At 38.8% G+C, this 60,948-nt stretch overlaps 1 protein-coding gene across 1 annotated transcript; it reads right to left on the bottom strand.

The window, feature by feature from the left end:
- Window positions 1-3,825: 3,825 nt before the first annotated feature.
- On the bottom strand, window positions 3,826-10,124 carry ZNF770 (zinc finger protein 770). The gene is made up of 2 exons (XM_069461953.1): window positions 10,049-10,124; window positions 3,826-6,141 (listed from the first exon to the last, which is right to left on the bottom strand). Exon 2 carries the CDS (start codon window positions 6,083-6,085, stop codon window positions 3,980-3,982), a length of 2,106 nt encoding a protein of 701 aa, XP_069318054.1. The 5' UTR covers window positions 6,086-6,141; window positions 10,049-10,124; the 3' UTR covers window positions 3,826-3,979.
- Window positions 10,125-60,948: the final 50,824 nt, after the last annotated feature.

The following is a 60,948-nucleotide window of genomic DNA, read 5'->3' as shown; positions in this document are numbered from 1 at the left end:
TTCCAGAAGCATGTAGTTCAGCTCAGTGGTTCTCAAAGTACAGTCTGATGACAACAGCTAATCTGTTAGTTACTAAATGCAAAATCTTGGACCCAAACCCAGACACTGAATCAGAAACTCTTGAGGGTGAAGCCCAGCAAACTATGCTTTTAACAAGCCCAATATACACTAAAGTTTGAAAAACACTAGTTTCTAGTGGAAGATCAACAGTAACAATGGAGTTATGAACAAAAAGTAGCAGGAACACAGGGAGTGGAGTGCTTGGGTGGTAAATCAGAAAGGCTTTCAGAGGAAATAGTACATAAATTCAAACTTCAATGACTGACTATAAGATTGCCAGTGCAGATGCAAAATATTTGATGTTCTATATTCCATCTAATAATACCATTGTACCACTTTTCTTTCCAGTTACATTTACTTTTTTCTCTTAACGCAAATAGAATTCCAGCACCTAGCCCTTAAATTCTAAGCCCTTCTAACTGGCAACAGAAGTCTCGACAAGACAGGGATTAAATGTTCCTCCCTTTCCTACAGCTTCTAAAGAGCAGATAGCGTTCTGCATCATAAAACAATCTTTGCAAATGTTATTTTTAACAAAGGATTCTTGTAAAATACTCAGACTTCAAAGACTGCTGCTATGTCCTAAAGATGTCTATAATTCTAATTGGTTGTCTTACATAACATGTACATTGAAATCTGTGCTCTCTGCAAGTCAGTTTTCAGCACTTCTGTTTTCCCCCATCATCATGGAAGAACAGAAAAAGGAATAAAATCTGACTCAGCTAAATTTCTTCTTTGAACAGATTTTAAGAGTCTGTGTCTAATTTAAATTAATATAAGGTAAACATGATGGATGGCAGAAAGAATAACTAGAATAATATTAATATGTATTGAAGAAACTGATATTTATTTTAATACAAATCTGGAAAGGAAGGCCAAAGAGGATAAATAGATAAATAAGTAGATAGTATGATATGCAATGGAGTTAACATATTCTTTTGTAGGTGATAAGAAGCTCTCAAAGAAATGTAAGTGAACAAGGAAGCAAATGATTAAATATCCAAGTAAATTCATTGTAGAAGGTAGATTGAAATGGGCCCACGAAAGTATCTGGCAATCAATCAGTAACTTGTTCCAATACTATGTGACACTTCTTTAAAAAAAAAAAAACCGTCCAAACTATGTAACTTGAAACTTTATTTTAAAAATATTCTGAAATTTGAGTTTTTCAATAATTTTAACCACTATCTACTTCCCTTAAACACACATCCATTTTTTTCTTAAAATTATAGGCCTTATTGCAGTACAAAACAAAAAACAGTAATTCTACTAACTCAACCAGCCAATCAAACTACTTCAGTACATAATCATGCTACAGTCCGGAGTCACTCAAACAAAAAATTCTTCTATTTGTCTTTAAAGAGATTTATAAAGTTTATTTTTTCAGAAAACTAAAGTAATTGATTCAACAATACTAACAGTTCTAGCATGCAGCAAACCATCATTTAACATCTAATGTTTAATCTTCTTAACATAGATGTATACATTATTTTCATTCCTATAAAATTTCCATAAGAAGCTTGCAATGACAATAAAGGTAAACAAGTACAGTTGTCCCTCAGTATTCACAAGGGATTGGTTCCAGGACCTCTGCAGACACCAAAATCCAAGGATTCTCAAGTCCCTTACAAAAAATGGTGTAATATTTGCATATAACCAACACAATTCCTCCTGTATACTTTAAATTATCTCTAGGTTACTTATAATACCTAATACAACATTAATGCTATGTAAATAGCTGTTATACTATATTTTTTATTTGTATTATTGTGCTCTTTTTCCCCCCAATATTTTCAATTTGTAGTAGGTAAATTTGAGGATGCAGAACTTGTGGATACAGAGGGCTGACTGTATTTTGTTACAGGTACTTCAAATAGCACTACAGTACATCTTTGACAAAATTTTTACAATATCCCAACTTTCAATATGAAACAGCTTAAAAAGGCATGGGCCAAAAAAAATATATAGTATTACCACTTAAGCAAATAAAATCTCATAATCATACAAGCACAACACTCTTGTCAAGATTCTCCCTGTTTAGGTTGGGAAAGAAGTATTTAAGACACTTCCTTCCAACAAAATAAAGTTACATAAATTGCCTAGGAAAATGCCAAAATCTGTAATTTCAGACATGGGAAAAACTCTTGAACATTTATTCTTAGAAAATATGAACTATTAATAGTTATTCCTTGTTTTTATATAACAGATGTGTTCTTGGAAAGTTCCATGTAAAGCGAATTCTGTAAACCATTACTATCTTGCTTATACTGGAGGAACTTATCTCAAGGAAACCTAAGAGAAATTATTCTTTAAAGCATGTGATTCTTCTCTGCTTTAGTTGGATGTCTCCATCTACTTAAAACACAGGCACACTTGTACATCACTGGATATTTTACTCATACTGCCATGTTTCATCTCTGTATATTAAACCCAAGTTACTTAAAATTCACTTGTGATAAAAGAAGTAGACGAAATCCACCTCCCATCTTTCCTCCCTCGTCCCTCCTCTCTAAAGACAGTTCTTAGAATATGATCCAAAACTTCTTTATCCACATTCTCAATAGAGGGCTTTTCACAATATTTAAGTGTGCACTTAAATACCCACTTGTTCTTTTCACCTTAGAAACAAAATGGCTAGTTTCTTTTATTGCTAGAAAATATCATTCTTAAAGATTTTATAAAGAATGACAAATATGAAGGACAATTTGTAATTATGAGTAAGTCTTCCATAGTTTAGAATAAAATATTTCCCAAACTGTGACAGTTCTGTTTAGAAGTGATACCCTTAACGCTGTAAGCATCTTATTCCTATACAGGAATGACTACCTTACTAATTAAATAAAAATTTAATAAGGAACAAAATAACATTCTTTAGCATTAGAGTCTGGCAAAAACATAGAGGAATAAAAACTAAAACTAGACCTAGTCACTGCCATTTGATAAAACTTAGTAGAACAGGCTTAGTTAATCTACGGACCACTCAAAGAGGCATAAAAAGAAAGTTTTACTAAAATGTAGCTTTTACGGAGATACAGATCTCTAGGTGAGAGTATTAAGTCTATGACTACTGTTGTCAACCACTAACAAGGAAATAGAAGAATTGCATTTATTCTTCTGAAAAGATAAAACTGCATATATATTATCAAAAAGACTATGGCACTTGGAAAATATTCCTGGTAAGCAAATATGGTAAATGTATAAGGGTGTGTTCTAGCCTCTCTCCTTTTAAATTCTTTTGGGAAGGACAACTGCAGTCTGGGCAAAAAAAGAATCTTCATTGCCTGAGGAAAAGGAGGTGATATGACCACATAGTTCTAAGAATAGCTTTGAAAAGACCAGTGAAAATGCTGCTATAATTTTCTCATCCATTTTCACTTTTTATTGCCTCTACAGTTTCTTAAACTTACAAGAAAAAACATTTTGCAATGCAGTTTGAGCTGTATGTGGACAAAATTATGCTTTCACGTGAAAGGTAAAATAAATGAAATATAGGGGCTATTTGCTGGAACTAAAAGCCAATTTTTGCCTCTCAGTCTTTTGAGTATACCTCAAAACGGTAAAAGGCAAAAGGAGATGGCATGTCTCCTTAAAGGAAATAATTCCTTTAAAAAGTGAATGAGGCTGAATTATTTGTACAGCATCATAGATTTATAACTTTCAATACAGCCAAAGCACATGTTTATAATATTAAAATAAAATAAATGCTTACTTCATGGCATCAAATCATGCTCTTCCTTCTAAAAATTAATTTGGCTGTTCCTAAAACATATTAATCTTCTACGTATTTTACCTCCTTACTATGTGGGACAAGCAACTCCCTATGATATCAATCTAATGCAGGCCTTTTGATAAAAATGCATTTTAAATAATACAGGCTTTAAGATCATCAGAGACGACACATTATTAGCAATTGTTTCAGTTACTCAACCGAATCTAAAACCACTTTCTCTTTTGGTCGTTCTTTAAAGTGAGTAAGTTGATGTCTCTTCCAGTGGGGAGCCTGTCTGAATGTTTTGCCACAAACTGAACATTCAAATGGTTTCTGCCCTGCGTGAATTAGATAGTGTCTTTCCAGTTTAGAAGGAGATCGGAAACTTTTAGAACAAACACTGCAATAGTAAAGCAGGCCATGCTCATTTCTCTCCTGATGCCCTGCATAACTGTAATAATGATGGCCCTGCTCTGATTCTAAAAGTGAATTAGAATGATAGGGCTGCCTACAGTGGGTACCAAGAACTAAATCCTTTGATTCTGCCTTACTGTCTATTTCTGATATTTGATCTGACTCTGAGACCTCATGTTTTTGAAAACCAAGAGCCTGACTTTGTTGGGAAGCATTACAGTTAACATTATCACCAGAATGAATGAAAAGTTTGTTCAAATTTCCAAATTCTGCTGGGTAAAGAGATCTATAAGGATTCTTTTCAATATGAGTTTGTGTATGTCTTTTTAAGTGAGCTGCTTGTCTAAAAGATTTCCCACAAACATTACAGCCAAAAGGCCTTTGTCCAGTATGAATTAAATAGTGTCTTTGTAGTTTGGAGACAGAAGGAAATACTTTCTCACATTTGTCACAAGGACACATCTTATGTCCAGTATGTATGTTTTCACTTGGAACTGATAACCCACACTGAAGTACCTCACAGTTACTAAAGAATTCCTCACCTGGTGAACCATAGATTGCCAAGTCTTTATTATTCACTGAATTATCCATGGTTATTATGTTTTCTGTTGTAAGGATACCTTTTAAATTTTTTCCCATATTTTGGCTCTGGAATTGCTTTTGCCAAGAAAATGGTAAAGTCAGTGTTTTCTTCTTTTTATTGCCAACTGTCTTGTATGTTCCATTTTTGCCAAGAGAGCCCATAAATGTCCTCTGGGTTTGTTCGGAGTTCTGCTCACCAGAAAGATGATCACGATTTTTCAAGAAACTGCTTTTAAATACTTTTTTCTCAGATTGAAAGTTATCTAATTTTTTACCCCCAGCACGTTTAAGCTTCGCCAGGATTTTTTTAACAATGGTTTTATAGTTGTAGCTTCTTTTGAGCCTGTTTGGAATTTTGCCACCTCTGGCAGGAAAACACTTGTGCTCATTGAGAATCTGCTCTGATTCAAAACACTCTTCACACTCTGAACATTGAAAAGGAACAATATAAATAGAGTGGACATCAAGTGGATTATTCTCCTCAGATTCATCCATATCACCATTTTCAAAACCATCTTGATTTGCATTTAATTTATTAGGCAGAGGGCATGATTCTGGACTCTTCACCTTTAATGAAAGAGCCTGAAAAGTCTTACTCCTCATATGGATTTGTTTATGCTTCAGAAGTTTGCTTTGAATCTTAAATCCTTTTTGACAAAAACAACATTGAAAAGGTCTTTCTTCTGAATGTGTCAGTTGGTGGATTTTTAAATGAGTTGACTGTCGGAAAGATTTACTACACAGGACACATTTAAAAGGCCTCTGACCAGTATGAGTGAGAACATGCCTATCAAGTTTTGATTGTGACGGAAACATCTTGCCACAGATTGTACATGCATGAACATTCTTTCCTCTCTTCGTAGTACTATATGTGGGATCAGACTTAGAGCAGGGGTGTAATGCCCATCTCTCCTCTGTGGTAAAAGTATTAAACACTCCATACGCTGGCTTTTCTTGCTTGGCCTCCAGCAATCTTCTGACCTGTTTAACATCATTCTGATAGGTTTCATTGTGAAGTTGTTGGTGCTTCACAAATGTCTTCAAATTTTTAAAGTGGCGCTGACAAATATTACATTTAAAAGGCATATTGTGAGTTAGTTGATGTCTCTCCAGATGAACTAGTTGTCTAAAGGTTTTGTGACACACGTCACACTCAAATGGCTTTTGACCAGTATGAATGAGATAATGCCTAGCTAATTTTGATGGTGTTTCAAAGTGCTTGAAGCAAATATTGCAAATATATGGCCTGTTTCTAGGTAATTTGTTGGCTACTACACGCTGTTGAATCTTTCGCACTTCAAAATTGTTTTCAGCCATCATATTCTTCAGTAATACACTCTGATGAGCTCCATAGTGTTCTTAAATTCCACAGATGTCTAAAAATTAAAAATAAAAATGAATTAATTTTAAAATTCTTTATTCATATGAAAAGAAATAATTTAAGATGTTCTTTAGCTGAAGATCTTAAGGGTAAAGGAGAATCTGGACTTTTCCTATGTTTACAAGTTAATCATTTTAGATGAATACTTTAGAATCATAAAATTAACTTCACACATATACAGATATGAGGAAAAGAAATATCTAAAAATCTATATAATTTTTAAGCTATTTTTCTGAGATGGTACATAAGATTGAATTGATTTTTTAACATTAAACAGACCTTTTAATTCCAATTTTCCTATCTCACTATTAAGATTTGTTAATATTTTGTTGCTTTGTCATTTTTTTTTAAATGGGGGATAGAAAGGTAAAGTGTATAAGAATTAAAATGCTAAAAATAAGGTGTAGTTGCATTCAGTCATAGCACATTGTAGACATTTTCTGAGAATAGAACATTTCACTTATCACTGTTGGAGTTCTTAGCCACAACATTAATACTACTTACTCTCAATTCCTTCTTTAGATCAAGAAGGACAATGTGGACTGGGAGAAAATTCTCAGAAGACCTAGGTTCTAGTCCTGGATTTGCCACTATATAATTGATGATGAGAAGAAGAAAACAGATTCCTCATCTGTAAAATAGGGAAAACGTCTCCTGGACTGCTTACCACACCAAGTTGTGAGAATGCATGCAGATAATGCATGTGAATTTGTTGGAAAACTATGAAGCAATATATAAATGTAAGTTATTATTTAGCTCAACACTAATCAAATTTTAAAATTACCCCATCTCCTTAATAATAATTTTAGGGTTTCTAAGACATAAACATACTGACTATAGTTCTTTCTATTGCTCCTTTCCAGTTTGTTATGTAATTCTCAAAAGACAAATACAGAGGCAATAAGATTGACAAATTGGTTACTTATATACTTATCTATTACTAAGTAATTGAAAGTTGAGTGTGGTTTACTTGTCAGGAAACATAATAAAAGGGTCATTTTAGTCTTAGAATTAATATAAAGATAAAAATGCCTTCCCTATATACCTCTGTAAGACACATACAAAAAGTTTAACAGGTGCTTTCACAACCACCTTACACCCTATCTTTTCTTTCATCTGAGAAGCCAATTTTCTTCTCATTAGTCTTCTACCACTGCATTGCCCTTAAATAAGGGGGTCAAAGATAAAAAAAAAAAAAAAAAAAAACCCATGCTAGTCCTCTCATTCCATTGTGTCCTGTGGTTGAGATCACAGAGTTGATAAGCATATCAGGTAAGTCTATCAGAAACTCAAGAGTTCTTTGGTTAGCTGATTTGGCAAACATTCAACATATTTGTGTTATGATGAAGACACCTTAAATACAAAATCACAAACACACCCATTGTGGTTCTCTTCAGCAATCTGAATCAGAAACAAAAAAAAATATTGAGCAAATATCTTCTTCTAGTTGCTTTATTACAGTGTTTCTCAAACTGCAGGTCACTACTCATTAATGGACAATGAAGTCAACTTAGTGTTTAATAAATTTTGTTTAATTAAATACAAAGTATCAGATTGCATGCCATATAGCAAAGATAAATATTGTTTTGTGCAACTTCTGTAGGAAGAGGCAAAAGCATTTGTGAAAGCTGTTCCTAACACACCTCTTCACATAAGACTAGACAGAGGAACCTACAACAAATCAATCACTTTATTCAAATTGGCCAAGTAATCTATTAAGGTTATAAAGATCTGGGCCCATAGGATGAGACAAGATTAGTAAAGAAAGCAACAGTGTTCAGTTGTCTTCACTTGACCCTATTATTCTAAAATATTTATCAAAAAAAATCATCTAATTAGAGGCCAAAACGCCACACAAATCAAAGCAAAACAAAATAAGGTGACTGCAAACCACTATATTAATTTATAAAATATAACATATATCCAGATTTCCATCATAGCAACAATCAGCTGTTGGTGCTATGGATATGCATTTTCACCACATTAAGAGAGAAATTACAGATGAACAACCTCCAAAATCCCTAAACAGGCTGACAACAGAGCAAAAGTCATGAGGATTAAAATCAAATCATGAATCCAGTGAACTGCCAAGAACTTGGCAATTTATTTAATTCCCATAGAACAATTAGGTATCAAGGTAGTCAATCAGGACAATGAGCCAGACTGAAAGTAATAAGCCTTTATTCACTTACTGCTACAGTGGAAGCAATAGGCAAAAAAGGCACTGGTTACCGGTCCATTAAACAGAAGGACACTAGGTGAGGGTCACATGGATGCAGTGCACTTGAAGAAATCCTCTCACTGCAGCGGGGCCCCTAACAAAGGCTCCTGCCACATGGACCATTGGGATAGGAGAGGAAGAGGGGAGGTCTATGAGTGGAAAGGACCTGAGTCAAAAATAGAGAAAAAAGAACCTCAGCCAGGGTCGGATATGAGGGCCTCCAAATGGAGGTAAGAAGTCATCGTATGAGCATGGCTAGCAGGAGGGGAAGGGTGAGTCTCTGACTGAAACTCCCTCCAGAAAACGGCAGTGCCCTGGCCATGTACCAAGTCCAGTATGGGCCCCCATGAGGCCAGCCAAGCAAAGTCTAGTAATTGCCTAAGGTCAGGACTGAACGATCACACATAGGATTTAGATCTTGACCCAGACTCAATTCTTTTAATATGCTTCTCCTTCCCTTTAAAAAATGCTTATGTGTAACATGCCTTAAAAAGTCACACGCTAGACAACTATCTCTGATCATAACAGGGATTGGCTACCTACATCTTCTGTGCCCAAACAAGACTATGCTGGATCAATCATCACCAGCACTAGGACTGGATACTATTGTCACTTGCCTTCTACCACGTGCGAAAGCACTTACTGGGAGCCTTATGTTGTTACAACGATTGGTGCAAGTGGGTGATCTCATCTCCTATTTGTAAGTGTCAGGTTAGGGATCCTCACCGCTCCAAGTGCAGTCCCCCACGTACTTATTATACAAGAGTGCTCGTAAGAGTTCCAAAACCCATTTCAACTGACTGTCCTCTCCACTGACTGGTTTTGTTTTTTTTTGTTTTTGTTTTTGTTTTTTTTTTGTCGATAACATTTAAAAAAACCAATCCCTCACAACTGTGTAATTTCTTTAATGTTAAACTGAAATTTTAAAAAATAGTAGATCTGCTCAATGGTTCAACCCGGAAGTTATTCTGACAAGGGCAAGACACATTCCGCTGGAAGACTGTAAAAACTGACCTCAATAAAACCCAATGCTGTCTCAAGGCTGAAAGACGTTGATTTTCTTGTCTTAACTAATACCATTAAAATGAAGTGAGGATATCACAAAAGTAAATGTACAAGGAATTAAAGACCTGAGAAAAACAAACAACTTTCAGTTGGGGAATAATCTCTGTCGGCATTTGTCACAGCCTTTCCCTCTTCTTAACTTCTTATGCCCCATTCCCCCCGGACCACTCTCGTGGCCTTGAACATTCACCTCTCCCTCCCAGTGGGACTACACTGGACAAAGGACACGGATATCTAGTTCTCACCCTAATCGCCCACAACCAATAAGCATTTAGTGGTCGAGCCGCGTCCAAAAACTGCAAAATCCCACGCCAGGAAAAGAAGGGCAAGGGTGAAAACTGCTTTGGCCGAGGCCAGGAAAAAAAAAAAAAATGCCACATGTGATACGAGCCACAGTAAGAAAAAGCATCCCTTCCGCGCGTTCCTCAGAGATTCCTGCTCCCGGTTCGACGCACTCAAAAGGCGGGGAAGTGTGAAAGGAAATGGAGCTCAGGAGCTGAGGTCGTGGAGCCCCCGTTCTGGGTCCCCAGGCACCTTAGCAGTATCGAACCATGCCCGACCCTCCCCGGGGGTCGTTCCACCTCACACCCGGGTTTCTGAAGTCCTTCTCACGCACCTGGAGCTGGAAAGGGCCCGGGAACGGCACATCTCACGGCCCAGGCGCCGCGAAGGCAGCCAGCGCACGTCCGCAGGGGCCGGCACGGCGACGGGCTGAGCGCGCAGGCGCGGCGTTCGGAAGCGCCCAGGAACGCGGTCCGACTGGAAACAGATTCCCGCGATTTCAGGGCCGTTGTCGCCTTCGCGTGGCCGGCCGGTCCCAGGGGACAGGACTCCAGAGGCGCACCCCCAACTTTAACGCCACTCTTCCGGTAATTTCCGGGGAGAGAGAATAGAAGAATGAAAACGCGTGCATTTTCCATTTCACCCCTAAGCCTTGCTTAAGGAAACGCCATATCCCTGGCCAGTAGGCTCCGACTGGAAACTGGCAAGTTAGCGTTCAAAGCCCACTGGGGAGTCCTCTCTGATGCAGAGGACCGGTGATAAACAAAACGCCTTGTATTAGGGGCTCTCTGTGCCAGGACTGTATTCAGCGTTTTGTACATTGCCCAAGGAAATATAGTGTAGAGGTCAGCGTCATGGGCTTTGTGGTGAAACATAACTGGACTCCACTCCGTCCTCTACAAATGGCCTGCCAACTGCGGACTGTGGTAGCTTCTCTCTGCCTCATTCGTTCGATATATGTTGGTTGTCTACAATGTACAAAGCTCTGTGCTTAGCGTCTTAAGTTTCTTCAGAATGTTCTGACAATTAGATAAAATGCACATGAAGTGCTCCACGTAATTCCTAATGGAATACACCCTCAAAGAGCTATTATCATTATTTATTAATTAACATTTGTATGTTAAATACAATTACTTTATGAAGTGATAGGATCCTATTTTTTTTTTTTTTTTTTTTTGAGACAGAGTTTCACTCTGTTGCCCAGGCTAGAGTGAGTGCCGTGGCATCAGCCTAGCTCACAGCAACCTCAAACTCCTGAGCTCGAGCGATCCTCCTGTCTCAGCCTCCCGAGTAGCTGGGACTACAGGCATGCACCACCATGCCCGGCTAATTTTTTCTATATATATTTTTAGCTGTCCATATAGTTTCTTTCTATTTTTAGTAGAGATGGGGTCTCGCTCTTGCTCAGGCTGGTCTCGAACTCCTGAGCTCAAATGATCCGCCCACCTCGGCCTCCCAGAGTGCTAGGATTACAGGCGTGAGCCACCGCGCCCGGCCAGGATCCTATTTTAAAATGAAGGAAACAAGACTCCGAGACGTTAAGGAACTTAATATCACACAGCTGATAAATGATAAAGGTGGGATTTGAACACAGGTAGTCTAATAACCAAACCTGCACTTTTAGTTCATTACTAGTTCCCAAATTATAGAGATTTCAACATTTTATGTAGACACAATTTAGTGCCAAATGTAGTACAGTTAAAAACTAAGGGGGCACATTATTAGTGAATAAGGTATCTAATACAGCTAAGGTGTCTACTAAGGATTTTAAGTATAACAGGCATTACAGAAGAATTTATTGTGGATTTTTACAGGTTCTGATTGTAATTGTCTTACCCTGAGAGATGAGGAAATGAGAGCAAGTATAAAACATACTTTTTCAACTCTAAGCAACGTTTGTCATTGCTTTCCAAGGACCGTTGACAACAAAATCTAATATTGGTATATTTTCCTGTACCAAAAAAGAAGCAGCTGGGCCAATGAAAAGTAAGTTTCTATTTTGAATGTGTTAATATGAAGAAATAACTACTAGGAAATAAGTGTTTGCTTCTCATGTAGGAACCCTGGAGGAGTCAGATTTGGGAAGGGTTAAAGTCCTTGCTTCCAACAGAAGCAGAGATGGAGAAGAAAGGAGAAAAGCTTTAGGTGTCCTGAGTGCTAATCCCAAGGTAGGGATGCTGTTTGTCCAGATAACCCTTAAAAACATGCCCCATTCTGCAGCTTTTCCTGGGGAACTCAGCTCAACCAAATCATACAGACAATTGCATCTATCACCAGGCTTGGTGTGGTGGTGGCTCACGCCTATAATCCTAGCACTCTGGGAGGCCAAGGCAGGAGAATTGCCTGAGCTCAGGAGTTCCAGACCAGCCTGGGCAAAGAGTGAGACCCCATCTCTACTAAAAATAGAAAAAATTAGCTGATCTTGGTGGTGTATGCCTGTAGTCCTATCTACTTGGGAGGCTCAGTCGGGAGGATCGCTTGAGCCCAGGAGTTTGAGGTTGCTGTGAGTTAGGCTGATGCCATGGCACTCTAGCGTGGGCAACAGAGTGAGACTCTGTCTCAAATAAAAAAAAAAAACAAACAAAAAAACGCAATTGCATCCATCATCAGCCACATAAATCCTTAGGAGAGATATCTATATCATGAGAGAACACTACCTGAAATTGGGGACCAGTGGAGGGTGGGATTAGTTCTTTGTCCATTACCTGCAAAACAAATAGGCCTTTGCAACAGCCTGAATATGGAGTGTAAAAGGCAGTTAGGATTTGGATAAGCCATTGCCCTAAGCCACATACTCCACTTCATAACCTCCCCCATTTACCCTGAGAGTTATCTCAGAAGCTTTTTGGAGAAAAGGGACAAATGTGAATAAGAGTCATCAGGGAATATTTCATTGAATAGTAAGATTTGAACTAGTACTTAGTAGTGGGTAGAATATGAATAAATAGAAAATATAGGGGCAGGACAGAACATGGTAAGCAGAGGTGGTAGGATGAAAAAGAAAAGTAGTGTGACAAGGAGTAACAAAGGGGGCACCTGACGTATGTTTGGGTTAGTGTCTTGCCTCTCCAAGTTACTAGTTATATCCTTAGAAGTTATCTTTTTTGAACCTCAATTTCCTCATCTGTAAAATGGGGTAATAATCATTCATTTGTTCAATGACACATCATATACCAAGCACTAAGAATTCACTTCTAAGTATATAAAGATGAATCAGTGAGGCCCTGGACCTTAAATTAGTTTTTAGGTCAGAGGAGAGAGCAACACACAGACAAACAAGTACAATATGATAAGAAAATATATGTACAGAGAAGAGGAACATTTAAATCTGCCTGGGGGCTTCAGGTGCAAATGGTTCCTGAGCTGAGGCCTCAATCAGCTATCCATCCATCCATCCATCCATCCTACATATTAAGCACTTGCTGTGTGTCAAATCCTATTCTAGGCATCGTGGATAGAGTATCAGGCAAAAAGTCAAAAATCCCTGTCTCCATAGATTTTATATTTTACTGAGGAAGGCAGACAACAAATTAAATAAGTAAAATATATAGTATGTTGAATATTACTAAGAACTGAGAGGAAAAATAAAGCACAGAAGGAGGCTATGAAGATTTGATGGAGAGGTTGCTCACATTTTCGTATATGGCCAGAGATGGCCTTAATGAGAAGTTATGTGATTTTTGAGTTGAAACCTCAAAAATGGGATGAGAAAGCCAGCCATGCCCATGGAAGGTAGTTGGAGGCAGGGAGAAAAATGAGTAGGAACTTGTTTAGTGGACAAGAGAGTGTGCTTTGGGTATGGGAGTAGGGAAGGGAGAATACTCCAAACAGAAGATACACAGTGAGAGAGAACATGGCAAATAGGAAATACAGGTAGTTCAGTGTTGCTGGAGTGTGAGGTACAGGTTGGGAGGGTGGGGAATGGCAGGAGAGTCACTCATTCAGCAAATAATTTGGAGCACCAGGTTTTTTTCTAGAAGCTAGGAAAGCCTTATATGCAAAGGTTTTTTTCTTTAAAAAAATTTTTTTCTTTTCTTCTTTTTCTACCTTTTATCCAAGATAATGGTACTTGAAAGGAGTTCACACTTTTAGCATCCTTTATATGCTTCTTGGAATATTTTAAAGGCAGAAATTTTGAAACAGTTTTAATGCTGTTAAAGCCACCTCCTGCCCTCAAGTGACAGGGTGGCAGGGAGGTCACATCTTCTGATTGCATTCCACCTCCTTTTTTTTTTTTTTTTTTGAGACAGAGTCTCGCTTTGTTGCCCGGGCTAGAGTGAGTGCCGTGGCATCAGCCTAGCTCACAGCAACCTCAAACTCCTGGGCTTAAGCGATTCTACTGCCTCAGCCTCCCGAGTAGCTGGGACTACAGGCATGCGCCACCATGCCCGGCTAATTTTTTCTATATATATTTTAGTTGGCCAGATAATTTCTTTCTATTTTTTTAGTAGAGACGGGGGTCTCGCTCTTGCTCAGGCTGGTCTCGAACTCCTGACCTTGAGCAATCCACCCGCCTCGGCCTCCCAGAGTGCTAGGATTACAGGCGTGAGCCACCGCGCCCGGCCATTCCACCTCTTTTATCTTTCCTCTCTCCTCTTCCGTCTCCCTCTATGGAGCAAACAACAAAACCATTCACTTGTCTGCTGCAGATAGTACACCAAAATCTGGACCCCTCAGGTGTCAGTTTCTTCCCCCAAGCAATTATCAAAGAACTTTTCCAACAGACAGCTCTCCCTTTCCAAAAGGATTTTTGGTGAGTAAAACCCTCTCCTTCCCATCACGCAGTATACTTCCTTGAGAACAATATTTGCAGCTTCTTGTACATCTCACCACACAAGTTCTAAAAGCATTGTGGCATGGAGGTGGGAAGGGTAGGAGGGGTTATGGGGTGGGGAATGGGTTGAAACCACAAGATAAAGCATGGGACAGCTGTGCTGTATTTTACTTAGGGCAATTAGACCGCCTCCAACTCACAGGCTATTCCCAGTCTCCTAAAGGATTGTTGGAAATCTCTAAAGCTCTATTGGTGATAATACCTGTTGGATTTTCTGGTCTAGTTAGGTAGTTGCATTGTCCCACCCCACCCCACTCCCAATGTGTTGATTCAAATTCAGTAGCACTGGGGTTCCAGAGTTACCTAGAAAGCAGGCAGGATTCCCAGCATAAGGATTTGACCATATTTGTTCACCGTTAGAGTTAGGGCCAACCTCTTGACCCCCATTGAAAAGCCCTCTGGCTCCTTTAAGACCAGGGTCAGGGCCAACCACAGAGGGAGGGAGGAACTATCATATCTACCAAGCCTTTTTGTTTATGGGGTCAGGTGAGCTTGACACTGTGACTGTCTCCTGACCTTGATTTCTGGAGGATGATGATAGAATTTTCACAAGGACAATGGACCAAAAAACACCCTTCCTCACAAGAGCCGGAAGAGACCAGGCATTTCTCTTCTCAGTCCCCACCCCCAAGCATTACTCTGGGTTTTAAATCTATCTCTGGTGGCTGCTAGATTCCAGGAGTAAATATGTCAGATGTTATGGATCTTCTTTGTAAGGCCTGGCATCCCAATTAGGTAAATACTTAGAAGTTCTTGTTTCTTTTAAGGTCCCAGAATTTTGTTGTTGTTGTTGTTGTTGTGCTCTCTGACCCAAAGCAAGGAACCTACTTATCCCATGGTCAGGGGGCTTTGGTAGTTAGAAATCTGAACTCAGGTGGCTGAACTTTATATTCCTTACTTCCAGCTCTTCACGCTGGACTGGTGCCTTCACTTCTAACACTGAACAGTTCTCTTAATGATCAAAGTCTTCTCTCTTCTTCCCCTTGAATGGATTCTTTAAGAGCAAGGGGCGGGGAGTATATCTCAAGTTTTCACAGGAAATACTGAGCTTCTCCTGTAATGTTTTGCTTTAAATTCCTTCCAAAGCAACTAGCTCCAACAAGCCAGTTTTTCAAATAACTTCCCAACAGCAATGTGGAATGGTTTGTTGTTAAAGCCTCTTAAATTTTAACACAAATGCAAAGGTCATTTCTCCTTCCAGCTATTACATTGTCAAAAACATGATTTACAAATCCAGGCAATTTACCACATTGCTAAGTATTGGTAAGCATTAAGCTACCCAGTGTACCCCAGGGATGCATTGACAGCCTTGTGATCAAATAAGTTTCTAATTCTAGACCCTGCAAACATTCAATTAATTATCATCCACACCCTGACTGTCACCTCTCTAATATTTCAAGAGAATGTAAAAACCCTTCTTTCTGCATTACCTACAAATGTTTGTATTTCTTGCAGTATAGTGTTCACTGGTAATGGTAATAGTCAGTCCCAAGTTCAGAGTCTAATCTATAAGGGACGCCATCTCAGTTGAAGAAACAAGTATGATAGAAATATTTAATCAGAAACAAGTATGATAGAAATATTTAATCAGTCCTGTAATGAATTGAATTTTGTCCCCCAAAAAGATATGTTCAAGTCTCAATCCTGGGCAGCTATGAATGTGACTTTATTTAAGAAATATAATCTTTGAAGATATAATTAAGGATTTCAATAGGAAATCATCCAGGGTTTAGAGTGAACCCTAAATTCAGTGACTGGTGTCCTTTTAAGAATAGGAAAGGGCACAGAGACACAGTGAAGAAGGCCACGTCAATACACAGGCAGAGATTGGAGTTACGCTGCCACAAGCCAAGGAATTCCTGGGGCCACCAAAAGCTGAAAAAGCAAGGAAGAATTCTTCCTTAGAGACTTCAGAGGAAACATGGCCCGATTACCACCTAATTCTGGACTTGTAGCCTCCAGAACATGAGAAAAAAAATTCTGTTATTTTAAACAACTCTTACTGTAGTACTTTGTTATGGCAGCCCTAAAAATCTAATATGTTTGCAAGTATTTTTGTTTATTCCATCAACAAACATTTACTGAGCACTATCATGTGCCAGGCAGAAAAACAAGAAAATCCTTGTTCTTATAGAGGCTACATTCTGATTGTGATGGTGGTGGGAAAGAGAAAATAAACAAGCAAATGATAAATAAACAAGATAATTTCTGATGGTGATAAGGACTATTCAGACAGAGTGATGTGAGAGAAAATATCAAGGTGTGTGGGGTCTTCTCTAGATTAAGTGGGCAGGGAGGATGTTCTCTGGGGAAGTGACTTTGAGCTGAAACTGAATAAAAAGAAAGAGCTAGAGATGTGAAGATCAGTCAGTGGAAGCGTGTTGCAGGCAGATGTTACAGCTGGTATAAAGGAGGAAGTGGTACAGAATGCAAAGAACTCCAAGAAGTGGGGTCAGATTCTGTGCAGCCTTGTAAACCACATTAAAGAGATTGGATCTTATTCTAGATGCAATGGGAAGCCTTTGGAAGGCTTTAAGAAGGAATGATGGTCTGATTTCTATTTTTAGATGAAGCCTACTGCTGCCATGTTGAAGTTAATTGAGAGTGTAGAGGATTTGTGTCAGTTTAGCTAACCTGTAATTATTTTTCTCAGAATTTTTTCCCCTAAATGACTGAGGGTTAGCGAGCCTCACAGGAGAGATTTTGCACAGTATTTGAAAAGTGAGAATGAAGCAGTAGCCTATTGTTACACTTAGAAGGTTGGAGCAGGACCCAGGCAACTTTCCAGCTCATGTTGTAAGCTGCTGGCTCACCTTGCTGGCCTGGGGCAACATCCAGCCCACAGGTCCTTCAACTCTTGCCAAATGCTCTACTTCAGCTTCTGCAAGTCCTCAGCCAGGAGCACATTTAGCTCCATGACTAAGGGCATCAGCTTCTGTGGGATTCATACCCTCATCAAAGTTGGAGGCTTGGGTGTGGTGAGAGGTCCATCCTCTTACATTCAAGTTTATCTTCACAGGTTCTAGTTGATCCTTGTGTCCCCTCCTCATATCCATCATTCTTTCTAGGTGACAACCCCAGGCTCTGGCACCAGACCCACACACACTGTTTAATCAGCTCCCACAGTTGCCTAAACGAAACTTTTATTATTTACATACTAATTATTTATATGGTTAACAACTGCATGAATATTTCTATCTTAAAATATAGTTATATAAATATGTTATATAAAATGTTATGTATAATCTATTATATATTTAAATATTTTTATATGAAATGATTTTGTGTTTTATTTATTTTTGTTTAAATTTTTACATATAAAATATGTGATATTTTGTATATTTGTTATATATGTATGTGTATATGTGTATGTGTATGTGCGTGTGTGTGTGTGTGTGTGTGTATGTGTGTGTATGTATATATATTTTCATCCATATGGTTCTGCTTCTCTGGTTGAACACCACTGAAGAAGAGGCAAAAATGAAAACAGGTATACTTTGTAAGAGGCCATTATCATTTTAGTCGAGAACCAGAGACCATAGACATTGTCATGAAGCTGGAGAGAAGTATACCGATACTATCTTATTTAAGACATCACTATTTTGGATTTCTGTCACATACAGCCAGTGTTAATCCTATATGACATGATATCCATATAATTAACATCTTTTCTTTTTCTTTTTTTTTCTTTAGCCATTTCTTACAGACATCTCGCATAACACCTTTTCTTAAGGAGGCCTAAATAAATATCTGTTTGCTACAACCAAGAGTCTAATTAGAACAATTTTTTTTCTTATTCAGGCCATGCACAATTTAGTTTTCATATACACCAAAAAAAACATTACTCAAGCCATATTTTCCTTTGTTTCTTTTTTAAGGCCTAAAAGAAATATAGATACTTTATTAAGATCTATTATTAAAAGCACCACTACTTCCTCTAGGGAAGCAACAATTGATCTGTATTTTCCTGACACCAGCTCACGTTTCATAAATCCTTGTTTAAAATTAACCCAGATCATTAAACAACATAAAATATTCTTTTTAAATTACACAATAAAAGCTGCCTTCTGAGAGACTAAAAAAAAGTGACTGTACAGGTAATCTCGGATAAGGTGACCAAATATCCAAAATTGGCTATGACAGCCCCAACTCCCAGATTGCTGGCTGCTCTGGTTTCTGTCTCAGCACACATTGTATGGTTCCAGCCAGATGTCATCCAACTTTAGGACAGGAATTCCTGCCCCGGCTCAGGAGAGCAAGTCACTGAAAATGGGAAGAAACAACAGTGAAAGTGTAAATGGCAGAAAACTAAGCTGGATTTAAAATTTTAATTAACCATTTGGTTCTTTGTTTGACAAAGTTTGGGAGCATTTGTCAATGAATAATGCTTGGTTTGGTGTTTTCCACACTCTGCATGGCATGACTATTCCTAGGATGTGATCAATATTTTTAAAAAGTGATATAGAAAATGCCTACATGTACTGCACATAGTAAGAGTATTTTTCAAAAATTTCTGTGTATGTTTTGTCTGTGAGTCTTTGGTGTGGGCAGTGATCAGAAGTTTTTTAAAAACCACTGAATTTTAGTCATTTATGAGTATATTTACACATTGTTTTCTTGAATCATACAGCAATATTAAGAAATTTTAAACCTTTTATTCAATATGTATTTAACATATGTAACAGTAGCAGTACCTGTGAGCCCATCACTTTCCTGGGTGAGGTTTATTCCTGCAAGCCCCATGCTCACACAAGTTTTCCAAAGCTGTTCTGGACTCAGGACTGTTGGATGGTGGGTTGTCTACAGGGGATTGGTCAGTGAGAGTTTACCCTTTAAGTTCTCTGGACATATGATGTTTAAAGTCTAAATGGAAGTCAGCCAGGTGGACAAGAAGAAGAAGGGCATTCCAAATAGAGAGAACGGTGTGTGTTAAACAGAAGAAAGAAGGTGGGCCTCATGGTGGCAGCTCCCAGCTACGCAGGAGGCTCAGGCAGGAGGATCACTGGAGTCCAAGCATTTGAGGCTGCAGTGAGCTATGATTGCACCACTGCATTCCAGCCTGGGAAATAGAGCAAGACCCTATCTCTCAAATATATATATGTGTGTGTATATAAAACAGAAGAAACAGTATAATGTATAAGTTCACAATATACTATCTGTCATTCCAAAATCCAAAAAGTTCTAAAAACTGAAGGCTTTTTCTTAACCTATTAAGCAAGAAAATTATACCTGATATAACCTGAACTCATTGGTGTGCTGCATTTGTCAGGGACCCATCAGGAAGAAACAGATGGCATTCTCAAATTGGGATCACTTGAAGAGAGTTTAATAAAGAGACTACGTATAAAGGTGTGGGTGGAGTGCAGAGAAACTATGGGACTAGTGCTGGCATCAGGGATAGTAGTGTGATATGGGACAGTACACTGGCACTAGAAACAGCAGAGCTGTTGTACCCTCTAGACCCAAGGAGATGTGAGGAGAGAGTGGTTCTTGGAACTCAGAAAAAAAGAGTTGGGGAAAGATGACTGCCTAAGAGCTACATTAAGCGTTGAAATCCTTTAGGCAAGGGAAATACCCCAACCTTCCTACAGAGCTTGATGGGCTCTCCATTGGCTGTACCCCATCAGAAGCCTAGAGGCAAGGGAGTATGGAGCTGAAGGCCAGATAGGTCAGTTTCCAGGGCACAGAGCAGGTGGAGAAGGGTGAATAATATGTCTGGAGGGGGCCAAGGGAAGATACATGGCTCAGTGGAAAACCAGATCTGAACTGACCTCAGGTCATTTACAAACTTGCCACACTTAATGTGAATATTCTAAGTTTCCAGCAGAAATACTTATGTGTCTGATGATGAGTTGATGCCTTAGATCCTGCTGGGTGTTGTGTAATATACAGCATAAGTATGGGGTTACTTGTCAAAAACCTAAAAAAAATATTAATTCTGAAATACCTCTGGCCTCTGGGAATTTTGCTAAGAGAATACGGGCCTGCATATAGTAAACTAGAGACATTTTCCTATGTCTAATTTTGCATGTGGGAATGGGGTGGGAATTGGCAGCAACATAATATGGAAGGCAGGAGGAGGCAGAAAGGTACACTGGGGCCATGGCTTAAAGGGCCTTTTATGCCGAGCAATGGGGATGGACTTGGTTGTAGATGGAGGGGAACCACAGTAAGGAACTTTACACTAGGGTGACATTGTTAGACATATGTCTTAGGAAGATCATGCTAGCTACAATGTGAAGGTTGGGTTGGAGGGCCTGGGTTTGGGATTTCTCTCATACCTGAGAGTGGAGAAGGAGCAGACGAGGGGAGAGAAGTATGAAAAACTGGCCCTGGTGCCCCTCATAACTACACAGTGTGGTACTTGAACAAAACATGGAGGAAGCAGGGGAAACACATACCAAACGCAAGGACAGGACACTGATAACTCTTTCAGTGCCTTTTCAGATGTCATCTTTCGCGTTGCTTAGTAGGCTGTTTAACAAAGTTTTTGACAGCTTTGGAGACACATATCCACCAAGAGAGATACCATTCTCTTCCTTTTTGAGTCATGGATTTTGTTTTTAAGGGGATTAAACCAGATCCCATAGGTATTAAGCAGCAGTGGTTACCCAGTGAGTCAGCGATAGAACCTGGACTGGTTGTCTAACTCTGTGTCATGTTGTTTTTATCGTACTACACTGCCATTTAATCAGCGTTGTTAAATTAAATAAGCAGAATGTCATTGGCTTGAGGCTATCTCCACGCTTTTAGTTTCTATACAAAAACAAACAGAAAACCTAACTTAGGAGAATATTTCATAACAGCCAAGCTTCAGTCAATCACAGGCAGCCGACTGATAAAAGCATGCCCAAATAAGACCATGCCACCTAACTGCAGCCAATCAAGTGGTTTTTCTGCTTTGCTTCCATGTTTGGCCTATAAAAACTTCTGCTCATACTGCTGGGGGGAGCTCTCTCAACCTCTTCTGGTTCAGAGTGTTGCCCAATTCATGAATCATTTTTTGCTCAAATAAACTCTAATAAATTTAATTTGTCTAAGGTTTTTCTTTTAATAGTGTGAAATAAGGTGATGGTTCACATAAATGTGTGTATGAGTTTCTAAAAAGAATATATAGGAATAAAAGACCAGTGCATTAACTATTGACTTACCAGTCTTTGGAAAGCATTTTTTCTCCCCCTTTAAGTTTTAATGAAAATAAAACCCCAAAATCCATAGCATTAGCAAAATGGAAGTCTGGTAAAGCTAGCACAATAATATATGCATAATTATGGAAGAACTGGTACATAAGTGGTTATGTGATACATCTCATGAGTAGTTTGTCAAATTTATACATAGCTTATTTATAATTGATTATTTCTTATTCTGTCTCCAATTTTTTAATGGTTTCCATATGCTTGCTTGTGCTTTAACTTGTATGCGTTTGGTGAATCTTACCTACCACAAGCAAGTGGAAATCTAGAAAGCAAAAATATATCTTCTTTTCACCACCTCCCACCCCCCGCAGCTAATCCTCCAGAGGTAACCACTCTTAAGAGGTTTGTACATATTCTTTCAGACTTCTTCTATTTGTAGCCGGCATGCCTATATGTTATAGACATACAAAAGCAAATGTTTTTGTGTGGTTCTCCCAAAAAAATAGCATAATACTATAAGAGTGTTCTTCTGACAGATATCGAGTGTCTATTTCCCAGACCATTGTTAGCACATTCTTTGTGTTCAACAAAATATTCTAACAAAAAGAGATTTGCAAAAATACATCATAGAAGAAATTGAGTCAGATTTCAGAAACATAAATACAGTGAAAATTGTCTAGATTCTCAAGAAATCTGACTTTCTGAACATAAGGAAATTCATTGACAATACGTATTTACATCCTACATATTCAAATTTTAATATTATAACTATCAGAAATACAAACAAATTTTGTTTATTCAAGAGCTGAGTAGCTAGATCTGAGATTTTATAAGGCTTTTGTTACTATTTCCTTCCTACCCCATCTCTGTAATTTTCTGTATTTTGATCAATTACAAAGCATGTGGAGTCAGATGCGAATTTGTTTTCTCTTGATGTGGTGGAACTTCCAAGATAAACTGTATAGTTCCTCACCTCCTCTTTAGCAGGCAGATACAAGACTAAGGGGCCATTCCTTCTGGTGACATCCATGTTTTCTGGGAAAGTTTGTAGCCTTGGGTTGAATAAGTACTTTGGTTGGCTCTGTCATGATTTAGTTTAACCAGAAAGTTGAATCTCTCACTGTCTTAGGTCATTAAAAATGAAATGTCTGATTTCAAATCAAAAGTATAGTTTATGATATCTCCAACAAAAAGCAGTACAGTTAAAGTATAAGCCAGACTATGACACAGTTTTGCCATCTTAACGGTAGCTTATTTATACCAGCAGCAAAGAAGCCCGGAGAGCGAGTGGTGATGAAATCGCAAAAAGCATTTTGCACAGCTTGGGGAGAATTGAATATTTTTCCTTGCAAGACGTGGTCCAAAGCCTGGAAGAAGTGGTAGTCAGTTGGTGCAAGGTCAGGTGAATACGGTGGATGACAGAGAGTTTCCAAATCCAGCCTCTGTAGTTTGAGCAGGGTTGTTTGTGTGACATGTGATCGAGCATTGTCTTACAAGAGGACTGGCCTGTCTCTGTTGACCAATCTCAGCTGCTTAATCACAAGCATCCTCATCATTTCATCCAATTGGTTGCAGCAGACATCTGCTGTAACAATTAATTGACCAGGTTTCATGAAGCTGTAGTGGATAATACCAGTGCTGGACCACCTGACACCATTAGCTTTTTTTTGATGAATATTCGGTTTTGGACTGTGTGTCGGCACTTCATCTTTATCCAACCATTGTGCCAAATGCTTGCAATTGTCAAAAAGTATCCCTTTTCATCACCTGTAATAATATGGTGTAGAAATGGTTCACCTTTATGTCGTGACGGCAAAGAAGGGCAAGCTTTGAGATGATTTCTCTTCCGACACCCATTTAATTCATGCGGAACCCATCTATCCAGCTTCTTTACCTTGCCCATTTGTTTCAAATGTCCCAATAATGTCAAAATAGTAACATCAAACCTTGCTGCTAATTCATGTGTAGGTTGAGATGGATTCACTTCCACTATAGCTCTCAGCTCATCATTATCCACCTTGGTCTCAGGTTGCCCACGTGGCTCACTTTCAAGATTAAAATCACCAGACCGGAACTTCTCCAGCCATCGATGTGCTGTGCATTCATTAGCCACAACTTTCCTAAACTTCGTTGATATTTTGAGCTGTCTGTGCTGCATTCGTTTCACAACGGAACTCATATTCAAAAATAACATGAATTTTTGACTTGGTTTCACAAAAACTGCTCTAAAAAAATTTGAAAGATAATCACAAGCCAAACCATGTGTTTGAAAGACTGAGGATGTACCTTCACAACAAAAATAAAACAAGAAGTGTCAAAGTGAAACGTCAGAGATATCAACTGTTAAATTTAGTACTTAAGGAAATCGGACATTTCATACTTAATAACCTAAATAATATCACTAACAGGATTTGTGGGCTTGACACCAGCTTTCAACCTCAGCTTTAGCACAGAATCATACTTGTGGGGATCTGGAGGATATGTTATGGTCTGAGTGTTTGCTTCCTCTCTCCCCCCACCATCCCCCAATTCATATATTAAAATCCTAACCACCAAGGTGATGGTATTAAGAGATGGGGCTTTTGGGAGATGATTAGGTCATGGGGGCAGATCTCTCACAAATGAGATTAGTGTCCTTATAAAAGAAAAGCTGGGGGTGGGACACCCCTTGCGTCTTGTACCACGTGAAGACACAGGGAGGTGGCAACCTCTGTGAACCAGAAAGCAGGTCCTCACCAGAAACTGAATCTGCTGATGACCTGATCTTGGACTTTTCAGCCTCTAGAACTGTGAGAATTGAATTTCTGTTGTTTATAAGCCACGCAGTTTATGGTATTTTGTTATAGTAGCCCATAAGGACTAAGCCAGGGATTTCTGATGCTGAAATAGGGAGGGAAAATGAGCCTGCTGTGGGCAGCCACTGAAGGACCCATGGACAGTTGGCTTTCAGACTTTGAGACTTTGATTAAAACACTAAGGAAAAATGCTATAGCAGATACAACTCTAGCCAGCTTATAATTGGGTATTTTATGTGTTTGTTTCTTTCATATTTCACCTTGTTCCAGAAAGTTAAGCAGAGCTATCTTATGATTCCTCTTCCAGGGCAGCAACAGGAAAATATGCAGCTCCTGTTTCTTTCCTTTCTCCTTGGCCTGCAAAGGCCTGTGCTTAACTCTGTAATAATTTCTTTTCAAACATGAGTTGCTCAGGCAACTATACTCTTTGCTCTCTAACTTGACCCCATTTCCTGATGAATGGTCTTTTCATTTCTTTGCTAAGTCCTAAAGGTTTTCACATTCTGCAATCTTCTCTGCTAAATAGCTCTAGGCATAACTGCTTATAAAATCATAGACAATCATAACACCTTAGATTTGGAAGAAACCTTAGAGACCATCTAATCCAACCCCCTCATTTTACAGTTAAAGAAACTTAGTGCCCCAGAGAGTAAATAACATGTTCAATGTCATCCAGCTAATTTATAGACTGGGTAGAATTTTCCCAAGCTAATTTTTTGACTTGGGTAGAACTACAACTCAAAACCATTTTAAAGGGCACATACTTTTCCATCTTGATTCTTTTGAAATATCATAATAATATAATTTAAAGATCTTGCAAAATCACTACTTCTAATCTTGAAAAACACTGTGATGTGAGAAGTAGTTAAATGAAGTCTGTGATTTACATGCTTTTTAATAGACCATTTATTACATCTCTGGCCTCAGATGTACTAGTTAATTGAGGGTTGGCTAGGTCAGCCCAAAGAGATTGCTTTGCTTTAACTAATGATCTTTATGGGGGTGGGGTGGATTGAAAGAAAATAGACCAACACAAATAGAGAGAAATAATGTCAACAGGGGAATCAGGTTAGGCTCAGTAATCTATTGTCATTATTATTACTGCTAATATATTGTTACACTTTGTGCTCACAAGATCATAACTCTAGTCTGGCAGGATGAAGTCCAGACAAGAAATCGTAAATTACCTTTGTGTCCAGAACTTTAATCTAGCTAGAGCCAAGATGAAAAATCTGTGGCTTCCCATCCTCTTTTTACTGTCCACTCACTCCAGAGAGAGGGTCCTCCTTTGTGACCAAAGGTAACTCATAGAGTCTAAGAGCCAATTTTCTTCACTGCTTTAAGCCTCTCTTTGCAAGATAGTGTAGCTCACAGGCAGACCCATCCCCAAAATTTGTAAGCTTAATATGATTATGCAAATGGGTGTTTCCAACCCCCGTTCAGCAGACCACCTACCCTTCTGTCCATACTGACCCGAAAGAGACTTGTGTATAAGTGTGTAGACTCCTCCCCACATATCTAAGCTCTATCTACAACTCCACACACATGCTCCACAAACAGCCACCCCTTGGCCACACTTTGGGCAGTATAATCTACCCTAAAAAGACAGGGAGGAGTAGAAGCCCAAGTAGGCCCTGGAAGCAGGTTCAGATTTCACAAGAAGGGAACCCTGGGTTTCCTGAGTAAGGAGAACTTGATTTAGAAGAGGGAAGGGGGATCCAGGTGGGCAAATCCCACCATACAGACCTAGCACCCTGTGGAGAGGAAGAGGACCAGAGGGGATCCCGAGTAGGTTCCTCTAAGGGAAAGAAGTCCTGGTTGACTGGATCAAGAGCAGTAGTGCCAACAAGAGAACTCTGGGACAGGGCCCTCCTATAGGTGTCATGTCTTGGGTTGGACCTGTATAAGGAATGGAAGCAAACATGTTTGATATCCAGAAAGAAGCCACCTTAAACAAGTTATTTTTTAAACAGAAGAGGTTTCAGAGATGTGCTAAAAGAGCATTTAAAAGAACAAGTCTGTTTAGACGTATATAATGTCAGAACTGGAAAGAATCTTTAAAATCATCCAGTAAAGATGGAATGTGGTCACAGAGATAAACAACTTGTCCAAGGTCAGACTGCAAGTTAGTAACAGAGCTCAGCCCAAAAACTTAGAATTTGGGCTTCCAGGTTCTCAGACCTGGGTTCTTTCCAGGACCTGGTACTGATTCATTTCAAGTATAACTTTAAGCAACATGGAAAAACGATTGTCACAGGGTAGCTCTTACGCTGTAAGTATATCTTTTCACCTATGTGACAGAGCAGCACTACAAATACCAATAGTTTCTACTGAAAATTAATTGCCAGTCAGACTTTGTACATGGGTATGCATGTATGTGTGCACATGTGTGTGTGTGTGTGTGAGAGAGAGAGAGAGAGAGAGAGAAAATTAAGTAAAGAAAGAGGGAGAAAACACCAATATGTAAAATGCGGGGGGCAGTGTTTTGGTGGGTACGCTGAGCACCAGAGAAGCTGTATTTTCTCTTACGAATCACACCAGGAAGGGATGTCGTCAGTACTAGGTGTTTCCTTTGGGGAAGTTGGTGCAATGACAAGAAGCAGAAATGAAGGAGGGAGTTCTAGGGTCTCTAAATTGCCCCCTCACTCCCATTTACCCGCCCTTTGGGACCACATATCAACTGCATTCATGTATTCCTGCATTGTTGGTAACATTTACTTTTAAAATGAAAGCCAGGAAATAAAATATATCGAAGTGGCAAATATGCTGTAAGCGTTGATTGATGGTGTTATAACAAATTAATGTTTGTGATCTATGCAAAAGGGAATTCGACTGGAGTCTAGAACTTGTATTCCAGTTCCAGCCCCGTGGCAAGCCATTTCACCTCTCTAAGTTAATTTTCCCAAGGGTAAAATGTACATAAGAAAATTTTCTCTTAATATTTATGAAAGCAGGCCGGGCGCGGTGGCTCACGCCTGTAATCCTAGCACTCTGGGAGGCCGAGGCGGGTGGATTGCTCAAGGTCAGGAGTTCGAGACCAGCCTGAGCGAGACCCCGTCTCTACTAAAAATAGAAAGACATTATATGGACAACTAAAAATCTATATAGAAAAAATTAGCCGGGCATAGTGGCGCATGCCTGTAGTCCCAGCTACTTGGGAGGCTGAGGCAGTAGGATCGCTTAAGCCCAGGAGTCTGAGGTTGCTGTGAGCTAAGCTGACGCCACGGCACTCACTCTAGCCTGGGCAACAAAGTGAGACTCTGTCTCAACAAAAAAAAAAAAAAAAAAATATTTATGAAAGCAAAAAATAGGGGAAACAACCCAAAAGTCCAACAGGGAAATAAATTATAGAATATTTATATGCTGGAATACTGTCAACATTAAAAATTACAATTTTGAAAATTGTTAGCAGCATACTAAAAATTCACAACATAATGTTAAATGAAAAATCACAAGTTAGAAATAATCCATTGAATTATGCCAATTTATTAAATACACTTACATGCACATAAACTTGAAAGAAATACATCAAAATTTTAATTTTATCATCTCATGGTGGCAATTAGAGATGGTTTTAATTTTTTTCTTCATATAGTATTTTCACTATTTTCTGAACTGTGTTTAATAAACATATTAATTTTACCATCACAAAAAGATGTTGGGTTTTTTGTTTGTTTTGTCTTTTGAAACAGAGTCTCGCTATGTAGCCCAGGTTAGAGTGCGGTGGCATCATCATAGCTCACTGCAACTTCAAACTCCAGGGCTCACGCGATCCTCTTGCCCCGCCTCCCTGATAGCTGAGACTACAGGAATGCACTACCACTCCTGACAAATTTTTAAATTTTTTTGTAGACACAGGGTCTTGCTATTGCCTGGCTTGTCTCAAACTCCTCCATGGAAGCTACTGCTAAAATGGAAGAGGGTTAAAATACAGGTTTTGGGGAAATAAAAGCAGACGGCAAGTAGGGCTGCAAGTGGCACTAGTACCAGAATTGACCCTGGCATCCCTGGAAGGGAAGGGGAAGGAAGGGGAGGGGAGGGAAGGGGAGGGGAGGAGAGAGAAGAGAAGGGAGATGACTACTACCACTATGGACTATACTAGATCAGGTATTTGCTATTCATGATCGCATTTAACTCTCTAACAATATGAGGTTAGTCATGTTATTTCTTTCCTCCTCCTCCTCCTCCTCCTCCTCCTTCTCCTCCACTTCTTTTACAGGAGAAACTGAATCTCAGAGAGGCAAAACAAACAAACAAACAAACAAAAAGCACTCCTCCAAGATCACAGTTATAGGCTGGAGCCAGAGTTTGAACTCAGGTTTGACTGGCTCTGAAATGCACATTTTTTACAATGGAGTCCAGTGAGTCCCAGAGTGGTTTAACACCTGATTCACAAAAGGAGAACTTTGAAAATACAAATTCCTAAGTCCCACCCCTAGAAATTCTGATTTTAGTAGGTCAGGAATGGGACCAAGGAATATTTATTTTTAAAAGTCCCCTTGATTGGCTGCTCAAGGAAGTCCTAGGACTGCTGCTCCATCCTTCATTGCTGCTTCCATGCCATCAGTGAGTCACGGCATGTTCTTGTATGGGCCTGAAGACAAGCAGCCCAGCGAGTGAGCTAACTGTGAACTTCACACTCTCGGCCCCCTGCCAATTCTGCAGCCTCATCGCTCCGCTCTGTCTGACGAGGTCAGAATTTGGGAAAGCCAACCCATCAGGAAGGATGCTAAAACAAAAGTTGTAAATGTAACTACATAAAACTGAAGAAGCTTCTTGGGGTAGTGGATGGGAGGAGGGGACAAGCCCCCCAAAGAGTTTGCTGCAGTAACAATTGATGGTCCTCAAACTGCTTCTAAGGAGGGCAGGTGCTGCCAGGCACGGGCCTTTCCTTTGGCTGGGAGGGCTGGGCAGGATTCGGGCCAAAGCGTGCCCTTGTTGGGACCACAGGGAAGTAGCTGAGGAGCCACCACCATTCTCCCCACTGCTTTTTCTCCAGGTTTAATCAACTTTTCCTTTAAATAAGTATTTCAAAAATATGTTTGAAATATTGGTTTGAAGAGGCACAAAATCACTGGCCTGGCTCATGTTTTGGTCCTGCCCTGTCTCTCACTCCATCCCCACATCACCTCTCCCCCAGGCCTTTGTCTTCCCACGGCCTGGAACACTCTTCTGTCTCTCTCACTCTCTTTCTCTTCACCCATCTTGTTTTTATTCGTCTCTCAGGTCTAAGCTCACGCATCCCTTTTTCCGGGAGGCTTCCCCAACATGGAGGCGAGAGACTCTTAGTGTATGTTCTGACAACTGTCTATCGGAGCCTTCTTCACATTTCATTGTTATTACATACCTCATTGCCTGCTCCCCCCAAAACTGTGAACGCTCTGAAGGCAAACTTTTTTGTCTTATCCACACTGTTTTGCAATAGCTAGTTCAACGCTCATTAAATCTGTACTGAGTGATTGAGCTGAGAGTTCGTTATTCAACCTCTTCAACCTCTCAGAGCCTTTCTGAGTAGCAAGTGTAGGAAAGTACAGTACTTTGAAAACAATTCAAATATGAGTCCACTTTAGTGGTGGCACAGAAGAGATGTGGTCATCTTTAAAGGACTGTGGTGGGGACGAAGGAGCTGCGTTCTGGTTTCCATTTTTCCCACCTCTAGCCATGCGTCTGGGAGAGGAAGCACGGTCAGTCCAGTGCAGCCCTCATCACCCCCACTCATCACCACCATCATCTGGCTGATTCACACCGTTGGTGTGTTATTGCAAGGCAAAGGGGAGGAGAGGAGGGACCAAAGTGGCAGCGTTCCGCAGGTGGAAGAATGTGGTAGATCTGTCAAAAACACTTTCCAGATTCCTCATTCTCTGGGGAATAATTTTTCTGCTGGTATTTTGAGATCACAAAATTAAATACCTGTACCAAAACTGCCATCTCTAAGGTGACAATGCTAGAAATCTCCCTCGGCTTCCTAACATGAGAGGTTTTAAATATTAGCTGCCTTAATGAAGTACCATACAGAGCATTTTAGGACAGGCAATCAAATAGTGATACAAAAGAAAAAATGGTCAACTAAAAAAAACAAGAAATTAGAAGCAGGGTTGCCGGATTTAGCCAATAAAAATATTTGAGAAATACTTACTCTAAAAAATTATTCATTGTTTATCTAAAATTCAAATTTAATTGGGTGTCCTGTATTTTACCTGACAACCCTTATTGGAAGGCCTTTCTTTTTCCCTTAGTTCTTTCCTTATTATTCCATAGTAAAAAAGTAAAATATTTGTTCTATAAAAATATTCATTCTGTAGTATCATTTCTTAAATGAGTTGAATATTATTGCTTAGTTTCTTTAAAATTACATTTATCTTCAAAATAGCTATTCTTTTTCACTCATCTTTTTATATAGGTGATTAGGATTTAATTTGCCTTTTCAATTATTTTTTGTATTTCATGGGATCTTCTGTGTTTTAACCTTAAATTGATAAGGAATTTTATCATTATGGTCATTTATTGCATTATAGTCAATACCATGTATTTTCATGTATTATTTGAAGACAAATAAAAGAAATCACCACTTTATACAGTGAAACACCTTGGGTATTGCATTTCATTTATTCTGCACAGCACTCCATGCAGTTGTTTTTATTTATTTTTTATTGAAGATTTCAAATGTATACAAAAGTAGAATAAATATTATTATGAATGTCCCTGTGTTGTCAGCCAGCTTCAACAATTATTACTTTATGGTCAATATTGTTTTATCTTTACTTCCACCCATTCCTCCTCCCCACTACCACCTTGATTTTAGAACAAATCCCAGACATGAAATCATTGCATTGGTAAATATTTCAATATATATCTCTAAAAAGATAAAGATCTTTTAAAAATATCCACAATATTATAATAATGCTTAAAATTAACAGTATTTCTTTAATATTGTCAAATATCTAATGAAGGCTCAAATCTGTCTGATTGTGTCATAATTTTTAATAAGTTTTTTAAAATCAGAAACCAAATAAGATCCTTTGTGGTAATTTGTTGAACTCCCCCTCCTCCACAAACTATTTGTTGGAGAAACTTGGTTGTCCAGTTGAGTCTCCTACATTCTGGATTTTTTTGATTGTATCACCTGTGTTTCTGTATTTCCTATAAACTGGTAGTTGGATCTAGAGATTTAGTCTGATTCAGGTTAAACTTTTTTGCAAGAATATCTCATAGGTGGTGGTGTGCACTCCCATCAAGAGGTGCAGAGTAGCCAGTTGTCTCTCTTTTTGGGATATTAGCAGCCATTGATGACCATTACCTAGATCTATTATCTAGAAATTTGAAAAATGATTTTGTTCTTATCATATCATTCTTTTTTAATTTATTTTTGAGGGAACTTTCCCCTCATCAACTATTTTATTACCCTGAGGTATATTTCATATGGGAAGTATCGTAGGTCAGTTCCCTGGGGAACAGACTCTGTGATGAAGACTGCATGTCAGAGGCTTAAAGGGGAGAGCTCAGGGGAATGACACCATAAGGGAGTGGGGGAAGTGGGGACGGGGTGAGGGAGAAGTTGGACTGTGATAGAATTGCAAAGGAGGATTCAGCCAATCCCATAGGGAGCTTAGAAGCTAGGATAGCCCTTCGAAGTAGAGGCTCTGCCTTTATACCTCCCACCTGTATTCTTTTCTCCTATTAATCTGTCTTTTGTCAGTTTAATTTGAACATAAGAGGGTAAAAGAAAAAATTTCTTTCTCTCCTACAGTTTCTTAGCATCCTTCAAAGGTAATCAATGAGATATGTTTTTTGAGTACCATAGACTCATGAATTTTAAAACATTGATGTGTTTGCAATCCATTGCAGGAATTATTTTTATTGATATCATCTTTAGCCAAGGGAAAACTCTTTAAGTTGGCTCTTGAACACTTTGATATTACCCCAATATTCTTTGATGCCTTCCTTACTTTCTTGATGACAAGATATCTATCATTGCCGGGCGCGGTGGCTCACGCCTGTAATCCTAGCACTCTGGGAGGCCGAGGTGGGCGGATCGTTTGAGCTCAGGAGTTCGAGACCAGCCTGAGCAAGAGCGAGACCCCATCTCTACTAAAAAAATAGAAAGAAATCATATGGACAGCTAAAAATATATATATCAAAAAAAAATTAGCCGGGCATGGTGGTGCATGCCTGTAGTCCCAACTACTCGGGAGGCTGAGACAGGAGGATCCCTTGAGCTCAGGTGTTTGAGGTTGCTGTGAGCTAGGCTGACGCCACGGCACTCACTCTAGCCTGGGCAACAAAGTGAGACTCTGTCTCAAAAAAAAAAAAAAAAAAAAAAAAAAAAAAAGATATCTATCATGAGCTGGTACAATCCCTGTCCCAGACCTATAAATCACCATTTCCCCAAGGAGACCTGGCTCCTTTAAGAGAGAAATGATATTTAGAGGCCACAGCCTAGTTGCCAGAGGTGCTCAGCCTTGGTTGGTTAGTACTCAGCCTTTCTAACACAGAGAGCTAGGAAATACACACATTCCTAAAAAGAGAAACACATAATGAATTTCCACACTGATGTTTCTAGCTCAAATTTAGGATCATATGGGTTTACTAAACCTCTTTGTGTTTATGTTAGCATCTATTTCTCTTCCTCTGGAAATCCTGGTTTTACAGACTTTAATATGATTACTTATTTATTTTGTCCTTCTCTCTGTAGAAGAGTTCCTGAATAGTAATGCTAACAATAAGATTACTGAGAAAAGCTTAGGACTTTTGCATGTACCCCTCCAACCACCACCACAGGTAGGTCTTACTAGTGAGGTACAGTGAAATTACTGTGTACTGTGTTTAAAAGTCATTTGAAATATTTTTTGTTTGCATGGTTAGGCCACCAACCTGATGTATAGCTAGGTTCATTTCTCTTGTTTTGCTTTTGAGTGTCAGGAATTTCTTTTAAGTTTTGATATGACTTTGTTTTCCTATAGTAAACTTTATAAAGTTTACTATGTTAAACTTTTTCATGTTCTAAAGTCAAATCTATTAAACAAGGTATCAGAGAAATCTAGTTTCTATTCATGTGTTTATCCATTTCCCTCCATCCCCCTATAAATAAACATCTATTTATTTATGGTTTATTTTTTCATTGTTTGTTTTTAGTTAAGCAAATGCAAAATATGTATTTGTATTCCCCCTTCTTTATTAAACAGAAGCATATTTTTCTTTACTTTGTTTTTTTCCAATTAACATTATAATGTGAAGATCTTTTCATAACAATACATAAAGTTTTCATTCCTGTCTTCAGCTGCATAGAACTCCACTGTGTGGATATTTCCCTGGTTTAATCCATTGGTGGACATTTGAATTGTTTCTACTCTTTTGCTATTACAAATAATGGTGCAAGGAATAACCTTGTGCATGTATTAATTGTTTCATCTTTTTGAGAGTGTATATTTGGGATAGATTCAGAGAAATGATATTGCTGAGTCAAAGTGTAAATGAATATGTGTTTTTGCTGGACAGTGCCAAATTCCTCTCCATTTTTGTATTTAAACCAACAATATATATGAGTTTTCCCATAACTTCTCCAAAATGTGTTGTCAAACATTTAGATTTTTGCCAAAGGTAAAGGTAAGAAATGGAGTCACACTGTAGCTTTAATTGGCATTTATTTTATAGTGAATAAAGTTAAATATCTTTTTATATAGTTAAAAGCAATTTACTTTTTTTCCTGTAAAATATCTGCTCATGTTACTTGTCCTTTTCTTTTCTTAATATGATAGTTGGTCTGTATCCTTTCAAAACACTTTTAGAAGCTCTCTCTTTATATATTAGGAATGTTTTTTAAGTGATGGGTCTATGTTGCCCAGGTTGGATTTGAACTCTTGGGCTCAAAGAATCCTCCCAACTCAACCTCCCGAGTAAACTGGGACTACAGGCTACCGCGCCCACCTTATATTAGGAATTTTAACCCTGTGTAATATAAGTTGTGGAATTTTAACCCTTTGTAATATAAGTTGTAAGTTTTTTTCCCTCTAATATGCCCTTTACTTTGCTTATGGTATATTTTTTGGCCATGCTCAAACAAACAAAAAACAAACAAACAAACAAAATAAACACATTAAATTTGTGTGTAATCAAATTTCTCTATCTTTTCTTTTCCTGCTGTTGAATTTTGAATTACACGTAAGAAAATTTTTCTTTACTACTTGGTTATAAAGGTATTTATCCATATTTTCATCTAGTACTTGTAAGTTGCATTTTTTGTGTTTAAATCTCTGATCAATTTGTATTTTACCTTTATGCAAAAAATGGATCAATTTTTTTTTTCCTCATGTTTATCCAGTTATCTCAGTAGGTCTTTTTAGCCTAAAAACTCATATTTTTCTGAGCTCAGAGAAATTTTTTTCACCTTCTCCTTTTCTTCCTTTCCTCCTCTCCTTCGTCTGTTATTCCCCCTTTATTATTTCTGACCCAAAAGATGAAATTCCTGAGTCCTTTCCCACTATCCCATTGTCTCTCAATTTTGCCTCATATTTTCTATTTCTTGGCTTTCTGCTTTATGTAATAGAAATTTTTCTTCCTGATTACCAGCTTGATCTTTAGTTTATTTTTTAGAATGTCATTTCACTCCTGTCCAATTTATTTTAATTTTGAGTGTAAGCTATTTTTAGTACTTGTTGAATAATTAAATTTCAAAATCATATTTCTGATTTCCTGACACTCCATGTTATTGTTCTGTAATTACTCTTTCTTCAAAGGAGCTTGTTCTTGTTTAATAGATTCAATGATTTCTTAACTCTCTCTGGTCATAGTAATTAGATTTCTTTTTAACTTTTAATTTTGAAATCACTAGAGATTCACAGAAGGTTTCAAAGAAATGAACCCTCCCCTGAGTCTCCTCCAATGTTAATATCTTACGCACTATAGTATAATATTGAGATCAAGAAACTGACATCATCTTGTCAAAGGCTTGAGAAAAAGAATAATAAAAAAAAATAAAAGAAAAAATAAAAAAATAAAAGAAACTGACATCAGCACAACCCAAAGAGCTTATTCAGATTTCACCAGATATACTTGCACTCATATATGTATTTGTGTGAGTGTGTGTATCTCTGTGCTGTTTTGTCACTTGTTTATCCTTGCATTACCACCACCTAATTAAAATTTCAAAAGATATTATTTGTTGCCTGAATTACCCTTCTACTTTTGAAAGCTTCAGTGATATCTTGAAAGTTTTGGGGGTTTCTTTTGGGACAAAAACCAGATGCCAACTCATATACTCTGCTGTCATGGAAGTGGGGAAGGAGGACAAGTAGAGATCCAACCTGCCCTGTTGTTCTGAATGAAGTTTTTAAATTAATGCCCGTGATTAGTATCTCAGGACTCAATTTTGGTTTCCAAATTGGGTCTTCTCCAGGGCTTCCTAAGGAAGGATTTTTCTTACCTTTTGGTGATTTGGGCTACAGATTTTCCTACTCTGTTTTCTCTGTTAGTCTCATCCTTTTTCTTCTAATGTTTCCTTCAACTCTCTGGTCAGATACTGTCTCCCCTTTCTTATTTTCAAGCACAATGTATATTAATAAATATGAATTTTAGTGACATCGGGAAGAAATGGAGGTAGCACTGTGCTCAATCTGCCGGTTTGAAACAGGTCCTCCCTAATGCCTTCTCAATACCATCAAAAACCAAAATCTGGTTTCTTACATGAGACATCAGGTTGTTTCCAATTGTTTTATGCCAGAATTCCTTAATTAAGAAATAGATTTAGAAACCTAAGAGTTTGTGTTTAAATATATCTAATTCATACTTCTACTTGTTTTTAATTCTGCATTTACTTAGTTACAATGTGCCGTGAACTGTGGTTCTGTGATCTGTTGGTGGTCTTCCGGTTCAAATTCTGATTCTCGGCTAGATAGCTTAACCTACCAGTGGCAGTAACAATAGAGAAGTGTCTGACCTTTTTCCTTATTCTTTTTCCTTAACCCTTATTTGACTGATGGGTATTTCAGAAGTTTGGAGAAGGCATATCTGGACTGCAAAGCTCAAGTTTTGATTCCTGTATTTTCAGAGTCAGAGGGCATAGGATATTCCTAATTTAATTCTATATGGGAAGACAGGTTATGGGATAAGTGGATGACATCCAGATATAAATGCCCTATTACTACTGGGAAATACAGGTCTGGACAAAGGAGAGAATTCAAGGAAACGCTACATGGGGCAGAAGGGTCACCAGCTGTTTTCATTCCGTCAAGTGATAGAACCAATGTACATGTACTTAAGCCGAACCCAGAATACCTTAAAAAGAATTTCCTGGAAGAGTGAAGAGCTTAATGTAGAAGATAGTTTAATAGCTTTCTTTAGAATTTGGAAAGGTTTGCACCTATACGGGCCATAGATTCTTATGCGGGGATGGGTTCAATAGCTAATAGCTTCTCGGTGTACTTTTCGGCCCCAGGAGTCAGTAATTTAGTACACTTAAGTAGGAATCTCCCTGACATTTTTGCATTGAATATCAGAATAATAGGTAATAGCATATCCATATAACTTGCTAACATGTCATTTAGGCTGCCTGAGGGCTGCAGTAAATTGCTCTGCCACATTTTTAAGTGAATATACAAATGCTAAGCATCAGTGAGAAGATGATCTTGTGTTTTATCTTATTATTACTCCTCCCTTCTGGTGCTGAGAAATGAATTGCTTATGAGAGGGAAGGGGGTGTTGGCTTAACAACTTGTAACCAGATATGCCACGCAGCAAATGTGAACTTCTCATTTCTCTATTTTAGCCATCTTTTTCCCCAGGAACAATAGAATCTCATAATGTGGGAAGGAGTGTCAGTAACCCTTGAATGCAAAATGCCTGTGGGAATTAGGTACAAGTGAGAATAAAACAATGAAATCAACTTGTGATTGGTGACTATCTTATTCTTTCTGAAAATAGTACCAAGAGAAAATAATAATGATGACATTAACACAGGGTTTATTACAGAGTGGTCACTGTTCTAAATGCCTTACCAGTATTAAGTTAGTGCTCGCAGTAACTCCGTGAGGCAGTTACGGTTATTATCTCTGGTTATGGATGAGAGAACTGAAACACAGAGGTTAAGTGGCTCACCCATGGTCACACAGAGAGTACTGGGCACGATGCTAAACTGTCTCTAATGAAATACTGATTTCCTGGCTGTATTTGAGTTTGTTCAATAATGTGTTTCTAGGGAAGACTTAATCAGTTTTTGAGAAAACATAGTATTCAGTCCAATTTCAAATTAGGAAGAATCTTTGGCTCAATTCCTTTAGTCTCTAAAAGTCCCTCAGAGCCCTTACTTGGATAATTAGTTGTGAACAATATCAATTATATCTAAGTGGACAAATTTAATTACTACAGAAGACCAATTGATTTTTTTAATTATCATTGATTGCTCAGTGGTTATCTCAGTGTAAAGATTTGTACATTCTGAATCTTTAATTTAACTGGTTTATTAAGTAGTCCAAAGGTTGACACCAAAGTAAGAGAGGTGAATTTTCCCCCTACTCCTTTTTTTGCTCAACGAAGGTAGACACCTTGGAAGCCTAAGACAGTCGACAATGAAAACAAAAACAATGACAAAACAATAGCAATTAATACTATATTATGCATAGGTTTTTGGAGATTTTATCTTTTTTATTTTAAGGGATTTATTGGAGGCAATGATACTCTAGTTTTCCTAATGGTGGGGATTGAACTTGCTCTATTAGCTATCTCAGTGAGTACCTGAATGCTGACATTTTTAATCCTTCAGTCAAATTCACAATGAAGCCAGTTAAAATCATAAAGATAATTGGAAATTGACATGGATGTAGAGAGATGAGAACTCGAGTTTACTCTTTGAATCTATCCTTACCCCTATTCCTTTCCTCAACAATAGCTGGGTGTGTGATTTAATTTTTTTTTGGTGTTTCAATTTTCTCATCTTTAAAATGAGAATAATCATGGCCGGGCGCGGTGGCTCACGCCTGTAATCCTAGCACTCTGGGAGGCCGAGGCGGGTGGATCGCTCGAGGTCAGGAGTTCGAGACCAGCGAGACCCCGTCTCTACTAAAAATAGAAAGACATTATATGGACAACTAAAAATCTATACAGAAAAAATTAGCCGGGCATAGTGGCGCATGCCTGTAGTCCCAGCTACTCGGGAGGCTGAGGCAGGAGGATCGCTTAAGCCCAGGAGTTTGAGGTTGCTGTGAGCTAAGCTGACGCCACGGCACTCACTCTAGCCTGGGCAACAAAGTGAGACTCTGTCTCAACAAAAAAAAATAAATAAATAAAAATAAAAAATAAAATGAGAATAATCATGTCTGTCTTGCCTACAGGCCAAGTCTGTGACAGTGTATCAAAAAAATATTAAATGTATGTAAATTTAAGGATCATTAATATTTAGAGAAAACCATGATATTTTTATTATTTTGCTATAAAAATATTGTCTGACACTAACTGTATCAGTAATCTATTGCTGTATAAGAAACTACCCCAAAATTTGTTGGTTTAAAACAACCATTTATTATTTCTCTCAGAAGCCTACAAGCTGGTGGGTTCTCTGGTCTGTGCCTGGCTCAGCTGTTCTCAGCTGGGTGTGCTTACGCAGCTGTGGTCAGCTGGTGGGTCAGCTGGGGGCCAGCTGGTTGGATGGCTCCAGCTGGGACAGCTTGGCTCTCTTTCAAGTGGTCTCTCCTTCAGCAGCTAGCCCAGGGTTGTTCTTATGGCAAAGGAACAGAAACAAGCCTCTTGAGGCCTTGGCTATGAATGGCACCCTATCATGTCCACCACATTCTAGTGACCAAAGCAAGCTACCAGACAGCCTGATTCAAGGGGCTAGTGTGCGGAACAAATAAATTCCATATCTTCATGGGAGGAGCTGTATAGACACATGGTAAGGAGGAGGAAAGATTGAAGCCATTTTTGCCGTGGATCTACTGCATGTATTGAGTCACTTCTTTTTTTTTTTTTTTTTGAGACAGAGTCTGACTCTGTTGCCCAAGCTAAAGTGCCGTGGTGTCAGCCTAGCTCACAGTGACCTCAAACTCCTGGGCTCATGCCATCCTCCTGCCTCAGCCTCCCGAGTAGCTGGGACTATAGGCATGCACCACCACGCCTGGCTAATTTTTTCTATTTTTAGTTGTCCAGCTAATTTCTTTCTATTTTTAGTAGGGACAGGGTCTCACTCTTGCTGAGGCTGGTCTCAAACTCCTGACCTCAAGCGATCCTCCCCACTCAGCCTCCCAGAGTTCTAGGATTCTAGACAGGCATGAGCCACCACACCCGCCTTGAGTCACTTATTTTCAATATAAACCTCTGACTTTTTAAAAATCTGTTTCACTATGCAGTGACTTTTGAAATTTGCAATTTTTAGGTGACTGTGTTATTTTTTAATATATATGCACATATTCATATTCATGGCTGCTGCCTACATATAAACCTCAAATAAACATTTGAATATATTTGCAATTATTGTACCCAGTTCTTAACTGGAAAATCTATTCTATATATTATTTATTCATTAACTCTTATTTGCTATATTAGCATTTTCACAGGGAAATAAGCAGAAGATCTGACCAAAATAATTGTTGGAGTTCTGAAGGCAGATGTGTTTTGCACCACTGGCTTCTCTGGTAAACTGAAATGATTAGTGCACTTCATTACATTATCCTATGAGCGTTCAGATTCAATAAAGAATTGAGACAATATAAACGGAAAATCCAGGTCTTCAGCTCTGCCACTGAAAAGGAAGAGAGGAGTTTTGGCTTTGTTTTATTTTGTTTCAGCTCGAATGGGCCCGAGTGGATAATTACATTGATTAAATTCCCTAACTGTGTGTTCAACTCATGATTTCACTTGGATTTAGGCATTTGGTTGTATAATGCCAAACATCTGGATGTTTTTTCTCAACAATGCCAAATATATAACTGTGTGGAGGAATGTTCCAATTTTGGCATTTAATTGGCATCCTTCTATATACTCTTTAACCAGGCATACCATACTGCCTGGGCAACTCCAGAAGTTTGGGTCAAAAGAATGTGTTTCTGATTAGATTTAATTATAAAAACTAAATATAAGCTATCTGAATTACACATAAGCACTTGGCACTATCCTGTAGATTCTAACATCTGTTTTCTCTACGTTGGCATCCTGTTCAGGAACATTTAAAATACATTGCTATAACATTCTCTAAATGACGGTATTGTAATTTAATGTTATATTTGACACACACAACCTAGAATACAGTAGCTAATAGTGCAAGCTCATTTTGTTTGCAAAGCATTGTTAACCACTTTCATGTTGTACTTACCAAAAGTGTCAGATTATTACAATCCATTTAATGACTTAATGGGTGAGATGCATTGTTCTTAAATACAATTACACCCTCTGCACCTCTGGAATTAAGGTCATGTTAGCATTTCTACTGTATATGTGCTTGGGTTTAGCAGTTTTTAACTGAGCTATAAAAGTTGGCTTCCAAATCAAGTCTTAGTAAAAAAGGTCACTACCTGAGGGAATCCCCTCCCCCAAATTTAGTACATATAATTTTTTGGTACACCTCTGCTTTTTAAAATAATCTTTTAGAAAAAATTCTGCTATAGGCTTCATATGACAGAAGAAAAGATCTTTCATTTCCTGCTTGTTTTTCTTGTTGAGTGACAGTCATCTCTCAGACAATCTGGCTTTTAATATACTCTCCACTATTTATTGATTGTGTAACCTTGAGCTGTCACTTGGGCACTTTGTGTCTCAATCTACTCATCTGTAAAATGAGCTACTAACAGTACCTACCTCATAGAGTTGTAGTGAGGGTTAAATGAGATACTGTGTGCATGTGTTTGGGACGACACATATTAATTGCTCAACGAGAGTTAGATCTTATTATTATTAGATAAGGGATTCATTATGAGTCCATTCAACATTAGAGAAATGTCTGAAAAGAACAGGCTACTGAAGTGGAATTTGGCATTTACTGAGAGGTACAGAAGAGTCTGTATAGCCATTGTCTTATGGCTATAAGACAATCATTACCCTAATGTCAATAAATACTTTTTTCCTTTTAGAAATTAATATTTTCGTTGTTCATCTTCAGATTTGTTTAGGAAGAGAACAAGATTTCCTTGAAGCAGTTGTATTAGTCATCTGCCCTGCAGTGTTCACACATTACTGTCTGTGTTGCTAATGAGACACTCTACGCAACTCCATTCGGTTACACGTTAATCTCAAGAAGATGGACACATTTTCCTCGGTACAGAAAAAAGCCACTCTTTTACTGGCTCTTTAAAAAAAATAATTCACTGATAGATTTGGCTTTGCATTGACCAAGCACTTAATTTTTTCCTGAACAACCTGCAGAGAAATTCTTTAAAAATTGGAAAGAGATTTTTTTCACTGACAGAAAAATTTGTTTTCCTCTGCATGTCCTAACAGCAGAACCACTGGTGTCTTAGTTGTCACAACCTGCTGTTTCTGCAGGATCTCCGTGCGAGGGACCCCCCACAGGGGCAGTGCAGTGGTGTGAGCACACAGGACTGCACAGACGCTCCAGCACCGGTGATGTGCCACATGGCAAGAGTCCAAAAATAAAATAAATGTGACGGAATTCAAAGGCCCTTGGAAGGATTTTAATCAATATTTTTTAGAAACTTTCATTTCAATATATGCTGTCTAAATACTGAAAATTATAATTCCCACTTCAATTAATTGACTTTTTCACCTCCATTAAAATTCTTTGGACTGTTCTATTTGATCTGATTCTGGATGAATTTGATGTTTTCTCCCTGCCATAATACAAATGACATTCATACAACTGAAATCTGTTGTTTCCACCATGCCATTATATAAACAGAATCCTAGAGCTGGAAAGTCCTACAAAACTCATTTTTACAAGTGAATATTAAATGTTTTAACTACTCTGTTCACATGATTTCCTTTCCTTAGAAAAAGTCCACAGCCTTTGATAAGCGAAAGTCTAAAAGCAAGGGAAAATGACATTGTTTAAAGCCCTTGCTAGGCAGACACATAAAAGTTAAAGGAACCTAATGGCATGGAGAAGGTTCAGAATAAAACTTGGTGAGAGGGAGAAAGGCTATACAGAAGAACCATCTAAGTATTGGTCTATTTTTTATGTTATTCAAATATGTTAGAAAATTCAAGCACAGCTTAATGTAACCTGAAATATTTACTAGCAAAGAATCAAGTGAAGTAGATGCCGTTCAGGATTCTAGACCATAGGTCATTCATGACCTGCTTGACTATGAAAAAAGAAGTTAAAGAAATATCAAATTCCTTTTTTTTTTTTTGAGACAGAGTCTCACTCTGTTGCCCAGGCTAGAGTGAGTGCCGTGGCGTCAGCCTAGCTCACAGCAACCTCAAACTCCTGAGCTCAAGAGATCCTCCTGTCTCAGCCTCCCGAGTAGCTGGGACTACAGGCATGCGCCACCATGCCCGGCTAATTTTTTCTATATATATTTTTAGCTGTCCATATAATTTCTTTCTATTTTTAGTAGAGATGGGGTCTCGCTCTTGCTCAGGCTGGTCTCGAACTCCTGAGCTCAAATGATCCGCCCACCTCGGCCTCCCAGAGGATTACAGGCGTGAGCCACCGCGCCCGGCCCAAATTCCTTTTCAAAATTCAAAATTGGTTTCCCTGATCATCACCTAAATACACATCTGGGAACGATACCAATCGGATATCAGACTGAGGTGGGGGGTGGGGGAGGGGATGGGGGTATGCCTACACAATGAGTGCATTGCGCACTGTTTGGGGAATGGTAACACTTGAAGGTGCTGACTGGGGAAGGGGGGTGGGGAAGGGATGGATATATACCTACATGATGGGTGCAACGCGCACTATCTGGGGAACAGACACGCCTGGAGCTCTGACTTGGGGGGAAAGGCGGTACATGGGCAACGTAGGTAACCTGCAATTCTGTATCCCCCATAACAATAAGATGAAATAAAAAAAAAAAGTAAAAACAATAAAAATAATATATCAAATTATTTTAAAAAAATTCAATTAATGGTTAATAGAAAACACACAACATAGTTGACCGGGAACTTCAAAGTTAGTGTGGTTTCTGCATAAATCTGGCATATATTAGTTGACCAGAAGCCACTACTATCAACTATAAAATGGAGATTACATTGTTCAGTGATCCATGTTGCATCAATACCAGTCAGAGATTAAGACAGGGTGATGATACAGTATCTTAGAAAGTCATTACTACAGTTCCAGAAATTCCATTTAAACAAATTAACAGGGGAAGTGGCCAGCGCAGATAATAGACAGTAGTTTTTTCCCCCCTTAAAATTCTACTGTGGTATAACTTAACTGGAAAGGAACATACAGTAGTTAAAATAGAATTTTTTTCAACGGAGTTGAAGATAAACACTTCAAATCAAACAGATTTGCAGTAGATGGCCTAGAGTCCCCGTGAATAGTTCCATGAGAATGGTTTCTCATGGAGCTGAGCATCCTGACACTATCAATGCAGTGGTAAATTTATCAATGAGCTTAATAATTAAGCTTAATGTTTATTGATCAACAGTGCACTGGTATCAATCCACTCAATGGTAGCTACTGTGGAAGAAGATAGACAGTTTGGTCAATTTAAAGAGAATGCAGACTTTATGAAAGGATGATGAACTGACTATGAAATCTAACAAGGTTTTTAATGTTATAGTCTGAGCATCTGATATTGTGTGGCTCCATACTATTAATTGAAGAAAAATGTGAAATCTTCAAGCAAGGGACAAAGTAATATATATGGATAAACCTACCTATATCTTTCCCTGTGAAATTTTTCATCCCTTTAATCCCAACTTAGATGATTCTTCTCCTGTGAAGCTGTGACCCCAGGGTATGTGCACATACTTCCAGTATTTTACTCATGCCGTTGCATTATAATTGTGTATGTATTAACTTCTTTCTTTATTAGTGCAGTGGGAGTTCCTTGGAAGAGTGTCTTATTTATTTTTGTAGTACTGGGCACATAGCAGATCCATAATAATATGTATTGAATACATGTGGTTATATATGAGAACAAGAAATGTTCGTGATGATTATAATGCCTGTAATTCCAAAAATAAATAGGATGACAGGCAAAACAAATCTCACAGACCAGATTTCTCTTTACCAAAACCACCTGCCTGTCAGATCAAATTATTTGAGTATCATCCAAAGACAAAACTCTAAGAGATCTTAAAAAGTTGGAGAAATCATCTATTGCAACTCAAGATGATATTTAATATTATAGAAATAATAGCCAATAACTTTTTAAAATCTTTGATCAGATCCTGTGTCCAAAAATAATTAGGCAAAGGAAACTTGGGGAACAAGGGAAAAATCAACATTAAAAAAATCCACTTTTATTCTAATATGTAATTGAGAAATACGTAACATTTTTCTTTGTATCTTAATGAGATCAGTGGTTGTGAAGAGGGTGACTCGTGACTCTAAATTATTAGAAGTTTTCTCAGTTCCCCATCCTACGACCTTGCCTGGCTGCACTGGTACCGGATCATGTCACATGTTTCCCACTTTAGGATGATAAATATGTTATAGAAGGAAATTTGAAAAAATTAAATCAATATCTGAAAGTGCAAAAAACACAGAAATAAGGATGCAAACAGTGGGGCATTATTTGTAATTACTATTGGTAATATTAATCTTTGTTATTAACTTTAGTAAATTAATATTATATTAAACTATTTATCTGAAACTGTTACCAAAATAAGTTGTTTTTCTAAGCTAAATATTTTCTATAAGCATAATTTAAATGTATTTGCCCTTGTCAGTTTCTATGTGAAACATTTGATTTTTCAAGTGAAAGCATTTGATGGTTTTGCTAGTAAAAGAGCCTCACAGCCAACTTGGTCGTACATTCAAGGGAGACAGCTTGGGCAAGAAGTTGGGGAGTTGTCTTTTGTTTTGTTTTTATTTTTTTATTTCAAAATATTAAGGGGATACAAATGTTTTTGTTACATGGATAGCTTTTGTAATGCTTGAGTCAGGGCTGTGTGTGTGTCCATCACCCAAATAGTGTTCATTGTACCCATTAGGTAGGTTTTTGCCCAGCCCCTCCTCCCCCTCCTCCCTGCTTGATTTCCAATGACTTTTACTTCCCTCTGTGAATGTGTGTGCCCCTCCGTTAATTCCAGTTTATTAGCGAATACATGTGGTGTTTGTTTTTCCATTCTTTAGATACTTCACTTAGGATAATGATCTCCAGTTTCATCCAAATTGCTGCAAAAGGCATTAACTCATCCTTTTTATGGCTGCGTCATACTCCCTTTGCCAGCTGAATCACCTTGAGAAGTTATTTGACCTCAGTCTCGGAGTTCTCACATACAACATTCAAATAATCAACTATTCCACGAGGTTGTTATGCCAATGAAATTATGTGCACAAAAGCACTTGTAAACTGTAAAGTACCATGTAAATATTAGTTATGATTATGGCTTCATCTACCATAACATCACAGAAACATCATGGACCAGGGGGAGCCTGTTTCTTTTTCCCAAATGTGCTCCTCTGTAACGTAAGTAGTGGAGACGTTTTCCGTTTGCTTCCTTATTTTTATTTTTTCCCATTCTTTTTATTGTGGTCCATAACATAAATTTTACTATCTTAACTATTTTTAGGTTTTCAGTTCAGTGGTATTAAGCACATTCATACTGTAGTACAACTATCACCACCATCCATCTTTTCATCTTGCAAAACCAAAACGCTCTGATGAAACAGGAGCTTCCCATTCTCCCCTCTCTGCTGCCTTGTATCTTAAGGTAATTTAGAATTTGAATGCTGCTCCCACCTTATCCCTAACACAAAATTCACTGCCAACTAGAAATGTAATAGTGGTAATCTCAATTCCATCTGCTTCCTCCCTTGCTTTTGGTCCTGGCAAGGCAAACAGAAGATATGGTGAAGAAATACTGTAATGTAGAATTTGCATAAGAGAAATTTGCAATTCAGTTACATGTAGAAAGTCTTACTATTTTGCAAACTTTTGGACATAATGATTCTTCTGGTAATATATCCTATGAAATAACTAGGGATGTTTACAAAGAGTTATCTGATAACAGCTAAAAATTATAAGTAGGTCTCTTAAATTCCCATCAATTGCAGATTAGTTTAAAAACTGATGATACATGCATACAATGAATAGTATATAACCACTAAATATTTCATTATAGGATAATTCTTAAAAATATGGGACATGGTTATGCTGTAGTATTAAGATAAATTACAAAGCAGTATATGTACTGTTTTGATGTTATTAATATTTTTCTGGTATTACCTAATTGATATTATACTTACTAAGTAATAAAAATAGCACGGCTATATGTGTATGTGTGTGTATATATGTGTATATACCTATGTGTGTGTGTATATTTATACACACATATATATGAAAAGGCTAGAAGGTATACAGTAAAATGTTAATGGCAATTAACATTCTGGGTGGCAGAATTATTAGTGATTTTAATTTCTTCTTTGCAATTTTTTATGTTTTGCAATTTTTTCAATGACTATACATTACATTTATAATCAGGAACAAAATTTAATTAAATAAAAACTCAGGCATAGGCCACCTCTAAAGCAAACCCAGCAATGAACTCTGAAGTATTTCAGCTATGAACACTTAAGTAATTGGAAATTGGGAGGACCGTAAAAAGTAGTCACTGGGGGCTAGTATTTGAATGAAAAACCCAAAGAGCTTGTTTCGGATCATGTCGACTTTCACATTACTAATATAATTAAAGCAAGTAAATCAGTTGGGCAACATGCCACTCACCCTTCAGACACACGTCACAGCTGTCTGCATGCTCACTATCTCCACCTTGCTCAATTTTTACAGTTTTTAATATGAATATCAATTCCCTTTTTCATAAACCTAACCTATAAATGCCACAACCCCTCTGAGGGATTTCCCCAGGCTTCATTTTAGGCTCCACAAGAAAGGATGTAAAAGAGACTTTTCTTTTGTAAAGTGATTCTATAATTCTGTCCAATATCCATCATTTTCAAGGCCAAGTAATCATATTTAATAGATCCTAAATTACATTCTGTCAGGCAAGGATTCCCTAGATGATATTAACCAGAGCAGAGGACTGACAGTCAGAGGCCTGAAAGTAAGATATTGTTCTACAAAGGGCTTACAAGCTGCACTTTGCAGGGGTCGACCCCACTACGTCTGGAGTGGTGTAGGATCTGTGCCTTCATCACAATCCTCAGCCTTCCCCAAGTTACCCACAAACCACCCCCTGATTTCCTGTGCTAAAATCACTTTCAAAATTAAATTACTTGGCACACTTTCGACCCTTTCCTTTGAGGAAATTGCCATGTGAATTTATTTTTACAACACTGCTCTAGCAAGACAGTGAGGTGTATAAGAATCTGCCTACACTGTCTCCAGTCTAGTCCCTTGTAGGAAAACCGAAAGAGAAAAACTGAATGAGAGGAGAAAGATGGAGCAATGCCATTACAGCCTGCGCTGTTTACATGAGTGTTACAAAGTATCAGGGTGAAGAGCTTTTCTTGAGAGGAAAGAGTGTAAGGTCATAATGCTAGAAAATGAGGCAACATGTTTTCCTTTGAAAGAGGAGGACATCTTGGACCAGATTTTGATTAGGAGGAAAGTTCTTGTTGCTCCTTCTTTGAGCATCTCTATTAGAGTGGCTTTATTTGTGGATTTGACATCTCAAAGGCATTAAAGAATATAAAGATATCGAAAATAAACATTTTTCCCAAATTAAGCAAAGTTTAAGTTTTTGATGTTTTAGTTATTAAAAAAATTCAAGCACAGCTCCTTGTTTTAAACTGAATCTTCATTCAAAATCCAACTATTGAGCTCTTGCTACATGCCTAACACTTATTGATGTTTTATATACATGAACTCATTTCCTTCCTAGAAAGGCTCTGTAAACCACAGATATACTTATCCCAATGTTAGAGGTGATACTTACAAGACAGCCACTTCCTTCTCATTTGTAAAGTTTTAAGACAGCTTGGGCTCCAACAATTTGGGCCACTCTCAATTTTATGATAACAGTCTCACCACAGAGAATTGGTTGTCATTGTTCTGGAAAAAAATAATCCCACCCAGTTGCTCCAAATTTCAAGATATCCGCATCTCAAAATTCTTACCTACAGAAATGTTAAAATACTGAAGGGTAGAGTAAGGAGGGGATAATGGTGGTTGACTTTGAAAATTTTGGAATAAGTAGTAGGACACTGAGCCTACAGCAGCAACAGCAGCACAAAAAAAGTATTAAACCATTGTCAAGATATCTGTTTTATAATTTGGGGCAAACATATTTTGCACAAAGTGACAAATTTTGTCTGCTTTCTGCCCTTTTTTTCTTTTTTATTTCTCTTCCCCCTATTTTAAGTTCTGGGGTTTCTGTGTCTTTCTTTTGCTCGTCTTTGCCAATTCTTTTATTTTTACTCAACTTCTATTTTACCATCACTCTTTCTCTGATCCCTTAATATTTTTCCTATACCTAAAAAAGAGGAAAAGTGAAATAAAATGAATCCAGCCTTTGCACTTTCCCTTTAAACGTAATAAAACACAGGTGCAAAAACTGAAGGATGGAATTGGCTGGTTTCATGATGGTTTCTTCATCTTTCATCATCATTAACTTCTCTCGCTACTTTCCTCTTCTTTACTTCCTCCTTTCCAATAAGTCACTTCCTTCTTTTCAATAAATCACCAAGGCTAAGATTTAAAAGCACTTTGCCATATTCTGATACACTACAGTAGTTTAATTTTCATATCAGTCTAACCCAAATTGGTTTCTCATTGACAGAGCTCAGCTGACACCTTCTTGCCCGCTGAGCCCGCCAAATGGAAAATCTCAGTGAAACCTGTATTATCATTTATTTCCACTATGGAAATATTAAGCAAGCTGGAATGTGGTGATTTCTTTAAATATTTTTTATTATAGCACAATTATTAGAATAACGAAAAATTCACAATTTCCCTGGGAATGAGGTCAGGTTTCAAAGAGAGTGATTATTTAAAATCTGACCGTCAGGTCTCCAGTGAACTTTTGTAATTTATTTTTCCTGGACATGTTAATATACTACAATACTTACTTTCTTCTCAGTACTGTTATTATTTTTTAGAAAAGAGTTGGCATTCTTTTATCTTTTAATGGGGTTATTTTTAACTCCATTGAATAAACAATGACAGCCAGTTGCATTTGTGTCACATTTTATATTTTTTGGAGAACTTTCATAGCATTATCTATTTAATCCTCATTAAAACACCAGACACTTGCCAGGCACTGTGATAGGCACTGTGGTTTAGATGAAGACATTGGACAGCCCCTTCCTTGAGAGGCTGGGGAGAGACTGTGGGGACAGGTGGAATAATTCCAGACAGAATAATGTATTATGAGCTTCAACAATTATAGTGCTACATGGAAACTGGGTACCAAATTATTAATTATATTGTCCTTTGATAGCATTTATCACATTATATTTTAATTTGATATATTGAATCAGCTTCTCCCACTAGGTTTAAGGGAAGAATGATGTTTTATTAGTGTCTGTCTTCCCAGCACCAAACACAGGGCCTTAAACATTATAGCCAATTGCTCTTCAATGAATTAATGAATGAAATGAATATATACATACCTACATATACACACACACACATACATATTTAATTGAGAATTCCAGGGAATCAGGATCTTCTATATAATAAAAGAAAATAAATGAATTGGTTTTTGTCAACAGATGTATCGTCTTAGTGTTAATACAAAGCCGGTATACATTAGGTTGCCACATTAGTTTCCAACTCCTTATGAAGATGAAACTGTAATTGGCAAGTTCAGACTCCTAAGAAGGATCAAATTCCCACATTCGCTATCATTTTGAGGATGAGATCTTTCAGATATTTGCCAACCACCATCCTAGTTATATTTGATTGCCTATTTTGGGGGGACAAAGGAAAAAGCTATTTGAAATAAGGAAGAAAATATGAACTTAAAACTTTGCTTTCTCACATGTATAAAGCATAGAAAGCACCTGGTCAAATTTCTAATCTGGTTTAATTTTTAAAATTCCTTCCTTTTCTTTGCTCTTTGATATATTACAGTTGGAGAAGTGCTGGACTTATATAGGTTTGATTAGGCAAACTCTGAAAGCAAGATGCCAGTACGGTTCCTTTTTGTGAAGACTGCCTAAAAAACTCTTCCATCTGCTAGCCTTTTTTCCAGACAGGTTAGAAGAAAACCTTTCAATGCCAATGCCAATGCCTTTATCCATGACACATCAATTTAGACACAATGTTTATTTCTATTCCTCTAGTTTTGGCAGCTGGTCTCCCTACACCCAGCTCTTGGCTTTCCTTGTTCAGGAGTGAGGACCAATGTGGCCCTTCTTTGGACTGTTGATGAGGAGTCCCCTGCCATCTCTGAGTTCATCTTGGTGACTCTACTAGGATGAGCTTTGTCATTTTTCTCTTGTTTTCAGGGGCTGGGCTTTCTGTGGGGAAACTGACATTTGCTGCTGGTGCTTCCAGCTGCTGACCGTGTGCCTAAAGTGATCCACAGGTTCCTCTAGCAGAGCCCTCTGCTAGCTGCCTGCTCTGTGCCTGCCTGGACAGACACCTGCTCTCCCGTTCTCAGCAGTCTGCCCCATGTCTTCCTTGTCCTTTCCCCTCTGGCCGATGTTTTGTTTTAGTCACACTCCTTAGACTGACATCTCCTGTCTTAAAACAACCATTGTCTGGCTATGATTTCCCATGTGGATCTCTGACTCTTCCCACACTCTGAAAAGCTTAATTTTCCCCAGATGGTTCCAGCCTTCTTAGTTTTTCTGGCTGCCCCATTCAGTTCTGCATAAGATAGCAAGAGAAACCTAGAGGCTCTCCTCTGTTGGAAAGAGAGGGTTAACCTGCTTTTTCAGGGTCAGTGAAATAAAGATTTATATAAGAACCTTTTAACTGTATTCTATTCTTTTGTTTGTTTGTTTGTTTTTGAGACAGAGTCTCATTTTGTTGCCTGTGCTAGAGTGAGTGCCGTGACATCAGCCTAGCTCACAGTAACCTCAAACTCCTGGGCTCAAGTGATCCTCCTGCCTCAGCTTCTCAAGTAGCTGGGACTACAGGCATGCGCCACCACACCCAGCTAATTTTTTATTTCTATTTTTAGTTGACTGGTTAATTTGTTTTCTATTTTTAGTAGAAACAGGGTCTTGCTCTTACTCAGGCTGGTCTATAACTCCTGACCTCAAGCAATCCTCCTGCCTTAGCCTTCCAGAGTGCTAGGATTACAGGCGTGAGCCACCGCGCCTGGCCTGTATTCTGATGAAGAAGCCCCCTCTGGTTCATTCCACCGAGAAGTCGTAAGGGCCAGACACTTGAGATCCTGTGATAAAATTGTATAAGGATTCCCTACAGCCCTTGTTTCACTTCCCCTGTACAATACACATTCCTTGGCTGGAAGGAGACAGTAGGAAAGGAGAGGAGACAGTCGCAGCTTACCTCTGTTGTCTCTTGCTTGCCCATCATTGGCTGTTGTACTGTGCTGCATTTTCCCATGCACGTGAGCACCACCCTTCATACACTGAGGGCATCAGTCACGGTCCCAACAGAAAACAGAAGGCATGGTCAAAGGATGGTTGTTCAGGAGAGTTTCCCAAAGAGGCTGTTTATGAGGGTGTAGATAAGTTTAAGGGAAACCAACAAAGGATACCAAAGTGCCCCAGGGCTAGCAACAGCTGGGAGTCTTCCCCAGCCCTAGGTTGGAAGGGGCAGAGGGAGGGAAGAGCTATTAGAAACCTGACAGATGCTGTAGCTGTTGGAGAACACTGCCTGGTGGGGGCTGTGGCCTTTTCCAGAGGTAGAGCCACCCTGTTAACCCTGGGTTACGCAGGCAGGGACCTCTAACCTCACTCTGCCTCCACCTCCCACCCTCACATTTCTTGTCTATCCCTTCTAAGTGCCTCCCATTTTCTGAATCCAAGCAGAAGGCAGAGGGAAAGGGAGCTGGGAGATGCAGTGAGCAGGGGTCAGCCTCCCGGGGCACAGAGCAGGCTGAGGAGGGTGGACAGTGCGTCTGGAGGGATGATGCTGATGATATTTGGTGCCCTGGGAATGGTCCTCAGCTGAGGTTGCCTCTTTACACAATAAAAGGGTTCACTGCAATGAGTGGAATATTGTCAATGAAGTTTCTTAGGAGCCTATATAGCCATTTTCCCCCTGTGAATAGCCATTTTTTTCTAAAATAATATGGTAGGCAGAAGGTTCCCTATAGTCTTAGGGTCTTCCAGATCTTTGGCTTGCAGATTTGTCCCAAAGCCCTTCAGCCTCCAGCATCTTGATATTGCAGAAGTTTCTCCCGTGATAGATGCATTGAGGACAAAACTCCAGTTTTCTTTGATTTATTTTTTGGTTATAAGCCTTTCAGCAATTGATATCAAACCACAAACCAACTTCCTCTCTCTTCTCTTTTGCTCTTTTTTATGAGACTTGTCTGGTAATTATTGCAAGCCTTAGGAGGATTTTCCCCAATCTCCCATCCCAACACACACACACTCACACACCCCCTCATAGAGAATTTGAAAACAGGGCCTTTTGATCTTGGGAGACAGAAACAGCTTCCCCAGATGGGAAACTGAGATATTGCTGAGTTGAATGGCAGGAGATTAACCTGGATGTGTTTCTTCTAAGCTCACTCAGTTTTGTGGTGATTCAGCATTTCTTCTGGAGATAATTCTGTGAACTCCATATACACAAGCTTCAAAACGGGCAGAGAAAGGTACTCTAAGCTCCAGATACAGGCTCTCAAACTAATATGCGGGGTAGCATTGAAGGCAAAGGATGTGACTATGTTTTATGCACAAAGTTCTTTAATTCCTTATCAAATGGTGTTTTTGGATTTCTTTAAAGGAGAGGCCTTTACACTGTGACACAGTTTCTTGTCACAGCTGTTCTAAAGGAGCTGTAGCAGGGCTGCCAGTCCTCCTGCAGACATCTGCTTCTGTGAGGGGAAACCCAAGCTGGGAGGTCGCCAGTCCATGCTGGGACACACATGCTGAGCCTCAGAAAGAGCAGGAAGAAACCATGGAGGGAGATTAACACCAACACTGACCCCCTGACAGAGGCACGGTGAGAAGTGCTTTGCAACCTGCTCCTGCCCTTCCTTGGAGAGTTGAGAGCTTTGAAAGGCCACCTGGCCAGGCTGAGCTGCATTGTAAGGTTCTCACACTGTGAAACCATGGAGCTCTACTCTGTATGCTAAGCGGCATGTTTCCTGTGGCTCTGAAGGCTAATGTTTTTTGCATTCTTGGTTTATGGGGTTTGGTATCCATTTCTCTTGGAATTAGAGTGACCATCTCATCCTGGTTTGCCTGGGACTTCCCTGGTTTTAGCACTGGAAGTCTCGAGTCCTGGGATTCCCTCCCTTGGTCACCTAACTTACTCTTTTTTTTTTTGGAGACAGAGACTCAGTCTGCTGCTCCATTGCCAGGACTAGAGTGCCGTGGCGTCAGCCCAGCTCACAGCAACCTCAGACTCCTGGGCTCAAGCAATCCTCTGTCTTAGCCTCTTGAGTGGTTGGGACTACAGGCACACACCATGGACGCTGGCTAATTTTTTTTCTATTTTTAGTAGAGACGGGGTCTTACTTTTGCTCAGGCTGGTCTCAAACTCCTGAGCTACAGTGATCCTCCCGCCTTGGCCTCCCAGAGTGCTAGGATTACAGGCGTGAGCCAACATGCCTGGCCACCCTAACTTAGACGCTTGTGACATTGTGAGATGTGGGGGAAGGCCTGGAGTGTGGGCATGACACATCTGAGAGTCAGAATCCACAGAGGCCAGATCTCCACTTGGAGTGCGGATGTGATATCACATCCTTCTTCACCAGGTTCCAAAGGATCCACAAACTGGGTATACTTACCTCTGTCCCACTGAGCACTTTGGGTGTTTGTGGGCCAGCTGAGTTTAAGTGCAAGAAAACATGATAAAACTTTTTGTAGATTATAAAGCACTACACAAACAATTATTTTGGTTGCATCTGGCTTTCATCGACAACCCCTGGCCTTGAGCATGTGTAGATCTCTTGACTTTGGGAAAGAGAAGGGTCTTATAAATATCATTAATTTAATATGTTAAATAATTTAATATGTTAAATAATTTAATATATTGAAAACAATATATTAAGTTTCTCAAGCATCTACTGAACATTGATCTAAGTGCTTTATATATCACTTTTAATTGTTCAAAAAAAATCATGTAAAATAGTATTAGTCCCTGTTGCCCCTAGATTATATTTCCTTAATTTGAGAGTCCTGTTCTTTTTTGGTGTAGACTCAGGGCCAATGCAAGCCGGCGACCCAGTATACATTACTTGAGCTGGCCCTCCAGAATGAGCCTGCTGTTTTGCATGTCAGCAGAAATACTGTGTGAAAAATTTTAGCTGGCTAACCCTTTGGGATAGGGTAAGGGGATCAAAATTATTTAGTCAGGGCTAGAAATTGCTCATGGTGGCCCTGCTCAGACCCAGAGGTCTGCAGGTCTGGCTTAGAGCCATCTCAAGCTGTATGGTGCAATTGAACACCCTGAAAGGCCATAGGTGCATAGGCTCAACTTCATTGTATTGATAATATACACATTAAAAAGCTCATGTATTTTTTTCTTGGTAACTAAAGAGTTTCCAGATAATGCCAACAAAATTATTATATAGACATGGTAAAATATAATTTCCTAAATTGCATATTTATATATACAACCTATCCCTTTATTATATTTTCATTGAAATTTTAATTTAAAATTTAATTTTCATTTAGTTTCATTTCTGATCAAGTTTAAAATTTTTTCCAAGCATTCATCTTTTACTTCCCATTGAATTAAATGTATTTTTTTTTTTAAATGCAGAAGTGAAATTTGCTTCTTTCCAACTCAAAGTTCTCCTATTAGATTCATTAAAGTCCATAGATTACCCATGATGTATTTGAGACAACAATTAAATCATATTAAACCAGTTTCCCTTTATGAAGATATGTTGTTCCCTGAAAGCATTTGAAGCCCACATCCAAGGCACAATTTGCTCATAGAAAGAAGCTGAAGGAAGATCTTTTACTCCACAATAGCAGCTAAGTTTGAATTACATTATCTAAAGAAGAAATTTCCCCCCATTAGTTAAAGTGCTCAGAGCTTTAAAAGAAACCAATTTTCCATATATTTGAGAGCTCGTGTATAAACATTTAATATCTTTCTATAATATTTCTTAGCCACATGAAGTAGTAAAAAAAAAAATACAGTCTTTCTTTCTAAATGTTGTTCAGACAACTTCTTAAACAAAGGGATAATAAACCTGGGTCAAAGCTTTATTTCAAACTAGCCACAAGGGATGAGACCTTTAAGTGTGCCAATTCAAGATTCCCTTTAGGAATTTTATAGGAAAAGTGAATAGTTAATCATTGTTAAACTGGATACAAGAAAAAATAATGTCTGGTTAAAGATTGCTAAGCTGGCCAGTCAGCTGGGTGGTTAGCCCTGGCTTCCCAGAAGCCCTTAATCTCATTTAGGTCTATCGGAAAAGTGCTCAAGCATCTTAACAGCAATGCCAATTCCTTCCCATAGGACGTTGTGAATTATATCACATAGTTCTGCCCCCGGACAAGGTTTAGGACAATTTTTGTTCTCCATGTGAATATAACTTTTGTGCCAAAAAGTTATCATCAGTTTTTTGTTCTAAAATAATTTTTTCCTAATATTTGCTTTAAGGTGTCTAGCCCTTTTGGAATAAAGCTATCAAATATTTCTTAGAAGAATGTTGCAAGATTTAAGAAACGTGATAATTAGTCATATGCAACACTTCAGAGAAATAGTAAGATTGCGTTATGGAAATAGTACTAAAGTAGCTGCAAATGTGATTTTAGAACAAGCCAGCAGTGTCTAGATCTATCTATCAATTTGTACGGAATACATGGCAAACTGTACCACAGATGGGCAGTGAGGACTATCCAGACTATGGGAAGTTTTACAGGACCCAAAACTCCTGGTTTCTTTAACAAATTGTAAAGAGAGACACACACAGAGAAAGAGATAGAGAAGAAGGGAAACCTATTTTTTTAAAAAAACACTTAAAAGATTTACCAATCATGTGGACTTTTTTGGATCCCTATTCAAACAAAGACATTATAAAATAAAATTATACCATTCATGAAACAGTTGAAAATTTGAACTCTTACTGGATATTTAACATGACAGATTACTGTTGATTTTTAAGTTGTGATAATGGTATTGAGTTTATACGTAAAAAAAAAAATCAACTGTATCCTTTAGAGATATGCAGTGAAAAACTTGTGGATGAAATTATATGATGTCTGGTATTTACTTCAAAATATACAAGAGAAAGAGAAATGGGTAGGGATATAGGTGAAATATGACCAGCCTGAATTGATAATGACTGAAGCTGGGCAATGGGCATGTGGAAGTTCTTTGCACAAGTCTGCCTACTTTTTGCATATGTTGGAAACTCTAATAGAAGGTTTAAACAAAATGACATCAGCAGGATTGGATCTTTGAGCTGTTGGTGCTTTTGTGGCTGTCCTGGCCAAACCCCTATTCTAGAGCCCGTAGCCAGTGGAGCCCTGTGCACAAAAAGCAGGATGGCGGGCAGGAATGCCAGCTACAGTACATGTGCACAAGTCAGACCACAGTACGATGTAAGGGAAAACTTTCTGCTGGAGCATAACATGAAGGAGGAAAAAAGTCCCAGCTAGGCACAAAGAAATGGCTGTCACTCTGGACCATTGTAGTGCAGGGGTAATATTCATCTCTCTTCTGGAAAATATAAAACTTGATGCAGTTCATTGGTTTCTGGATAGAGAGGAAGGAAACAAGCAAGAATGAATATGGTCCCAAATCTGGGGAAAAACAGAACTATTCTCACATAGCTTAAACTTTTCAAAAGAAGATAGACTAATGGCCAAAAAACATGAAAAAATGCTCAACATCTCTAATCACTGGGGAAATGGAGATCAAAACTACAGTAAGATATCACTTAACTCGAGTGAGAATGGCTTTTATCAAAAAGTCCTGGCCATTGGCTGGGCGCGGTGGCTCACGCGTGTAATCCTAGCACTCTGGGAGGCCGAGGAGGGTGGATCGCTCGAGGTCAGGAATTCGAGACCAGCCTGAGCAAGAGTGAGACCCCGTCTCTACTAAAAATAGAAAGAAATTATCTGGCCAACTAAAAATATATATAGAAAAAATTAGCCAGGCATGGTGGTGCATGCTTGTAGTCCCAGCTACTCAGGAGGCTGAGGCAGTAGGATTGCTTAAGCCCAGGAGTTTGAGGTTGCTGTGAGCTAGGCTGACGCCAGGGCACTCACTCTAGCCCGGGCAACAGAGTGAGACTCTGTCTCAAAAAAAAAAAAAAAAAAAAGTCCCAAAGCAACAAATGTTGGTGTGGATACAGAGAGATAGGAACACTCATACACTGCTGGTGGAACTGCAAACTAGTACAACCTCTCTGGAAAGTAATATGCAGATACCTCAAAGGACTAAAAGTAGAACTACCATTTGATCCAGCAATCCCACTACTGGGCATGTACCCAAAGGAAAAAAAGTCATTTTATAATAAAGACATCTGCACTTGAATGTTTATAGCAGCACAATTCACAATTACAAAGATGTAGAAACAACCCAAGTGCCATCAATACATGAGTGGATTAATAAAATGTGGTATATGTATACCGTAGAGTACTACTCAGCCATAAAAAAATGACAAACTACCTATTGTATTATCCTGGATGGAGCTGGAGCCCATTCTTCTAAATGAAGTATCACAAGAATGGAAAAACAAAGACCGCATGTACTCACCATTAAATTGGTACTAATTGATCAACACTTATGCGCACATATGGAAGTAACATTCCTAGGGTGTTGGGCAGGTGAGAGGAGGAAAAGAAAAGTGTAAATTCACACCTAATGGGTGTGGTGCATGATGTCTGGGGGTTGGGTACGCTTGTAGCTCCAATTTGGGCAGTGCAAAGGCAGTATGTGTAACCAAAGTGTTTGTACCCCCATAATATTCTGAAATAAAAATAAATAAATAAAAGGTACTAAGCCTCTTCTGGAAGTAAATAGCATTCCTAATCAAACACCTGATAGATGTTACTGAGATGAAGACCTTTTCTTCTGGGAAGTTAGTTAGCCACAATCTTCATCCAGGCTTCCATTTATTCATCTTCCTCCTTGTTTTCTTTCTTGTAACATATCCTCCTTCATCCTTCTTTGTGTTCTCTTCTTTCTCTTGTCTTCCTTTTTCCTTTTCTTTTTCTTCTTCTTCATAGATGTGTCTCCCAAGAGAGAATCCTTTGGTTTGACTTGCTCAGAGGTCTCTGTCCTTGCAGCAAGCTCAAAATTAGACTCCAGACATTTCTTGTTAGCAATTTGTCTGAGAACTTGCTTTCTTCAGATTTTTCATCATGTAGAAAGAACTAGATTGTTCATTGGCATATGATAAATATCAGGAATCTTGGAGTTTCTAGATTAGCAGCTCAAGGTAGGCAGCTAGAAGCCCGGAAGATGTGGTAGAGGAAAAAGAATACGGAGAGAGGAAGCCAACCGTTAAGGGACCCAGCACAGAGAAATTGCCCTGGCTGACATCCAACTTGACTTTCTTCCCTGACCTGTGGTGTTTTTATTCCTTTCCTCTCCCATCTTAGTAAATCACAGCGCCATCCTTCTAGCTGCACAGGTCAAAAGCCTGGGTCTCATTCTTGCTTTCTCTCATTCTATTACATCCACATTTGTTTCTTTAGCTGATCCTGTCGGCAGACCTTCAACATACACCGTAAGCCAACCCCTCCCGACCACCACCATCACTGGGACGCTGGTTCCAGCCACGAGCTCTAACCTGGGTTATTGTAATAGCTTCCAAATTCATCTTTCAGCTTCCACCTTTGCCCCTTTCATTCTCCTCTCAACTCAGGAGCCAGATGATCCTTCCAAAATATAAGTTAGACTATGTCACTCCTTTGGTCCAGAGCCTGCAATAGCTTCCCAATTTACTCCGAACAAAAGCGAACGTCTCGCTGGCCTACCGGCCTGCACAATCCACTTCGAACCTGACCTATTACCTCTCTGATCACATCTCCTCTCATTCATCTCACTGCAGTCTCACCGGCCTCCTGCTGCTGTCCCTGGGTGCTGTGCGCTTGCTGCTCCCTCTGCCTGGGTCGCCCTTCCCCTCCACCTGGGTAACGCTCCCTCCAGTGTCTTCATGACTTAACTCAATGTCAAGGCTTGCAGCGAAGCCTTCTTGAGGCTTCAGTTTAAACAATCAAACTCTCCTCCCAGCACTCTGCAACCCTTTCTCTGCTTTGTTTCTCTTTGTGTACCTATTATTACCTGACACACTGTACAGTCTTTTATTTATTATATTTATTGTCTGAGTGTTTCCCTGGGAATGCAAGCTCCATGAGGGCAGAGATTTGTGTCTCTTTTGTTTGCTGCTGAATCCTCAAGGCCCAAACAGGGCCTACTCTGTACTAGGTGCTCAATAAATATTTCCTCAACGAACAAATGAGTTCCCAAAACTAATAGAACCTGGCACCTACAAAATTCTTGGGTGAGTAGTGCTTTGGGTGAATGAAGCAAAGCAACCAAGTGCAGGGGAGACAGACACTGGTTGCAAGCAATGAGACGGTGAGCCAGTAATACCAAGAATTTAGTGAAAATAGACATTTCTAGTGGGAGAGACGATGGAGCCTGGGCCCCTGCGAAGCCTCAGTGGAACTTTCTGACCTTTCCACACTAGCCTGGGCCATTTTACTTGGGTATCAAAATAAGGGCAGTCATAGAGGGTTGGAAATAGTTGGGAACGTTTAGTTACTTTAAAATTTACTTTACTGGCCGGGCGCGGTGGCTCACGCCTGTAATCCTAGCACTCTGGGAGGCCGAGGCGGGTGGATCGCTCAAGGTCAGGAGTTCGAGACCAGCCTGAGCAAGAGCGAGACCCTCGTCTCTACTAAAAATAGAAAGAAATTATATGGACAACTAAAATATATATATACAAAAAATTAGCCGGGCATGGTGGCGCATGCCTGTAGTCCCAGCTACTCGGGAGGCTGAGGCAGTAGGATCGCTTAAGCCCAGGAGTTTGAGGTTGCTGTGAGCTAGACTGACGCCATGGCACTCACTCTAGCCCGGGCAACAGAGCGAGACTCTGTCTCAAAAAAAAAAAAAAAAAAACTAAAATTTACTTTACTGTAAAGCAAATTTATTTCACTTTAAGTTACTTTAAATTTTAAGTTACATTTTGAGAAAAGACATATTTTCTAATTCTGGACATTTATGCATCTGGTACTTTGCCATTTGTTTCTCAGAAAAAGGTTTAAATATTTGAAATTAGACATCTGGCAACCCTAGTAACTAGCTTAAACAGGGCAGAGACGATCAACACTCTATTCCAGATCTGCCCAACATAAAACACAACCTCCGGGGGTGAAGGTGAG

The sequence above is a fragment of the Eulemur rufifrons genome, chromosome 2, assembly GCF_041146395.1.
Source record: "Eulemur rufifrons isolate Redbay chromosome 2, OSU_ERuf_1, whole genome shotgun sequence".
Taxonomy (NCBI): Eukaryota; Metazoa; Chordata; class Mammalia; order Primates; family Lemuridae; genus Eulemur; species Eulemur rufifrons.
Note: the sequence above shows the minus strand (reverse complement) of the source record. Positions and strands in the feature narration are given on the sequence as shown.

Excerpts from the sequence above, each read along its gene's own strand:
- ZNF770 (XM_069461953.1), bottom strand. The coding sequence starts at position 6,085 with ATGATGGCTGAAAACAATTTTGAAGTGCGAAAGATTCAACAGCGTGTA.